Genomic DNA, 72,089 nt, shown 5'->3' with positions numbered 1-72,089 from the left:
AAATAAAATGCCTAAGGTCAGATGGAGGGGGAGAGTACCTCTCAAATGAGTTTGCAAAGTTCTTGCAGGAGCATGGCATAAAGCAGCAATATTCATGCAGTTATACCCCACAACAAAATGGAATTGCAGAAAGGAAAAACAGGCATATTGGAGAGATATCTCGTGCCATGCTCAATGAAAAAGACTTGCCAGATTTTTATTGGGCTGAAGCAGTTGCTACAGCAGTCTACATAATGAACAGGACTCCCACTGCAGCAATACATGGAATGACTCCAGAGGAGAGGTATACTGGTAGGAAACCAGATATTTCTCATTTGAAAATTTTTGGTTGCATTGCCTATGTACATGTGCCAGATGAGCTGAGATCCAAGTTGGATCCAAAAGCTGAGAAGTGCATCTTTATTGGTTACTCTCTGCAGCAAAAAGGGTATAGATGCTATAACCCCTCTACTCGTAAGTTTACAGTGAGCAGAGATGTTGTTTTTGATGAGATGAGTAGCTGGTATAAACCAGTAAATGTGATTGATGATGTAGATGCACAAAATGGTAATGCTGCACAGAACTCACAGCAACAGTCACAAAATATTAGTGGACCTGGAGCACCCTCTAGCAGTGGTTCACATTCTTCGCCATGGACAGGCAGATTGAGATCAGGAGAATCTTCTCAAAGTAATGCAGATAGTGGTATGCAAGTATCACGAAAAGGAAAAGAGAAGGTTGATCAGTCCATGTTTGATGTGAATGCAGGTCACTCTTATGTGGATGGTGAATCCAGTGGCTCAGAACAGAGCATTGATGATGAGTTGGGTATTCCTTCTATTGTTACACCTGGAGTAAGGAAGACCAGGGATGTTTTGAGAGCACCTGGGAGTGAACCTACTTTGCGCAGGTCTACGAGAGCTAGGTATCCTGTGGATAGGCTGAAATATGATGGATTTACAGCCATTCACTATGCATATATGGTCAAAGTGATACAGGAACCAGAACCCACATCTTTTGAGCAAGCCATGGGAAAAGAAAAATGGGAGAAAGCCATGGATGAAGAAATGGATGCCTTGGAAGCAAATACTACATGGGAATTGGTACCTTTGCCTAAAGGTAAAAATGCAATTGGCTGTAAGTGGGTTTATAAGGTGAAGCACAATGCAGATGGTTCTGTGAACAGATACAAGGCAAGATTAGTAGTCAAGGGGTATGCACAAACATATGGCATTGACTATGAAGAAACATTCAGTCCAGTTGCAAGGATGGCAACTGTAAGAGTAGTCATTGCTATGGCTGCATCAAAGGGATGGTCTTTACATCAGATGGATGTAAAGAATGCCTTCTTGCATGGTGATTTGCAAGAAGAGGTCTATATGGAGCAGCCACCAGGTTATGTGCATGCTGTTCATCCTGAGTTTGTTTGCAGGTTGAAGAAAGCCTTGTATGGCTTGAAGCAAGCACCTAGAGCATGGTCTGACAAGATAGGACAGTATCTTGTCACTATTGGCTTTCAGATTTCCAAGGCAGATTTCTCACTTTATGTGAGAAAAACAGAGAAAGGTATTATGCTACTTGTCATTTATGTTGATGATTTGATTATGACAGGTGACAGTGATGAAGATATCCTTCATGTGAAAATGCTATTGAAGCAGAAGTTTGAGATGAAGGATTTGGGAGAGCTACGTTATTTCTTGGGCATTGAGGTGATTAGATCACCAAGTGGGATACAGCTCTTGCAGAGGCAATATGGATTGGACATGCTGTCCAAATATGGGATGACAGGCTGTAAGCCTATTTCAGTTCCTTTGGAGCAAAATGTGAAGCTGAGCACAGATGCAGGTGAGCTTCTAGAAGACCCTACTATGTACAGACGCATAGTAGGAAGTTTGATTTATATGACTATTACCAGGCCAGATTTGAGCTATGCTGTTGGATTGGTAAGTGAGTTTATGCAGGCTCCAAGGAAACCACATTTGGATGCGGCTAGACGCATACTTAGGTATGTGAAGTCCACATTGCAGTATGGACTATTTTATGAGACTGGGGTTCAGATACAGTTGCATGGATACACTGATGCTGATTGGGCTGGTAGTATTTCTGATAGACGATCTACCAGTGGATATGTATTCTCTTTTGGGAGTGCTGCAGTCACTTGGAGCAGCAAGAAACAGCCTACAGTTGCCTTGTCGAGCACAGAGGCTGAGTACAGGGGTGCAGCAATGGCTGCATGTGAGGTAGCTTGGTTGCATAAGCTACTTTATGATATGCATCAGTCTACAGATGGACCAGTTGTCATGTATTGTGACAACATGAGTAGTATACACTTGGCAAATAACCCAGTCTATCATGCTAGAACAAAGCACATTGAGGTGCATTATCACTATGTGCGAGAGAGGGTTTTACTAGGTCTTATTGATCTAGTTTATGTCAGCACAGAGGATCAGGTAGCTGACATATTCACGAAGGCATTGGGCGCAGAGAAGCTGCGCAAGTTCAGAGACCTGCTTGGTGTGCAGGAATTGGGATTGAGCTCGAGGGGGAGTGTTGAGATATCGAGCTCCACTCGTGATACGCCAGGGTGACCGTTGTGTATTTATGTCACCGACTTGTCAGTTGCAGATGCGGTTGGTACACCGCCCATGAATAATAGCTACATGATAGCTATCCTTATCTACTCTAGTTCGTGGCTCAGTTAGTATGCCACCTTAGTTAGTTGAGTTTGGTTTGAGACCCATATAGAGGGTTCTTCTATTTCTTTGTACTAGAGTTCTTTTGGCTTACACAACTAAGAAGAGGAAAACTGTTTTCAGCCTCCACCCTTGTGTGTCTTCCCCCTTTGTGCAAGCAAGAAAGCTTCAAGCGAGACTCCTTCCTTCTCTCCCACAATCTTGACAACTGTGGCCCACACAATGGACATGCATGATAACCTGAGGTAATGAGACCTGCAAGGCGATCCACGACCTAGTGAATACTTGATTGAATGAAATAAAATATAGATATTATCGGCGAGAACAAAGGTCTGCTCACCTGAGCACTCTCCCAATCCCGGAAAGTCATGCATTGTCCACATGAGAATGGCTCGAATGTTGGCTGACCGCCGACCATCGCGTCTGCTCATATCTTGCATCGTGACCTCCTCCTCCCATAAAATCTTAAGCTCATCGACTAATGGACGAAGATACACGTCCATATTTTTTACTTTGTAGCGGCCCGGGATGAGCAAGCTAAGGATGAGATGTCCTTTCTACGTAGAAAGCCATGGAGGAATGTTGTAGTTGACAAGCACTATAGGCCACACACTGTAAGAAGTCGAGCGCAGACCGAATGGGTTCACACCATCCATGGTGAGATCGAGCCGAAGATTCCTTGGCTCTCGTGCAAAGCCTGGAAAGGTAGAGTCAATGTGGCTCCATGCGCGCGAATCTGCTGATATTCGTTGCACTCCATCCGTGGACCTATTCTGCACATGCCACGTTGTCAAGCTTGCCATGGCAGACGTGCGAAACATGTGGTTTATGCGGGGGATGAGCAGAAAGTGTCTGAGGACTTTTTGAGGGATGGTTTGCCCTTGCAAGTCCTGTCGATACCCATGAGCACCACACTTTGGACATGTCTCCATAGTCTCGTATTCATCTCGAAACAATATGCAATCGTTGATACATGCATGGATGTTATTATAGTCCATGCCAAGCTTTCGTAAAACATGTCGTGCATCATCAGAGACTCACGCATGGTGTTTGCAGGTGGCAATATATGATATTTCAATAACCTGAAAAAATCATAAAACACCTTGAAAAATCCATCCATGTTTGCAATAATACTGTTTAAAAAAAAAAACAATGAAGTCTGTGTGCAAGGTACCTGAATAACTCAGTCACACTCGTATCGCTTCAACCGTATTTTGCTTGCACACTTAAGAGTGCAAGCAATGTCTTCAACCGAGATACTCGGCACCCATCATATAATGGTATGGATGCTTCCTCTCTAAGCGGGTCAGATGTCTCAACATCCATGGGAATCAATGCATCGATCATTGCCTCCATCTCAGGCTCCAAGATTGTAGGCAAGTCGGGAAGGTTGTCTGTCTCCTCTGGCATTGACGGTATAGATGGGCCTTGCGAGTGGTCAATTGGCTCCTGCAATCCATCCATCGCACGTCCACGAACTCTTCTAATTGGCCGCAAAGGGTGCACTCCCCCTTGGGTCGAGACATCACCCCCCTGGATACAAAATTTGCCAACAAGACCCAATCTTATTGTGTATGGTTTTCAATTAGCTTGAGAGTACAATGCATGAAAAATGCTAACTTCAATTTACCATTTGCTGAAAGTCTGCAATCGCCTGATCAATGATCTCAGATTGAAACTCGCCAAATCGTCGTACGTGTTCTATAGACAATCGGCGTTTTCGTCTAATTGCCAACTTGCATTGAGAGCAAGGACATGGGACACGCTGATTAAGATACGACTCGCGGTCTTGAACAATAGGACCTTCTTCGTTTGCCATCTTATCTACATTACAGCAAACGAGGCTTAAATGGATAGCTTTATGGAGATGTACGTCAAGTTGCAAGTTGACCATAAACCTTGCATTGTATATAGTAGTCGAGAGATTTTCCGATGTTATATCTCGGCCTTGTATCATGCTCAACGATTTGTTTGTCCCGGTAGATAATTTTTTGTTATATCTCGGCTTTGAGTATAAGTAATCCATTTTAAAATTAATGCGCGCCATCTATGAAATTTTATAACTATAGTAATAAAATTTATTTCAATCAATTCTACTCATAGTCATAAGACCTGAGAGAAATTATCCTATACTCAATTTAAGGGTTTCTTCTTCTATAACAATAATTTTGGGTTCATTTTGATGAAGTACGTGGCCGTATGCAAAGCACATTGCATACCATTATCAATACGTATATTATCTTAAATTTCCTTCCCTTCCCTCTCCCTCTCTTTCTCTCCCTCTCCCTCTCTTCCTCTCTTTCTCTTACCCTCTCCCTCTCCCTCTCGTTCTCTTTCTCTCCCTCTCTCATTTCCTCCCTCCCCCTCCCCCTCCCTCTCCCTCCCTCTTTCTCCCTCTCCCTCTCCCTCTCCCTCGCTCCCTCTCCCTCCCCCTCCCTCTTTCTCTCCCTCTCTCATTTCCTTCCCCTCCCCCTCCCTCTCCCTCTCCCTCTCTTTCTCTTTTTCTCCCTCTCCCTCTCTATCTCTCTTTCTCTCTCATTTCCTAAACAAGCAAAAAATAAAGTGATTTAAACATCCTCCAAGCAAAAGGGAGAGGGAGAGATACAATGCACTCTCCCTCTCTTTCTCTTTCTATCCCTCTCTCATTTCCTTCCCCTTCCTCTCCCTCTCACTCTCTTTCTCTCTCATTTCCTCTCCTAAACAAGCAAAAAATAAAGTGATTCAAACATTAAACAAGCAAAAGGGAGAGGGAGGGAGAGAGAGAATGCACTCTCCCTCCTTCTCCCTCTCTTTCTCTTTCTCTCCCTCTCCTATTTCCTCCCCCTCCCTCTCCCTCTCCCTCTATTTCTCTTTCTCTTTCTTTCCCTCTCCCTCTCCCTCTCCCTCTCTTTCTCTCTTACTCTCTCGTTTCCTCTCCTAAACAAGCAAAGAAGAAAGTAATTTAAACATTAAACAAGCAAAAGGGAGAGAGAGAGAGAGAATGCACTCTCCCTCTCTTTCTCTCCCTCTCTCTCCCTCTCCCTCTCCTTCTCTTTCATTTCCTCTCCTAAACAAACAAAAGAGAATGATTTAAACCTTCAACAAGTAAAAGAAAGAGAGAGGGAGACTCACCAATGAGATATGGCGAGCATGGGCGGCTTCTCTTTGCAACGAGGGCTCCTCCTCTCCTTCGCGAACAACGATGGTGGTGGTGGCGGCGGCGGCGGCGGCAGCAAGTCTCTTCCTCCTCTTCTCTCACAAAGCCTTGGCTCTCTCCCTCGCTCTCTCCGTCGCTCTCGCTCTCAAAAGGCGAAGAAAAGAAAATGAAAACGGCGCTCTGGTTTCGGCCGTGCTTTTTTTCCCTGCGGCGTCGCAATTGACGTCGCTATATGCATTGCGTCGCAAATGCGACGCAAATAGCGACGCATATAGCAACGCCAATAGCGACGCCTATAGCGACGCCGATATCTGCTGTCGCTAATCGGCGTCGCTATTGCCCCATTCCCTTGTAGTGCATGGCTTTCTCCCATTTTTCTTTTCCCATGGCTTGCTCAAAAGAAGTGGGTTCTAGTTCCTATATCACTTTGACTATATAGGCATAGTGAATGGTTGTAAATCCATCATATTTTAGCCTATCCACAGGATACCTAGCTCTAGTAGACTTGTGCAAAGTAGGCTCACTTTCAGGTGCTCTCAAAACATCCCTAGTCTTCCTTACTCCAGGTGTAACAATAGAAGGAATACCCAACTCATCATCAATGCTCTGTTCTGAGCCACTGGATTCACCATTCACATAAGAGTGACCTGCATTCACATCAAACATGGGCTGATCTACCTTCTCTTTTCCTTTTCGTGATACCTGCATACCACTATATGCATTGCTTTGAGAAGATTCTCTTGATCTCAATCTTCCTGTCCATGGCGAAGAATGTGAACCATTGCTAGAGGACACTCCAGGTCCACTAATATCTTGTGATTGCTGCTGTGAATTCTATGTAGCATTACCATTTTTGCATCTACATTATCAATCACATTTACTAGTTTATACCAGCTACTCATCTCATAAAAAACATCTCTGCTCACTGTAAACTTACGAGTAGAAGGGTTATAGCATCTATACCCTTTCTTGCAGAGAGTAACCAATAAAGATGCACTTCTCAGCTTTTGGATCCAACTTGGATCTCAACTCATCTGGCACATGAACATAGGCAATGCAACCAAAAATTTTCAAATGAGAAATATCTGGTTTGCTACCAGTATACCTCTCCTCTGGAGTCATGCCATGTATTGCTGCAATGGGAGTCTTGTTCATTATGTAGACTGATGTAGCAACTACCTCAGCCCAGTAAAAATTTGGCAGGTCTTTTTCATTGAGCATGGCACGAGATACCTCTCCAATATGCCTGTTTTTCCTTTCTACAATTCCATTTTGCTGTGGGGTATGACTACATGAATATTGCTGCTTTATGCCATGTTCTTACAAGAACCTTGCAAACTCATTTGAGAGGTACTCTCCCCCTCCATCTGACCTTAGGCATTTTATTTGCAGGCCTATTTTTTTTTCAACCATAGCTTTAAGAGTTTTGAAATGCCCAAAAACTTCACTTTTCTTTTTCATAAAATACACCCAAACTTTTCTTCTATAGTCATCAATAAAAGTGACAAAATAATGACAACCTCCAATAGATGCAGCTTTAGTAGTTCACACATCAGAGTGGATTAATTCCAATGGCTTTTTACTCTCTTGAACATGTCTAGGAAATGGTTTCCTTGCTTGTTTTCCAAATTGACAGGCTTCACATACCTTATGCACTTCTGCAACCTTAAATTTAGGCAATCCTGCAACAATATTTTGGGCTTGCATTGATTTAAGTCGTTGTACATTAACATGACCAATGCGTCTATGCCAGATATCAATATCTGCAACTACACTGGTCCCATGTGCAAACATTGCTGCACTCAATTCAGGCATGTCTGCATCCAACGTAAATATTCTGCCCTTCTTCTTTCCTTTTTCTATCAAGCGACCTTTATTTTTCATATCCTCAACAAAGCATCCATGAGGATTAAATCTGACCTACAAGCCCTGCTCAACCATTTGACCAACAAAAACTAGGTTCTTGGTGATATTCGGGACATGAAATACATCCGATAGGTATTTCTTTTGCCCATAGACAAAGGAAATTTTCCAATTTGCACAATAGGATGTGCAGTATCATCAGCAGTCTCCACAAATCCTGGTTTTTCCATTTTCCTTGCATCCTGCATCCATTCTGCATGACCTGTCATGTGGTTTGATGCACCTGAGTCAACATACCACACATCGTTGCTTTCTTCTGCACTTGTCATAGAATTGGTCATGTGCTGCACCATAAACAAATGCTCATTTCTGTCATCACCCTGTCTACTAGAAGATGCATAATTCCCTTGTTGAAATTTTCCATTCATGATGTCATTCTGCTTTTTATAGCAGTCTTTAGCCATGTAACCCATTTTACCACAGTAGTAGCATTCAACATTGCTGTTTGCATTTTGGCCTCTTTGCCATCCACCACGACCTCTTTGGCTCCCCCTGCCTCTAGAGTTACCACGTCCTCCTCCATAGGATTGGTTTTCTTGAGTTTCCTGCATATTCTGATTTCTACCATGGCCTCCAGATCGGCCTCCTCTACCTCTGCCTCTACCTCTTCCAGTATTTGAGTAGAAGACAACTTCTTTTGAAGTTCCTCCTGAAGAAGATGCACCACCATTTCTCTGCTCCTCAGAAATTAGAAGAGCAATCAACTCCTCAAAATCAAGAAATCTTTCACAGACAGAAATGGATGTTCGGAACTCTGCATAATCCTTTCCTAGACCATTCAAGGTCATAGAAACTAAATCATCATCTTCCACTGGCGACCAAATGGAAGCAAGTGCATCTGCAATCTTCTTCACCTTCATGTGGTAGTCATTGATGCTCATACTTTCTCTTTGCACATTGTGCAACTCTTGCTTGAGCTGCATTTTCCTGGCTTGCATATTTGTGCTATACATTTTTTACAAAGTATCCCATGCCTCCTTTGGCGTACTTGCATCCTGAATATGCACAATCATAGAGTCTGAAATACTGATAGATAGCCAGTACATAACTTTTCTAGCTCTCTCATGTCATCCTTTAAATTCCTGCATTTGCTGTTGATTGGGAACATCAGGAAGAAGTGGTTCTTCTTTATTTCCTGCAATAAATTCTCAATATCCTTTTTCCATAAGGAAATTCGTCATTCTAAACTTCCATTCTTGGAAGTTGTTCTTGTTAAGCTTTTCAGTGACAATCTGTGAAAGAGAATCAGATGCCATTATAGAACACTGCAAAAAATTCTGTCACTGCAAAAAACATAGCTTCAGCCTTACAAGGGAAAATCTACAAAACTGACGAAAGTGGTATTTGACCACACAGTCACTTCCTAGTGACGATTTTGCATCAATAGGCAACAAGGATGATTCTGTAACTCCCAATGTCTCTACGCACAGGCATATGATGCAATTTCTATAGTAACTTTTCACCGACCTGTAGAACAGTGGTCGCACAGCAAAAAATAGGGCCTTTACCTGAGTGCATGCAGAAAATTTTCACCTCCAAAACAGGCCCCGAAATGGCCTCGAATCAAAAAAACAGGGCAACCAAGGGCTAAAGCCCCATTCCCGCAGCATATACTGCCCTCTTGCTACACCGCGAAGGGCATCTCAATCTGAGACAATGCACTCTTGCACTTTTCGACTGTGCTACTTGTAGAGACTTGCTCCCAAACTCGAAAAATGAAAGCAACACTAGTTCTCTTACCAGAACACCGCAAACTTAGTTTGCTTTCTTGATCTCCTTACCACGAACCAGGCTCTGATACCATGTCAAGATTGTGGGAGAGAAGGAAGGAGTCTCACTTGTAGCTTTCTCACTTACACAATGGGGGAATACACACAAAGGTGGAGGCTGAAAACAATTTTCCTCTTCTTAGTTGTGTAAGCCAAAAAGAACTCAAGTATAGAGAAATAGAAGAACCCTATATATGGGTCTCAAACCAAACTCAACTAACTAAGGTGGCATACTAACTGAGCCATGAACTAGAGTAGATAAGGACAGCTGTCATCTAGCTATTATTCATGTGTGGTGTACCAACCGCATCTACAGCTAACAAGTCGGTGACATAAATGCACAACGATCACCCTGGCATATCACGAGTGGAGCTCGATATCTCAACAAGTTGTTTATAGTTGTAAATTTGATTCTATTTTTCCTTAAAATTGTCAAGATAAATAATGGACAATAGGGTAGAGATCACTGACTGCTGAGGCAGTGTTCCTTGATGATGATGCTAGATCTCACCAAGGTTAGGGTGAATAAAACCTACTCCAAGGGGTATTTGCTTTGTGTTAGTGAGTATGGACCACCAACCATGAAGTGAAAGGTCATGTTATATGAAATCTAGTTGGAGGATACTAGGGGGCTCTGGTCACAAATTCCTTAGACTCATATGAACTATTAATTACCCTTCAAACCCAGATATAGTATTCTAGAAATCTCAATACTAGTCTAGGGACTAAACTTGGTGGGAATAATACCTTCACATTGATATTATGTCCTGTTAGGACAAGAAGCATTGTAAAAATGTATTTTTTTAAAAGAAAATATTTGAGAATGGTTGCTTTACTTTGTTTTTGTGTCGTGAAATAAAAATGTGTAAGGAATCTATGTCAAGTTATAATCAAAGAAGTTGTCTTTATATGTCAAGCCTAAAGTGGTAGGTATTTAAAAATATTCTATTGAGGGAAATGGGTGGATGGGTCCCACAACGTGGCCAGACTTACAATTTGGTGGTCTCGGTTAGCCGAGAGATTTTCTCAAAGGGATAAATTATGTTAGTATATAGAAAAATGAATGGCCACTAGATATTAGGAAAAACGTGACTTGCATAGTTTTAGGGAACCAAAATGGGATTTTGCCTTACAAGCTGAAGGGTTGATGTGATGCACTCGCCTTCATCTCCCATTCTAACCAAGTGCAATGCAAGTCCACTTCAGTTTGAGTTATCTTGTGAGAAGAGAACTCAAAATACTAGTGCTTTAGATTACCAATAGGTGATCTGACCAATATTAGGGACGTAGAACTCAGGCCGGATCCTCGTGGAAATGACCGAAAACTTCCATTGTGAGATAAACTCAAGTGAGCTAGATTTAAAACTTTGAGGTATTCCATAGAGTCCCAAAGAGCATTGTCTAGGATACCTCTTGATAGACTACTAAGGATGGTCAATGAGAAAGTGGCTCAGGTAGGTATGTCATAGATTGGCTCAGGAATGGAATGCTAGGGTGGCATTGCATCTTGGAGAAGATACATTATAAATATGTTGAGATAGCAAGCTCAACACATGTGACATTGATGATTGATTTCCTAGTTAGATATGGATCCATAGTTCTACACTTAGCACATTGGTGGTCATTATGAATCTCACATAGCCATTGACTTATTACTTATTATATTTGATTTGTTGCACCTATCTACAGTTGGTATACTTATAGCACTAGTCCATTAATATAGTCTCAGTTATACACTATTTGACTTAGTAGACTACTTTCCTTCATATTATATCTTATTTATACTTTGTGTATATTGTATTATGTGTGGAAGAAGAAGAAGAAACCAATAAGAAAAAGTTTGTATCCATCTCTCTTCTTATGTTCTTGAGTTAGTTTCCTCTTGTGTATATAATGTGTGTTTGGAGCAGCAACTCAAGTAACTCCCCCACCACGTGATTCATGACATAGTATTAGAGCAGTGCCACTGAGAGAGGCTAGTTTTGAAGGCTTAAGTGAAGGATAAGAAGCAAGGATTCAAGCAAGAAAGTAAGGGATAAGAAGCTCTCTTATTCTTCCACTCTTTCTCTTAAATAGTGATCATGGAGGCACCAGAAACAAGGTAGAGAAAAAATCTCAAATTGCCATGAGATTTGGCGTACAAGTAGAGCAATTACTTTTCAAAGGGTTATTTGATATTTTCTTTATGTCTTTGGTATATTATTAGCACCTTGATGCTAAAAGCCATAATCAATGCACAAAGAAACTAATTCTATTTTTTAGCTAACTAAGAAAGCTATCTTTACATGTGAAATATAAATATGTTAGAATAATTAAATAATCAAAATACACGCTCGAAGAAAGTAGAACGGCAAGTTCCTCAATAGGTGTGTCCTATGGATGGATTGTCTCAATGAGTCCAGAGTTTTTATTCAAGACCATATAATTAGGAAATGACACTACAAGGATATACAGGAATAGCAATAGGTAGTTGCAACGCATATCAGCAGCATCACTATTTGTGTCCCAATTGCGACGCACATAACGACCCAAACAGCGACAGTACTCAGGAAAAAAAAGTGACTTACCACAAAGAGCAAAAGAGAGTGTGAAACAGATCATGTGTTTGGGAGGGAGAGGGAGAGGGAGAGAGAATGAGAGCTTCTCATCATCGCTTCCATCACCATCGGTGTTTGTGAAGAAGAGGATGAAGTCCACAAAGGGCAAAGACGGACTATCACAAAGAGAAGACAAAGAATCCATCCTGGGGCCTTTGCGGTGAGTACATTGCTCCCTCTTGGTTTTTTCTTGTTCTTTCTTCTTTTCTTTTGTTTTTTTTGTTGAGAATGAGATGCATTGAGAGAGAAAGAGAGAAAATAAGAGAGGGAGAAGAGGAAAGGAAAAGGAAGAAAGAACAAGAGAGAGAGGGAATAAATATGAAACATAATAAAGAAAGAGAGAAAGAGAGAGAGAGAGAGGGAGGGAGAAAGAAGAATGAATGAGAAAACACAAGGGGCTAGAGAGAAACAAAGAGAGGGTTTGTTCTTGTTCTTTCTTCTTCTTCTTCTTCTTCTTTTGTTTTTTTTAAGAATGATATGCATTGAGGGCGAAAGAAAGGAAATGAGAAAGGGAGAAGAAGAAATGAAAATGAAGAGAGAATGAGATTGAGAGAGAATAAACATGAAAGATAACCAAGAAGGAGAGAAAGAGAGAGAGAGAGAGGGAGGGAGGGAGAGAGGAGAATGACGAGAAAACATGAGGGGGTGGAGAGAAACAAAGAGAGAGTTTTTCTTGAGAATGAGGTGCATTGAGGGAGAAAGATAGGAAACGAGAGAGGGAAAAGAAGAAAGGAAAAGGAATAGAGAACGAGAGAGAGAGAATAAACATGAATGATAACAAATAAATGGGGAGAGAGAGAGAGAGAGAGAGAGAGGGGGAAGAGAGAGGAGAATGAATGAGAAAACATAAGAGGGCGGAGAGAAACAAAGAGAGGGGCAACAAAGAAAGAGAGAGAGAGAGAGAGAGAGAGAGAAAGAAAGATAGGAAATGAGAGAGGGAGAAGAAGAAAGGAAAAGGAAGAGAGAACAAGAGAGAGATAGAATAAACATGAAAGATAACATATATATAGGGAAAATGAGTGAGTGAGAGGGAGAGAGAGAGGAGAATGAGTAAGAAAACGGAAGGGGGTGGAGAGAAACAAAGAAAGGAGCAACAAAGAAAGAGAGAGAGAGAGAGAGAGAAAGATAGGAAATGAGAGAGGGAGAAGAAGAAAGGAAAAGGAAAAGAGAATGAGAGAGAGAGAGAGAGAATAAGCATGAAAGATAACAAAGAAATGGAGGAAGAGAGAGCAAGGGAAGGAGAGAGGAGAATAAGTGAGAAAATATAAGGGGATGGAGAGAAACAAAGAGAGGGGCAACAAAGAAATAGAGAGAGAAAGAAAGAAATCCCTTCTCAAACAAATTAAGAAAGAAAAAGAGAATGAGAACACAAGCAAATTGTTTTTCATAATGTAGACAAAATGAAAAACGATGAAGGTCGTGATGTTCAAGATCGCGAGGCATATCTTAATTAGTGTGTCCCGTGTCCTTGCTCTCAATGCAAGCTGGCAACCAATTAGATGAAAGCATCGCTTGTCTATAGAAAACGTACGATGCTTCAGCGAGTTTCAATTGGAGATCATTGATTAGGCAATCTCAAACTTTGAGCAAACAGTAAGAAAAGTGTATATCAATCATGCATTATATTCGCAAACTAATTGAATATTATATACAAAAACATTGGATGTGACCGTAAAATTTATACACGTAGGTGACATCTCATCCGAAGGAGGAGTGCACCTATTGCATCCAATTAGAAGAGTTTATGGCCATGTGATAGATGCAGTGCCTGAACCAATCCACCACTTAGAAAGTACTACCTAGTCTATACCATAAATACCAAAGGAGGCAAGCAACCTTTTAGAATTTCCTACAATATTGAAGCCTAAGATGGAGGCAATGATCAATGCATTGATGCCCATGGATGTCGAGACATTTGATTTGCTTAGAGAGAAAACATCCATACCATTATATGATGGGTTCCGAGTATCTCACTTGAAGATGCTGCTTGCACTCCTAAGTATGCAAGCGAAATATATGTGGAATGATCTGAGTGTAACCAAGTTGTTCAAGTACCTTCTATATACTCTTCATTGATTTCTTTTCGACACCATTATAAAAAATAATTATGCTTTTTCAATTTGTTTTATGATTTCTTTTTAAGTTGCTAAAGTATCATATATTACCACTTGAAAATACTTGTTTGAGTCTTGTGATGATGTGCAATATGTTTTACGAAAGCTTGGCATAGACTACAACAACATCCATGCATGTGTCAACGATTGCATGTTGTTTCGAGGAGAGTACAAGACTATAGAGACATGTCCAAAGTGTGGTGCTCATAGGTATCGACAGGACTTGCAAGGGCAAAACATCCCTTAGAAAGTTCTTAGACACTTTCACATGTGCAAAATAGATACGTAGATGGAGTCCAATAAATATTAGTGGATTCATGTGCATGGAGCCACATTGACTCTACCATTTGAAGGCTTTGCACAAGAGCCAAGGAATCTTTGGCTCAGTGTTGCTCTGGATGGTGTGAACCCATTCAGTCTCTACTCAACTTCTTACAATGTGTGGCTTGTAATCCTTGTTAATTACAACATCCCACCATGGATTTCTATGAAGAAAGGACACCTAATCCTTAGCTTGCTTGTGCCGTTGACCGCTACAAAGTCAAGAATATGGATATCTATCTCCATCCATTAGTTGATGAGCTTAAGATTTTATGGGAGGAGGGGGTTGTCGTGGAAGATATGAGTAAGTGCAATGGTCGACGGTCCACCAATATACGAGCCATTCTCATGTGGACCATGCAAGACTTTTCAGGATTCGAGGAGTGCTCAGGTAAGTAGGCTTTTGTTCTCATTGGTCATATCTATCATAGCTTATTTAAGTTTGTATTCATAGGATGATAGAGGTGTTGGGACATGTTTGGTTACCTTAGGTTATCATATGTGGCCATTGTGTGGGCCATAGACTCCCGAAGGTCATGAACCATGAAGAATATGGTATATCAAGGACATGCCGCTTTCTTGCGGGAGAGTCATGAATTGAGGAAATGTTTTCTTGGACGACGTCCAACATGAATGAATGCCCAAAGCTGATACAAGTTGAAAATAGTCCACACAAAGTTGCATCCAAACGGAATGCGATGGTTCTCAGTTTTCTATGAGCTTTTGTATTGGACCCACTTATAGATCAACCACTTATTGGATCCCATGCATATTTTCAAGAATTTGGGCAGCTTACTATGGGACCACATCACAGGAAAGAGAGACACTATAGGGGCACCAATGGATTTTAAGGAGGTAGGCAAGATGGAGGCGTTTTGTGGCCATTGTCCATAGTCGATGTGCTGATGGTAGCTTGCAACTACCTTGCGCTCCTTGGGTTTTATCCACTAAAGAAGATCACATTGTGAAGCAAACTATCAAGTATATCCGCACTCGGACAGGTATGATGTATTCTCTTGCATCGTCTAAAGATGACCAACTATCATGGCTAAAATCCCATGATTGGCGTAAGATATGTCAGGTTTATACTATGAATGGATTATAAGTTGCATGCGTATTTTACTATTTTGAGTGTAGTCATTGTTTGTAATGCTTCTTCATTTGTGGTAGTTTGTACTATCGATCACAATCAAAGGATGCCTTACTCCAAAAATATGTGTGGCAATTTACTGTTGAGATATCGAGCTCCACTTATGATATGCCAGGGAGACCGTTGTGCATTTATGTCACCGACGTGTTAGTTGCAGATGCGGTTGGTACACCGCCCATGAATAATAGCTACATGACAGCTATCCTTATCTACTCTAGTTCGTGGCTCAATTAGTATGCCACCTTAGTTAGTTGAGTTTGGTTTGAGACCCATATATAGGATTCTTCTATTTCTTTGTATGAGAGTTCTTTTTGGCTTACACAACTAAGAAGAGGAAAACTGTTTTCAGCCTCCACCTCTGTGTGTATTCCCCCATTGTGCAAGTAAGAAAGCTACAAGTGAGACTCCTTCCTTCTCTCCCACAATCTTGACATGGTATCAGAGCCTTGTTCGTGGTAAGGAGCTCAAGAAAGCAAGCCAAGCTCGCGGTGTTCTGGTTGAGATGCCCTTCGCGGTGAAGCAAGAGGGCAGTATATGCTACGGGAGAAGGCTTTAGCCCTCGGCGACCCTGTTTTTTTGATTTGAGGCCATTTCGGGGCTTGGTTTGGAGGGAAAGTTTTCTGCATGCACTCAGGTGTAAAATATTACACGGCGCAGCGAACAGAATCTGAGAAAGAGATAGAGAGTACACAACAGATAAGAGGAGAATCAGTAAATTCTTTAACTTCAAACAACTGATACAAAGATGGCTCTGTCCACCCGTGCGCTTCCACTGTGTGAAGCTTAGATGGCGATCTAGACAGAAGATAGATGAAGAGCTTAAGGCTAGCTGGAACAACAACTCTGACTGGGTGAAAGATGAGTGATTGATAGCTATGAAGGGGTTTAGCTTTTAACAATTAATGATGATGTACATGATGACACCATAATGGATGATATGCGTGATATAGTACAAGATGAACCTCGCGAGGATGTTTAAGAAAACGCAGAAGAGGACAATAATGTGATTGGTGATATTGATGAAGTTACTGAGCAATATAGCAACACATCTGATGCAACTTCAAGAAGAGCGAAGAGCACGTCAAAATTTGCAAGCCCAATTGGCTACACTTCAACAATCCAATGTTGATCAAGACGGAGTGCAACCTGAAGATGTTATTCGATGCGACACTCGATGCACAGTCTCTTATAAAAGAAGCCAAGATAAGTAAAATAAATTTCAAATTTTGTACTTTTAATGTGCAACATGATGGCAAAATTGTTCTCACTTTTATTAGTCAGTTTGATGACTACATGAAGAGCAATATGTTGAAAAAGATAAACTTGAATGTTCTCAAAATTCAATGGTCAATCGTCATCTCCAGCTGAACTCGAAGAGTGGCTCTCCAAGCTTGAGGATTATTTTGACATCTTGCCCCATAGTAGTGATGACCAAAATGTCCATTTTGCAACCATCCACTTGGAAGGATTTGCACATACATGGTGGAGGTAAATTAAAAGACAGAATCAGCAAGTAAACTCGTGGGAAGCATTCAAGGCACTCATGGTGCAAGTATTTGTCTCGCCGGTGGAGAAAGAAAAACTTGCCCATCAATGTATGGCCATGAAAAATTTGTCTCGCCGATGGAGAAAGAAAAACTTACCCAATAAATGTATGACCATGAACAACGTGGTCTTGTTGTTAGAGAATTCATAAATCAGTTCCTCAACCTTACCATGTATGTTGAGTCGATTAGCGATGATGCCAAGTTACACAAGTATGTGTATGGGATGGATCCCCAACTCTCGGTTGATGTTTTAGCTCAAAATCCATCGGATTTGTTCAAAGCTATTGAGTTGACTGAGAGGTACTCCCGTAAGTATCACCGGGATGCTTCATTTCAGCATGGACAGAAAGAGGGGCATCTCAACCAATGTTTGGGCAGTAAAGAGGACCAAAGAAGACCTATGCAATCGCATTTTCGGCAGCAAAGACGAGTTATAAGTCCGGGATAGTTTGGGGAAAGTTATGGTGGTGGTAACGTGCCATTCAGCACACCTAAGATCCCCACATACCCCAGTTTTAATGCCTCAAGATCACAAGGTAATTTCAAGATAGCAAACAGCCCGAGAATGGATAATAGGCAAGGGGATAGCAAGAATAAAAATGCTTCAGCCTTTGCCAGTCCTAAGCCCATTCCCATGGATTTGTATAAAGAAAGAAAGGAAAAGGGGCTTTGTTTCAAGTGTGGGGAAAAGTACACAACTAAACATGCTTCCAAATGTGCTTATAGAAATGCAAAGGCAAGAGTCCAAAGTATGTTGGTCTTCTAAGACTTGGAGGATGACCATGAGGATGCAAGTGCCTTTGTAATCACTGCTAAAAATGATGAGATTAATGAAGAAATTGGGTAGGAAGAGTTTTTTGACCTTGCAGACACCTTTCCTTTTGATCCGAGTGATCATGTAGACCCTGTAGACACCTTTCCGTTTGACCACAGTGGTTATGTACGTGTAGATATGGGTGACGAGAATGACTCACATACTGTTGTTATCTCCTATGGATGAAGAGGGTATCATTCAATACGTTCCAAGGGCCAGCAAAGGTCAAAAGAAAAAGAACCATTGCTCAAGATCAACCATGGAATACTTGATCAAATGGTAAGGATTGGCCCTTGAAGAGGCCTCTTGGCGACCAGCTTCAATCATGGAAGAGTTCCCTCATCTTATGGACACTAACTTGGCTGAAATGTAGTCAACAGGTAGCTTGTCCTACTTGAAACAACCTGTAGAAAGCTCTCTATTTTCAACCAGATTTGATTTTGAAATATGGACAACATTTAATGCCATACATGGGCTGAAAGTACTCAAAGTAAGCTCTATTTCTATGTGACAAACACCCCAATGGGAGTTACCTATCAAAAGTTATTGCAAATTTACTACAGCAGGGTCCTGTAGTAGACATCATATTGTCCACTACTTGCAGCACTCAATTCCTCACTGAATATGGGTCAATATTGGATTTTTCTTATTCCCCAATCATGCCCATACATCATATTGTATCCATCACCTAGTATACATACATAACCCCCACATGATTTATTGAATAACCCCTTGTAATCATGCAGGAGAGTATTACTCTGGACTGCCCTGCCATGCCCTATTCTGTAATAAGTGTCCATTTTGTTTTTTAGGGCAAAAACCTTTGGGTGGGGATGGAATGTAAGAGATGGGGAATACAGGGGAAAATACGAGAATAAATAATGGAGGAAAATACTTGCTACAGTGGTGGTAATATATAAGATGTAAGAGACTTGACATTTGGACCATCAGATAATAATACAAGTCTCATTTCATCTTCACCTCTCTCTCCAAGCTTTCATGGCTTCTTCCTCTCTCTTTCTATCTTTCTCTCTTCTTTTCTAGTATTTCTCTCTCCTCTTCACTCTCTTTCTCTCTCTTCATGCAGTTTTTCTCTCTCTTCTCCACTCTCTCTCTCTCTTCTTCTCTCTCTCATGTCCTCTTCTTGACAAGATGGCGATGTTGCAATGGGTCTAGTGCTTCTCTAGAGCCTAGACGGGGCCCTGAGAGGGTCCCATGTGGGTATCCGAGGACCGCAAACCATCAACTGAGAAGCAACTAGAATAGGAATATATGTTTGCAACTTACGAAATACTTCCTTTAGTTTCTTGGCATACCCACGAGCATTCTCGTGAGGTTCTTAACATGTTACATTGAGGACACGTAGCCAATACTAGTATCCCCTTTTAGGAACAAAATGTCTTCGAAATGCGGCAAAGAAGAAGTTAATTGTAGTTATGGTTCTAACTTCTAGGCTGTGATATTGTACTAAAACTCATCTTGTCAAAGTCATCTTGAAGAGCATCATCAAGAATCCTTCACCTTGAATTTGATAGTTAAACATTAACTTTTGGAATTAATTAATATGAAGTTCCATGTCTTTCTCTACTAACCCATTAAGAATGGGTAGAGGAAACCCTAAGGCTAGCAAGTACGGTGTTCCTACTAGAATTGCAATGGGTTGTACCATGGGATTCGCTAAAGGGGTTTGAATGATGGGAACTGTTACTCCACTCAAAGTGGGCGGACTAATTAGGAGAGGAGAAGTACTAAAATTTCCTCCTCCTAATGGACTATGCATAGGATTAGGGTTACTAAGACCCCTTTCTTGTAGGGATATTGAACCACTCCTTTGTAGAGAATATCTTCTAATAATTTTAGTCCACCGTGTAGCCCATTCAGCGCTTTCTTGCTTTTGAAGTTGGGCTTGATGGTCTTTTGAATCTATCTCACTGCCTTTTGGCATACACTAATGAACTAGTCCCTATTGATCGAGATTCAGAAACTGCCACTTATTAGCAGTTCCTAGAAAACACACCACCTATCAAGACCTAAAACAGGCCTAACACTAGCTCTATGGCACTAGTCGGGGGCTCTACTACTCACCTCAAACCACCACACATGGCCTCACAGAGCCAATAGCATCTAAGAACTTTGTGTTTATACAATTTTGTAGTCCAACGAATATTCTCTCCCACACTCCTCAGAGGGATTCCCAACGTATTGGTATTATACACCATGTAGCACACACAAAAGGAGCACCCCTCCATTGATCATCGCGGCTCCACTACTATGGCTCTCTTACACCTTAGGGATTGTTGGCCCCGAGATGCACCATGAACAAAGAACACATTCGAAACAAACTTCACTCTTTTGATAAATCAATCCAAGAGAGATAATGAATAATCCTCATTGCATTTTTCCCAAGGAACTAAATATCTAGCCCTACGGCTTAGGGTACCTCCTACCCTCCATGTAGGTCATTGCTCATATAAATAGTCGCTATGCATCCAAGATATGATACCATATGGTGTGTACAATGCAACTGTGGAGATCTACCATGCTCAAAAAAGTTTATTCATTAAAATACCAGCAACATGAAAGTGCAAAGATAGTTATTTTCATGATTTTCTTCTAATATGTGATTGCTTTGTTTCTTAGGGCTAATAACGAGCTTTCTCGTGCTACTAGACTCTTTTAATTTTTAACTATAACAAACCCTATATTATGTGCATCATAAAACATTAGAATTTAGTGTACTTTAAGCACTCAACAACCCCCTTCTCCCTACCGTTTAGAGTTATGCATTTGTTGATAGGTTTCAGACGTAATTTTCATGTATTTTTCTTTTATGAAAGTGATAAAAATCTACTCTAACAAAGAGATAGGGCTGAAATGCGGCTAAACCTCATGCTTTACCTCTACCATACATTCATAAACATAAATATTATTTTTTCTTATTTTTTGGATGTTAAAAAAAAATTATTTTTCTTATTTTTTAATATTTATTTATTAAAAAAATACTGATAATTATTGATTTACTAGTTAATATTTATTGATCTTACTAAAAATGATTTTCTTAGGTATAAAGAAGCCAATTCCCACAACAAGCCATTAAACTGAAAATACAAGAAATACACATAAAATGCCAAGAAACCATAGCCAAGGTGGCTAGGCATGAAATGATATTACCAATGTTGGCTGAGAATCAAATGATGAGTGGCTGCAGCAAGGTATGCATCCCAAGCTATGGTGGCCAAGATTATTCACCCTCTCAGATGGTGGGAGGTTGAGACCTCAAGCATGTAATGTTTGTAAAATGGCAAAAAGATCCCCCACATGTCACATCTCCACCTTTTATACTTAACCCTAGCCTACTCTAGACTAAGGTGACTTATGCTTTATTACAAGTCATCCCAGCCTAAAAGAGCTTTGTCCTCAAAGCTGAAATTACATTGAATACAAGGATGGAAACATGTAAGAATGTAGAGTAGACGCTGCATAATACATGATAAACTCTAAAAGCATATCTTCAATAATGGTCTTTATAGGATAGGAGTAATTGTCATGAAACAGAGAGAAGGGCTGAATAGGGTAGTTGAAGTAAAAATGCCCATAACTTCTAACTGAAGTGTCCAAATTTAGTGTTTGAGGTGTAGATACAAAATACATAACCCAAGGCATCAACCTATACCCTCAAACTCATATTTTGATTGCATCAAGGCAATTTAATTCATCACAAAATTTCTATACAGCAAGCTGTCTCCTGTTCCAAGATACATGAAATCATTCCAAAATCAACCCGAATCATAAGGAATCCCCACAAAATGATTGTCATCCATCAAAGCACTGCTAACCTCACCCGAATAAAATGATAAACCGTCATCAAAGCTTTCACAAGTGAGGTATTCTTCATAAAATTTATTATCACCTCGAGGATCAAAAGGATATGATAAATCTTGTCCATAATCCATAGATGCATTATGTAAATCCCTGGATCATATGGAAATGAAAAATCACCAGCATTATCTTCAACACCTCCATAATCCAAGGTGTCATCCCCATAGTCATGAAGAAATCCTCGTGAATCATTATTATAATTGATAGGCTGTTGAAAGTCATCATCTACATGAGGTATGAGCTGTTGAAAATTATCATGTAATGATTTTATATCCTCAATGCTTGTTTGGTCAATTGAATCTTCTTTAGCCCTTTCATCTTCAGCATTAGATTCATTGTCATATGCATAATCTTGGTTGACTGCATAGTCCTCTTGATCCTTACTGACATATACATGCTCTTGTTCTTCATTTACAGCTGCATCTCTTGGTTCTTCATCTTGGTCACTAGAAACATTTTCTTCTTCTTGTTCTTCTATACATGATTGTTCATCAACTACATGTGTTACATGTATCGCATTTAGAGCAATTTTCCCTTGCTGCCCACATCTTCAGCCTGATTTTCACCATAGGCATCATCTTCTTACTGCCCATGACTATCATGTCCTTGCCCCACATATAAATTTTCCATTGGGTCTTCCAAGACAAGGGTTGTAGCAAAATGTCTATTCCTACAATAACCCTCATGATGAAGTGACCAATGCTCATTACACTTGTAGCATATCAGCTGCCTTTGTATTTCCTTCAGTTGTTGATGAGGAATAATCTTGCTTCTAATGCCATGAGGAGTATGGAACTCAAGGACAACTGATACATTAATATGCTTTGCCTTGCATACATTGTCATGCCCAAGAGTGTTCTTCTCATTGCATTTATAACATAGGTCCTTGGAAGTTATGCTGTCCAAGATACAACTTGACAAGTAGATGCCATGTACACCACGCAAAGGAAATTGACAGACATTTTTCCCATCTATCAAATGATAACCATAACCATGGGCTTGCTATCCATGGTTTACTGCATAAGGAAAAATTTATGTAGGAGCATTTGATTGTAGCTGCTGCCCACTCATTGGATGAAAGCTAGATTGATTTGAATGGATGATTTCCCCAAATGGTTGATCATAAACATGAATATCACTAACATGCAGCATGCTGCCCAAAAGAATTAGGGTCTGAATTGGCATAATCATCATGATCGTAACCATAAAAATAATGCTGCCTATAAGAACTATGCCCATACATTCCATCTTGTGCTGCATATTCATGTCTAATCATGCCACCATAATCGAATCCATAACCATTCATTGGAGTAGCAACTGATCCCAACATATGCTATCCATAGACATTACTTCTACTTGCATTAAAATCTCCACATGCGTGAGTTTGATGGTTCCCAACATTGCTACATAAGGTACAAGCACCATGTTGTCCATAAGACCTAAAACAACACATTGGGGAATATGGGAATTTCCCATAAGTTTGGGACACGTGGTCAAATCTTTGGATTTGTCATAACTTGAACACTATAACTCCAAATCGAGCGCTCTATAGCTCAATAGATTCCATTTTTCAAGCGCTTTCCAATGATAGGCACATCATATGGTTTTGAGAAACTTATGGGCATGTTATCCGGGTGCCACCTTTTTAGTATTCAAAAAATGGGAATTGGGAGATTCCCAAACTCACTAATATTGTGTTCTAATACATGCATGATTTTCCATGCAACCATCAAAATTTTCATGTCTGTCACCCCTGTAGTACATGCTGTCCATAGTGACCTGCTGGTACAAAGGTACAAAATCAACTCTATCTTGAAAAATATGAGTTCAAATAAGGTGTATGATAGCTTTACTTGGATCTTAAGATGTCTAACATCAAGTAGAAACCCTGGTTTGAATTTAGGAATAGCAATTCCTCTCTCTGCTTAAGAATTTCCAGAACTGTCCACAGGAGACAGCATCTTGTCCCAAGTACCTACTTGCATTGTTTTAACCATAACTTGAGAAATTCTGATCGGAATAAGGTTTTTGATAGCTCCACTCGAAGCCCACAATTTCTATCTTCTATTAGGAATCCTGGTTTACAATATTTTGTACCTACACCCCATTGTGGAAATGATTCTCTAGGTCATGTGTACAAAAGACTGCACCCTATTTTACTCTATATTGGTTCTATTTTACCTGTTCATTTTCAATTGCAAGTAGCCAAAGTAGGGAAAATAATCTCTTCCAGATTCACCAACCAGTTGTGATATGCTCTGGACAGTGAGTGTGACTAGTGATCAGTCCTATATCGTGACATCAAGTCCCGGTTATCACATGTACAATGTTTGTAGGTTTACAACCACCCCCCAGAGAGCTGATTGGATGATTTACTTGTAAAACAAGGCTAACCAAGTTGCATACTCTGAACCTTTATTATAATAAAGTTTCCTTGTGATACAAACCTCTTCATAGTTCATTCTTGAGATGGCTCCTTCCATTGAGGTTTTTCAACAACTGAATTCTTAATGAGCTTTCACAATACTACCTCTACGAAAGTAAGAAATAGTGCATGTAGAAAGTGGATGTTCCAACTTTTTCTGAAGATTCCCTTTAAACTCTGGAATCAAATAGTAGCCTTAGGGTTGTGAGATTCATAAAACCCCTTTAGCACATTCTAGCAACTTGCCTCACTACGCCCACTTGAGTATATCCATCTCTTGCAAGAGGCTGCAGAGCAAAAGAAACCTTTTGTTGAGAGACCAATACTAACTACAAAGGGAAAGAACTTTTGTCTAAGGTAAAGAACTTCTGTCTGATTACTTTCCAAGCTCCACTATCATTGTACTGTCACTATCACTACTGTAGATGTCATTGTCATTATCCTTGTAATCACTCTCTGAACTCCACTATTCTGTTTAGCAAGAAGAAGCTCTTTTTTTAAAAAAAAGCTGACTGAGAACTTCTTGGAGATGCCAATGATGGATCAGTCATCAAAATTGCTACATTGACTACATTGATAGGCTGATGGGATTCAAAATTGTTGCATTGACTGTATTAATAGGCTAATGGGACTGCATATTGGATTGTTGAATAACGTGTGCCAGTAGTAGATGCCAAGTGCAACACCACAGTCATATCTACCAACTCCTCAGCCATTTCATGCACTCTTGATACTGTTGTTGATACCACTGATAATTGCATGAACACTTTGCTGTTGTGCAGTAGAACCACTACTAATTGCTGATCACAACCCCGCATGATGTAAGAACCATTTATAGAATTTATTGCAAATATAGATCAGGGCATACTGCACTCTCCAGAGTTCGCGCTTGTTGCTTAGACCATATTCTCCAAAGATAAAGTGGCCTGATCTGCTGTTATCATTCTCCTGGTAGAAAGAAGATGAAGGGAGAGGCAAAGCTTACCAAAAGAGAAAGGCATACATACCAAAAATGGATCTTGATGGATAGCAATAGCCAGAGCTTCTCCTCAATATCTAGAAGCTTTAGGATCTACAAGAGTTCATTCGATGCCCTAGCAGCAAAGTCAGGCAATAGCAGAAATGGAACTTGAGAGGATAAATGAGGAAGCCACTCACAAAGTTGTCAAATCGAGCAGAAATGGATCTTCTTCTACTCAAAATTGATGCATTGCACCATATGATGTGCCGGATGAGCACAGTCCTTGACTTCTCCTACGTCATTGCAAATGTGCCATGCTTCAGGAGCAGAACCGATGGATACTTCTTCCCGCATTGCAGATTGCACAAACTGGTCTAATAATGTAAACACCATATTGGGGAATATGGGAATTTCCCATAAGTTTGGGACACGTGGTCAAATATTTGGATTTATCATAACTTGAACACTGTAACTCCAAAACGAGCGCTCTATAGCTCAATAGATTCCATTTTTCAAGTGCTTTCCAATTATAGGTCACATCATATGGATTTGAGAAACTTATGGGCATGTTATCCGGTTGCCACATTTTTAGTATTCAAAAAATAGGAATTAGGAGATTCCCAAACTCACTAAATATATTGATGGGCTTAATCTTGAAGTTCATCAGCATGTTAGTTTACAACGACCAGCCACACTAGCAGATGCTAAAACACATGTCAGGTGGTGGGAAGAAGTGCAGCTTAGTCAACAACGACGGAGGGATTTATTTAAAGAACCTCGAATGGAATATTCGAGCACTTCAGGCGGGGTACCTAAGAACGTGTCTTATGTGACCGTTCCCTTAAATCCATTGGCAACTGCAAATTCCAATGTATCAAGTGTACCTTTAAATCCGTACACTTCAATTCCAGCCTATATGATGCAGACAGGGATGCCCTCTATGCCTCAACCTCAGTCCCCTCTTGATGAAGCAAAAGTAGCAGATATTATTGCAAAATCTTTGGAAAAGTTGAAGGAGGAAATCATGGGTGCAGTACAAGCACCCTTGAAAGAAATTTATTCAATAACAACACGAGGTTCTAATGCACAACAGCCTTCGAGCAGCTCGACCTTAAACCCACCTAGATCAAATATCTGGTGTAGTAAGTGTCATGGTTATGGCCATGTGGCTACTGAATGTCCGACGCCTTTGCGATTAATGCCTGATCATCCTCCATTTTGTACTTTTTGTCTAAAAACAGGTCATTTAGAAACAAATTGTTGGCACAAGATCGGCCAACAACAACAACAAGATCGTTCGATGCAAACAAATTACAATTACATGGATCGTAATAATACTACTTATGAGATTGGACCGCCCAATCAACCTTTCAGGCCCCGTGGATTGCCTACCCAAGGCAGACCTCCAGTGCCATGAAACAATTATAATAGTGATGGAAACCGAGGAAGAAATTCTCCTTTTAGGAGAAACAATGGTAACTTTCGTAACCCAATGGGCTAGAGTGGACAACAAAGGCCTAGAGGACCATTATTTTGTTATCGATGCCAACAGGAAGGTCATATAGCTACTTATTGTCCAAATGCACGGAAAAATCAGGACTATACTCCCCTTTGTAGGAGGTGTAGCGGTGAAGGGCATCATGAAGAGAATTGCCCTAAGCGAGAGGATAATAAAAATAATGATAGGGGTAAACAAGTTTCTAATGAACCCTCAACCTCATCCGCAAATTTAGTTGAAGTAGAAACAACAAGGCAAGAGATTGGGTTTAGGTCTAAATTCATACCACGTAGGGTGACCTTTAAGGCTGACCCCATGATTGGTGTTGTTACTAGAGCACAAAAGCAACAACAAAAGGAGCATGGTCTAGAGGAAGGAAGTCCCCAATCAAAAGAAGCCGTGAAGGATAAATCTAAGGACATAGATCCTAACATAGAGCTACCTGAATCGGATTCTCCTCAGCAGTCTTCAAACCATCCATTATTGCCCATGCCTCTGGCAAATCCTAAGATTCAGTTGGGGGTGGCTCCTTTTCCTGAAAGACTTGTACCTCCAAAAGAAGGGAGTAAAGAGCAAGCGGAAACAGTGAATAAGGCCTATGATCTTTGGGCAGCATTGGAGGAAATAAACTTAACAATTAATCTCAAGCAGCTGCTTGAAGTAGCGCCTATATGTCAAAGGCAGCTTTATCATAAGCTAGTTCGACGTAGGAGGAAAAGGATTGAGACTAACACTTCTAAAGTAATTGCAAATGCATCCAAAAGGAGAATGATTAAGGAAGTAAAAATAGTAGATTTATTTGTGGATCCAGGAGCACCAGTTATAGACACTACCATCAATAGGCATTTGCTGAGTGAAGTACAATTGGATGGTGGTTCAGTAGTCAATTTAATGACAGACCAGACGATGCAAGAATTAGGTTTGAAGAATTTAGAAACTACTCATATAGTTTTACGTATGACTGATCAAAGGAAAGTGACTCCTTTGGGGTTACTTCGCAACGTGAAATATGTAATTGCTGGACTAGAATTTCATGCAAATTACTTAGTACTTCGCTCATTGTCGAATATTTCTTCATATTCTGTGTTGCTGGGTCGACCTTGGTTGTACTAAGCAAGGTGCACTCAGGATTGGTATAAAGGTTCAATTGTGATTGGTCCTCGAAGTGATAGGGTCAAGATTCAAGTTACCACAAAAGGGTTTTTGAGGGAGTCAGGAGATGAAATAGTTAGTGAGATGGATGAAAAGTCTAATAGTGAATTCTATGATTCAGAAGTAGAGAGGACCAATAACGAAGGGCCTTATGCTTGGTTATTTAAAACACAACGACCAGCAAAAGCAGAAAAATTAGAGGTTAATATTGTGCATCAGCCTAGCAAAGCAGAACAAGTGGGTATTGGTGAATATGCTGTTAATTTTTCATCAAACAATGATTCTGATAGGGATATTACTCGCTGGTTGTCTACCTCGGAAGATACAACCCTAGACTGTTTAATGGTTTCAGCAAAGGAGGATAAATATCTTGTGGATGTAATCCATGAATTCAATGATTTGAATGATTCATTTTTCGATGCATGTCCTGGATTTGGTAAAAATGAGGAAGAAGGTGACCTTGGAGATGCATTTTTTGCATATAACAGATCGGAAATCTTTTCCCCTAATGACTTAGAAGAGGAGGGGGAGAATGAGGCAGGAACATTAGACTTAGATGAAGTTTCAGTAAGCTCCTCTATGGAGGAAGTCAATACTATTGAGAATGATCATGACGAACCTGAGGAGAGTTTAGTTACAACATTTCCTTATGAGTTAGATATTCTGCCTTTTGGGTTCGAACAACTTCCAGTTGTTGCTAAAAGATCTTACTATCGTCAGCTAGAAAAGAAAGAAAGAGAAAGAAGAAAAAGGAATGGTTGCAAACCTTTACAACAGCCGATATTACATGATGATAGAGATGACCCATCTCCAGCTTTAAATAGATTTGCGCAGACTTTTAATGAATGCCATGGTAATTATGATAGGATAATCAATGATTTAAATGAGACTTTGGAAATAGAACGTGAGGCAGCAGTGACAGCTGTGAATGAAGCAATGAAGAAAATTGCGGAGGTACAAAAAGAAAAGTCAGAATTCCAATTTAGGGAGAGGCGGTATCTAGAAGAAATTTCACTTCTAGAGATGTATTTAGAAGAGCAAGAATCTAAATTAAAAAATGATGTACAACAAATGGAACGAATATCGCCTGTTCCTAGGAAATGCTCAGTGGAATGTGGGCAAACAAATGAATTTTATACAAGAAGTAAACCTCTAGCTATTTCTGGAATTGGATTGCAAGAGAAAAACTCGACTACTGCTCCTTGGCTATATTATTTCCTTAAGCGCTCTATGAGAAGTAGACAAAAGCCGTATCATTATTTTAAAGGGCAGCTAGGGAGATATCATAGAAGGCAATTGCAATCAAGCAAAGCTCACCTGCCAAGTATATGTGAGGTAGTCTTACCGCATCCCAAAGAAAGAGTAATGGATTTTACTATCTATGGGGATGGAGTTGAACCAGAGCTTCGATGGTTTGAACCTCTGGCACCTAAGAATTTTCTAGAGCTAAAACGACTTATACACTATTTAGGGTGTCAGATTCAAGGTGAGGAAGATGAGGATTTACACTCATTAATTCTCAAGCTTAGTACTACTCAATGGTCTTGGGATTTGAATGACCAAGAGCGTTTGGAAAAGCAAAATGGAATTTTATGGCGTTATCGTCGAACATTACATGCTCAATTTCCATGTGATCAAGAGCAGGTTTCTCAGATAATAGGTTCTATAAATACCACGTTCATGATAAAGAATAATAGAAATTTGAATTCCATCTTGCATGGCTTGAGTAAAAGACAAGGAAGTTATACCGGTAAGCTATTGCCTGATATATTGGATGTCCATATGATAGAAATGACTGAGGGCACTCGGGAAAATTTAGCTATTGTCCCTTATAGGGCTTTACCCTTGGTACACTCTGTGAATGAGAGGGAAGAAGAACCAGAATCTAGTATAAGGCATAGTCTGCTTGAAAGCGTATCAATGGAAATATCGGAAGATGTGCCTACGGTCAAGCCTCGAAAAATAGCCTCTTTGTTTATTGAAGAGCCCAAAGTGGAAGTAGTTAAAATAGGAATGGCAGAAGGGAAATATTTAAATCTAGGAGTTCAATTGAAATTCCAAGATCGACAGAGGTTTGAAGAAGTATTACGAGCACATGTTGGGGAATTTGCTTGGTCTTATACAGACCTTAAAGGTATTAAAGCTGAATTTTGTCAACATTATATTGATCTAGAACTAGGCACAAAACCCGTATGTCAACGCCAACGACGAACAAATCCTGTTTATGCAGAACTGGTTAAAGCTGAGATTACTAAGCTTCTTGATGCGGGATTTATATATCCTGTTGCATATAGTGAATGGGTATCTCCAATTGTGGTAGTACCCAAGAAAAATAGCAAGAAAATCCGCATTTGTGTTGATTATAGGAAGCTTAATAGTAAGACAAGGAAAGATCATTTTCCTTTGCCATTTACAGACCAAGTACTTGATAAGGTTGCAAGCCATGAGCTATATTCTTTCATGGATGGGTTTAATGGTTACAACCAGGTGTTAATTCATCCTGAAGATCAATCCAAAACTACTTTCACTACTGAATGGGGTGCATTCGCTTATAAAGTAATGCCTTTTGGCTTATGTAATGCACCTACAACGTTTCAAAGAGTTATGATTGCAGCTTATCAAGATTTTCTTCGACAGTGGATGGAAGTTTTCCTAGATGACTTTTGTGTCTATGGAACAGCAAAAGAAATGCCTAATCAATTGGCGCAAGTATTTGAACGTAGTGATGAAGTAGGAATATCGTTAAATCCTGATAAATGTGTTTTTGGAGTTCCAAAAGGAACATTGTTGGGGCATATCATTTCTAAAGAAGGCATTGCTATGGACCCAACTAAAATTGCCAAGATTTATGCACTTCCTCCACCAACAACTCTTAAACAACTTCGAGGTTTTTTAGGACATCTAAATTATTATCGACGATTCATTTCTGATTTTGCAAAGGTGGCCTCACCTTTAACAAATTTGCTGCGGAAGGATACTCCTTTTAATTGGGATGATGCTTGCAAGAAAGCATTTGAATTTCTTAAGTAGAAGTTAATAGAAGGACCAGTATTGGCACCCCCGGATTGGACAAAAGAATTCCATATTCATGCCGATGCATCTATGTATGCTGTGGGAGCAGTTTTATGTCAAGCAGATGACAGTAAGGTGGATCATCCAATTTATTACGCAAGCCGTAACCTAAGTGATGCGGAAAGAAATTATACTACCACTGAGAAAGAATGCCTATCAATGGTATTTGCGGTGGAGAAATTTCGTCATTATTTATTAGGGAATAAATTTACCATATATGTTGATCATGAGGCGTTAAAGTACTTGCTTAATAAGGCAGAACTTTCAAGACGTGTGATTCGTTGGATGTTGTTATTCCAAGAATTTGATTTTCAAATAGTTACTCGTCCTGGTAGAGCTCATGTCTTAGCAGATCATCTTTCACAATTATTAACATCAGATAAGGAGGAAGGTGTAGAAGATGATTTGCCGGATGCATCACTTTTTACTGTGGAGACACAAGTTCCATGGTATGTTGATATTGCAAATTTTCTTACTACTGCTCGTTATCCACCTGGTGCTGATAAGCATCGAAAACGTCAGATATTAATGCAGGCACGCTCCTACGGATTATTAGGGGGTTACCTTTATAAATTTTTTCCACTCGAGGGTATCTATCGACGATGTGTAAGGGAAGATGAAGTTCCAGTGGTTCTTAAGGCATTGCATGATGAGCCGTGTGGTGGCCATTTTGCCGATGAATTGACTGCAAGGAAAGTTCTATTAGCTGGTTATTGGTGGCCTACCCTATTTAAAGATGCTTATTATTATTGCCGAAAATGTGATGTATGTCAAAGGACTGGTCATCCTTCCAAAAGTTTTGCAACGCCTTTGACACCCATATTATCCTTAGCACCTTTTGAGAAGTGGGGAATTGACTTTCTGGGCCCAATTGATCCGCCTACGAGATATCGATCAAATCATTATATTTTGGTCTGTACTGACTATATTACAAAGTGGGTGGAAGCGAAAGCGCTGAAGACAGATAAAGCCATTGACGTGGCTAAGTTTATGTATGAGAATATTATTACACGTTTTGGTTGCCCACTAGAATTAGTAAGTGACCGAGGTTCCCATTTCTTGAATGGTCTTATCAGCGAGCTAATGGAAATTTACAAAATTAAGCATCGCAAATCAACGCCTTATTATCCCAGAGCTAACAGTCAGGTTGAAGTAACCAATCGCATTATTTGTGGGATTTTAACCAAAACGGTTGCTTCTCACAGGCGAGATTGGGATGAACGTTTATATGAAGCGTTATGGGCCTATAGAACTACTTATAAGGTGACAGTGCAAAATACACCCTTCAATTTAGTTTATGGAACCAATGCTATATTCCCTATTGAGCAAGAGTTGCCCACTTTACGAGTAGCTCTATCATTACGACTAGGTGAGGTTGAATCTTTGAAACAACGGGTTTTACAATTGGTAAAGCTGGATGAAGAGAGATTATTAGCTTTACAAAGTTTAGAAGCAATGCAAAAACGTCGTAAAGCATGGCATGACCAGAATATTAAAGTGCGGGAGTTTAAAGAAGATGATTTAGTTTTACTTTATGATAGTCGTTATTATATGTTTCCTGGGAAGCTTAAAATTCGTTGGTTAGGACCTTTTAAGGTTGTTCAGGTTTATGATAATGGTTCTCTTGATGTGCAGGATATTAATGCTGAAACTGAGATATTTAGAGTCAATGGCCTGCGCCTTAAACATTTTGTGACTTAGGATAGCTCAGTATAGTTAGGTTAGTAGTTAAAATAATATTTTGACTAATCTACCTTTGGATTTCTTTTCTTTCTTGGGGGGGTTTTTAAATCAGATGCAGGTATGGCTTTTCTGTGGATGGATGCGCTTTACCTTCGTCTTGATGCTGATAGTTCTGATCCTATTCATGTTGGGCCGTATAGTATTCCGCGTTTTCAGACGCATGATAGGTTTTTGTATGCACCGAGGGGAGAGGCTTGTTGTGGTTCTTCTTTTGTGATTATTTTTTGTTTATAGTATCATCCACCATTTGGTTGTAGGTCTTGTCAGCGGCATTTATTTGTGCATGCGCTGCTCCTGTGTTGGCAGTGTCGCACATACTTTCGACGCTATGGTACCACTTCCATGTAGGATATGATTGGTTATACCTACGAGTGTCATGATTATACTAGTGTTTTTTCTCCTGAGCGTGGTGCTGGTCAGTCTAGGGTAGGTAGAGAGCAGGCAGAATTTGCGAGATATCGTTCCACTGTCTACCGCCTTACTCCATCTTACCATGATTTGCAAACTAGAGTTCCATGTCCATGTTGGGATTATATCTGTTGGTATATGGATGCGATCGAGGGGCATTATTTAGATGCTTTACCAGTGGCACCTATGCCCTACTATGATGACGCAGCTTCGGCTCCGCTCCATGATGTGATGGAGGTTCTTAGTGATGCACCTAATAGCGGATCTGTGACCTCTGATGTGCCTATGCTAGAGGTTATTCCTGAGCATCCTGTAGTTGATAATTTAGTTGCTAGGTTTGACTTAGATAGCGTGGATGATTTTGGGTTAGGGTTATTGTTTGCACTAGAAGATCTTAGAGAGTTTGAGGATTTTAGTTTAGATCTTTTGTTTTCTTAGAGTCTTTTGGTTTTTACTTTATTCTACATTTAAAAAGAATGAATTTTTTTTGAAAAAAAACGTACCAAATAATCCTTTTAAAAAAACTTTTTGTTAACTTCATATTTTAGGCTTTTGTGCACCTTAGCTTAGTTAATCTTCACCTAGTTAGGTAGTTAGTTGCACGTACGGTCGGGATACTCCTTCAGTAGGAACTTATTACACAGGAGTTTGACTAGGTGGCCAGTTTCTAAAGGAGTTTCATTCTTTATTGACCTAACCTATTAATGGTTTAGTGGTTAGTGGTTGTGTTCTGTGCAGGTTTAATGATTTTTGCAAATTTGTGAACCACTACGTGTTTATTCTCGCATTATTTTGGAGCCGCCACGTCAACATTCATAACAAGTTGTTTCATATCTAATCTATCTATTTATATTCGTTTGAAATAAAGGACAGTAACAATCTCTATAACTTGATTGAAATAATTTAGAGATTTCACAACCTAAGTAATTACAGAAGGAACATAAAACATTTAAAACATAAATACACTGAAAGATACATAAACAATTTAGTCTATATAAGAGTCCACTCACATGGGATGGGACTTGATACCAGGGAGTGCTTAAAAGGGGGTGATGTGTGTGCATGACATAGTGAATTCCATTGTATGGATGTCTAATTAGGAATCCAATCGAGTTTTCTCTGGACTTTTTGTCACTTTTTAGCGATGTGGGGTAGCTGAATAACAAGGTTCTCTCCACGAAATTTTGACTAGGAGTAGAGTGGAAGAGAGATACTGAGCTGGTGAGTATCTTTGCTTGTCATTTGCCTAGGCAAGGTGATTGATATTATGTGCTAGATTAGATTCCCCGCGCGATGCTATTGAGCTAAAATGTTTGAAAGTTCAATTTGGTGATGTATTCCTAGCCTTCTAGTCATTCCTATAAGTCACGAGATTCAAAACTAAAGTAATAATAATAAATTAAGTTCGGGAGAGTCGATCTATTTATTCTTCTAAAAAGACAAAGAATAAAAAGAAAGGAAAGAAAGGAAAACAAAAAACGCCCTGAGACTGCAGGGTTGAAAAAAAAAAAACCAAAAGAAGATAACCATCGCCTCTGAGGTCCTGGTAGGCTGTAGGGATTTCCTTGACGGGTGCCCTGCGTCCGATGCCTTGCATCTCTTTGGGGTGGGACCTTTTGGGAAGGAGAATAAATATATATACTCTTTTGACTTTAAAAAAAAAAATCCAAAAACAAAACAAAGAAAAGTTATTCTTTAAAAAAAATCAGGAAAGTTTGGAGTTAGGGACCATTTACTGGTTGTTCTAGTAGAACATGGAGGGTTAGCAGTTAAACCATAGGAGTCCTATTTGGTATTGTAGTATTGGATTGCCTTGTTTGGGTTCTTTGATAGGCATAGACCTTATCAGTGACGCTATTTCAGAAGCAATATTTCTAGTAGGATAGTAGTGTGGCAATTTATTGCCTAGAGGGATTATTGTTGTTTAGCGGCTCTAGACAGCTTCCTAGTTGGTATATTCTATGCAATGGATGACGCTCTGTTATGCACTTTAGTGGGCAGAGTGAGTAAGGGGAATGTAAGTTTGGACTAGTTTTTACATAATTTCCTTGACATGTTTGTATTGTTTGCGTTTTACTATGACACCAATCAGTATTTTTCTACCTTTGCAGTGTCTACTAGTTGTCCATGTGTGGTTTTGTAGATTTTGTAGCTGTGCTCGCGAGGACGCTTCGCAATTAAGTGCGGGAGAGTATATTTTTTCTTGAAGTTGCATAACAGTGTTCGTGATGTTGAATGTTCGTGATGAAGATGTGCTCGTGAGGACACTTCGCAATTAAGTGGGGGAGAAATGACAACACCTAGAAACAATGCCTAGCATTGCAAAACTTTTTAGCAATATTCTATACAATTGACACATTGTTACCAAATTTTCACATTAATTTAATGCAGATGCGATCATAATTTCGTCTTTGGAGGACGTGTCTCTGTAGTCCGACAAGTGGAAAATCCTAGTTCAAAGGACTTTTGTGCTAGAGGGTGGACTTAGGAAAATACCAAATAGAATTCGATAGTTTTATCTAATCAGAAGGGATTATTTTTTATTAGTGGAACCATGAGTATTTGAGTTAATATGAGCAAGGAGGGGAAACATTTTGATAATGGCAACCTGATAGGCAAAAATGCAAGAGAGGTTAGTCGTATAATGAAAGTGGAAAAGTAGCTAACATTTTAGCCTAACAAAAAAAATATTATGTAAGAGAGGATGCTAGTTGAAAGAGAAGGGGGGGTGTTCTTCTATGTGTTATGGTTCTAAAGGTTAGGAAATGAGTTTTTAAAAAAAACCATAACTAAAAGAAAAAAATATTGCATGTGAATTTGAAGAGGTTATGACCAAGGAGAGGACGCCCTCATCCTAGGGGGCACATCATAGTGGGAGATGAAGAGAGGGAGAATGGGAAAAGACTAACTGGAAGAGGAAGAGGAAAGGGAGAGGAAGTCCAAAAGCCAATTGGAGAAGAGGAAGGGGAGGAGTTAGTGGAAGTTGAAGAGTCATGAGAAAGAGAGGAGGGGGTACCATCCTATAAAGAGGGAGAGAGAGCAAACTAAAGGGAGAGAAGGGCGCCATCATCAAGAAGGGGACACTATCATCCTGAAGGAAGTGCCATCAATTCAAGCCATCCAAGCAAGAGGATTTAAAGAAACAATTGAAGTTGGAGAGAGCAAGAAGAGAGAATTGAAGCCCATGCCTATTCCATAGCCATTACCATGTCTTCTCCTTCTATCCCCATTTTGGAGCCTTTCTCTTCTCTTCTCTCTTAGTCATCAACATAAAACCATGGAAGCTAAGCTCGTATGTTTGGACTTAATCAAGATTAAGTCTTAAAAAAAGTTACAAGTGGCTTTTCCATGGCAACAATGCAATTGACCAATTGATCTCTTGGGAGAGGGAAAATGATGAGCTCACCATTGCGAACGATTGGATAGATTCCTCTTTGCTGGACTACAAAGGACACGACTTCCAAAGACGCAATTACGAATCTCGTACTTTACATAAGTGCCTTAACTTGTTTAACATTAAAAAATAATTTTACATAAATATTTCTTTAGTTCGGAATTTTTATAAAATACCTTTGAATCTCAATTTCAACTCTGGATAGTTTTTAGAATTTATGTAGGTCTTATTTTATTTTAAAAATCAAAAACTTTTAAAAATATTCATCCAAAAAATCATCTATAGAAATCATCCAAAATAGTTATTTTGGATGAACATTACATTATTTTTTGATAAAAATCATGTTTTTAATTCAACCAAAAATTAGGATCTTCTATAGAAAACTTAAGAATATAGTTTTGGCTGTTTTATGAAAAGTTCTTAGGGTTAGAGAAAAATAAAATTAATTTGATGTTATCTGTTTGTTTGAACATTATTAATATAAAAGATGATGTGTCTAACTTTATGCAAATTAAAAGTGTTGACGAGGTATTAAGTTATATCAACATTAGAAAAAGAATTTTTTTAAATAAAATTAGAGTGTATGGGATTGAGGGATGTTAGTTGATTTGATAATAAAAGGAATGAGAAAGAACTATAGGGTTTATGCTTTGAAGTTAATTCGCGAAGGGATTAAAATCCTAGGGTTAGTATTTAAGCGTCCAGTATAGAAATAGAGATGAAGAGCAAGATTAAGCAAACTTTTTGAGTTTTCGATATTAAATTAGTTGGACTACTAAAACGAGTATCGTAACTATTGAGGAAGGCTAGTACAAATCATAGAAATTAGTTATCAATATCACCTATTCAGTGCAACAACTCCTAGGAGTTGGCTTGACATCCGGGTTAAAAGTGGCTTGGTCTTTGGCCAGTCAGTATGTCTGGTGTGAAGAGGCACCAGAGCCACTATAGTGTCTCTTCATAGCTCACTACTGTCACTATTACTCTAGTCTTCTCTTCAGTCTTCAGCAGCTACTTCTTCCATTTGTTTTAGCTCTTTTGAACTTAGATTCATCCTTTCTAAAAGTTACAAAACTTTTCCAAAGTCACACATACATTCTACAGAACACTTACAGAAGATCTACAGAACAGGAACATAGCAGATACAAAACAGAGACAGAGTAGATACAGAGGCTCTATAGAAGGTTTATAGAGGGTTACAAAAGGTCATTAGAGAACATCAAATCCTCATAGATCATACTAAAACCATTCCAAACTATCAAAAACTATTCAATAAAAGGTGAAGAAGATCAAGGGCGAGTCATCTCCAACATTGTCCACTTCTATCACTCTACCACAACATTCTATGTTGGCATTCCTTGCATTTCATGTTGTTCATCTTATCTCCTAGTTGGGAGCTCCATTAGAGCCTGACAGAGACATTGGAGCTGCAGCTTCCAAAATATTTCAACATTCATCAATCATCAATCCATGCTTCATACAGAAGAAAATCAGAACAAAACATAAGCTATACAGAAGGTATTAGAACCAATCAGAACCTCAACAGAACCTATCAGAACATCACCATAGAGCCTTATATTTCTACTAAAAATCATCATGAACTTCCAAAACATAATCCAAAACACTCTCAAACACTTTCATTAACAACCATACATCACTCTAAATCCATCTAAAATCAATCATTCAGACCTAAAAAATAACAAAAATCAGTAAAAAATTCAATCTTTTTCCACTCTCAACATATCCCCACACCTCGTGACCTAAGGAAAAGAAGAATATAAGTTCAATAAAGAGCTAAATTTTGATCTTCTATAGTGTCTTCAACAATCACTCCAAACCAGGATCCCAACTTATTACATGTATCTGATAGAAAGAATACTTCTAAAGGAAAACTTCGTTATTCATTAACACATCTGATCATCAATAAAAAGTCATAACAAATTTGTAAAGGATATAAGAGGTTTCTTCTTCATCATCTCGAACTATACAACCAGCATTACCATCACTGCAATTCCCAAAAAATGTATCTCTTGAATAGGCAACCACCATGATCTCATCACATAAGATTAACCCATAACACAAACACTAAACACAAAACAACCATCTGAATGACACCTCCAAAAAGAGAGATATATATCATTAAGAATCATCCAAAATACATTGCAAAGGCATCAATGAAGATGATCCCTTTTGAAGGCTTGGTGATCACGAAAATGATCCATGGAGAATGACTCATCCACAAATGTCTTGGGAGGATTTTGAAAGAACTGAAGGCAGCAAATCCATTCTAGCAAAACAAGGTATCTAGTAGGTAGACATAGGACATGAAAATATAGGACATCCAACTATTGGGGATCAATGTTCACATTGATATTCATACAAAGCTTTGAAATGGCCTTTTGATCGTTATGGGAATGCCTATGCATATATGCTAGGTACCAAGCAAAATGAGCTATCAATCTCATTGAAGGATCTAGAGATTGTGAATATTGTGAGAAAAATGGAGGTAATTCTGGTATGCTTGACTAGTAGTGGTCCAGTTCCCTAGAATTAATGGCCAATTAACCTGTGATCCCATGAGAGAATCAGTTGAGCTCCATCCTCTTCTTCTCAAAATCAGCTGATCAAATCCTTTGTACCCACTAACCAATTGAGGGGGTTGAGAAATAGAAGTGGCAGGAGATGGAAGTGGAATAAGTAAAAGAGGATGAAGAGATGGATAGGCAAAATCATAAAATGAGGAATAAGCTAAAGAAGGAGTGGCTGAAAATTTAAGCGAATCAGTTAGGAAAGATGTCAATTGATAAGCAAGAAAAGTAGAAGATATATGGATAGATAGAGAAGGGCATGGCGGAGAAGGGAAAAAAACTCGATCTTCAATGAAAGAACAATAGGTAAATATAGGAATTTGAGGAAAACCCTGAGGTTGGAAAAGGAGAGGTAAGTTAGCTGCTGAGTTGGATTTATAAAGGGAAAAATAAGCATCATAACGATGGGCCATTTGTTGATAGTACAATAAGCTAGGAATAGAGGGACCTAAAATAGATCGTCATTGGTAGGCATCAAAGAAAGATGAATCAAATGGATGGTTCCTAGAAAGATAAGCTAGGAGATCCATCCTCAGTTGGTTAGTGCTCTGCACATAAGTAGAAGCTGTATTCTGACCTTGGTTCAGGACTACAGAATCAATCATTGAATGCCATGAAGTGTCAGAGCAAGTAGATACTTTAGAAGAATAGCACTAGAACATGTCATCTATTCTCAACCCAAATAGTTGACATATAAGGTAGCTTGTAAGACCACATCTCCCACATACCAAGCCAGATCTACATCATCTGAAATCAACAGATCACCTCGTAGATACATATAAGATAGCAACATGGTATCCGTCATCACAGAATCTTCAAAGACCATACGGACAAGTTCTATCAGTAAATCAGAAGACCAAGCCCCACTCCAGCCATCCTCTGGAAGAGGGAGATCCATCGTTGAAAGCTTCATATAGAAGGCCAACTTCTACAACTGATAGTGGACAAAAAAGGAATGGTCCGGAGGAACATACTCCTGAAATTGCTCAAATATAAACCATAACAAATCCATACTGGACTGCAATCTTTCCACTTTATCTTGAAACAACGGCCATAATGTGGCCTATCTCTGGAGAATTGCCAAGTCTTGCTAAGATACAGAAGGAATCATAGGAACATTGGGGCTTGGAGGATTAGACCGTGACTGTGCGAGTTGGTCTTGCAACTGCTTAATCTGGGAAGCTTGAGATTCCAATGTATTATGAGCAGTCTGCAAAGCTGACAGGTTCATATCTAAAAGAGTCTTAAACTCTTGAGCTTCTTTAGACATTTTCTCTTTCTCCTCCGAAACTCTAGTGACCTCTGACTGAGCTTCTGCTAACTGAATTTTCAAAGAATATATTTCTTCTATTTGGGTCTCAATCATTTGTGTCTGCTGCTCCATCTTCTTAAACAGATTGGCAAGAGTGTCTTTAGCAGAGGCTAACTCTATGGTTGCCTTATGCAACTGGTCTTTGGATTGCATCAATTCTTCATAGAAAGAAGCATATAACTGTTGAACACAGGCTTTCACTAAGAGTTCAATAGAACTCTGGATGTTGTTACAAAGGAAAGGAATGCCATCTCCTGACACTAAACTACTCAGCGAAGGAACTTATATTTTGAAAGAACCCTCTCGATGTGCCCTGAATAAATTGTTGCATGTGAGATAGGCAAGGAGGTCACTTCCAGAGGTAGTAAGAAGTGTTATTGAAGGAATGACTAGGGGAGTTTTCTCTGCCACATGCTTCAAGCGCTTCCGCTGAATGACCATTGGAGGAGGGGAATCAAGATCCTCTATGTCAATGGGTTCTGAATCCTTTGAAGGTGGAGGGGGAGATACTAGATCAGATGGAGAAGGAGGTAGCACACCCTTCTTAAGGCCTGAATATGTCAAAAAAGCATATAAATATAAACTATAGGTGACATTGGTGACATTCCCTCTGGTCACTTTGACAAAATGTTGGTCCATCTTCATAAGCAGGTAAGTACTCCAGTCAATGGAAACCCCTTTTAATACCATCCTAGAAGCTGTGAAGAGTTCCTTGGATAAATAGTGGGATGGTGTTTTGGAAGGTATGAACTTGTCTTGGAGAAATTGGGAGACCAGCTTCCAAAGAGGATCAGTAATCATGGAAAAAGACACTCTTGAAGTCTTAATCACTTTCTTAACATCAAGGACCTCTTTGGTCTGTTTCTATAAAACAGATTGAGAATCTCATCATTTGAGAATAACTATCTAGCTGCGAAGGATTCTCCTTTGCAGGGAAGAGACAAAGCCTTCCCTAATCCTCGGGGTGTTGAAACCATGGAAGTACCACGAACCAAGCCCGATTTCTTATTGTATGACGCAAGAAACTCATCATATAGAGCTACATCGTCTGGAATCAAAGGAAGTGAAGCAGCCACTAAAGTTGCAAGGCTTGCTTTTGCGATAGGCTCAAAATTTAGTAGGGAAGAATAATCCCCACTGATCAATGGGACATACTGAACAAGAGGAGGAGCTTGAGGCGCCATTCAAATGGAATACAGACAATCACAAAGAATGCCTGCAAAATAACAAAATAGCTATAAAAAAGAAATTGATCAAATAAGCACTCACAGACGTAACTAACCAATTGACCACCCCAGACAACCCACATCCTAGAAAAACTTCAGCATGACCCCTACACATATGCAACCGAAAGCTTCATGCTATGCAACAAATAGTCACCCAAGACCCCGTATTAGGCAAAAAAAAAAGAAAAACTACAAACCGCACCCATAATCGTATCACACAAACAAACCATAATACCTTAAAAACCTAATTAGGACATAACCAGATATTTGACAAACAATTTCAGCTAAGAGGACTATACGTATCCATCCCATGAAGCGTGTTTATTAAAAAGGAAAAAAAGTGCATTGAGGGGAATGATTTTAATGAAGGGTTCATTTTAAGAAATTATTAACAATGGTTGAAATTTTATAAGGTTGTAAATATTAATAAAAAAACGACGATTCATTTTTAAATTTTTTGTTACAATTTATTAATGTGACACGGTGCTTTTAACCAAACCCGGACGGTGATCCCCAGACTCAGGTCTCTACATGCATATTCATTAATTAAAAATTTAATGTGTCTAAAGCGCTCTTCTTTTTTAGCGCGTGCATTTTTGTGACGGCTGGTTTATTTTTATTAAAAATTAAAGTGCCTCTAAAGCGCACGTAGTGCATGCAAAGTGAACGGCGGGTTGATTTTAAGGTATTAGAAAAATGTATGTTTAGCGTGAGCGCGCGTTAAAAAGTGGGTGAATAAAGTTCATTTTAACAATTAACTATGGTTAAGGGATGACAAAATAAATAAAGCACAAAAAATAGATACTTGGTAGGGGTGTGTATACAAGAGACTGAGGGCGCATTGAGTAGTCCTAAATGTAAGGAATTCAATCAAAAAAGCAAAAACCACTAACTGGAAAAAATAAAGCACCTTAGTTTTTTTTAATTAAATAAATAGTAAAGAAATATTAGGGGGGATCACATTTGGTATAGACCATGTTGATTAGTGTTTGGGTTAAGTTGTTATTAGTATTTTTTTAAATTGTCATTTAGGCGTGTTTTAATTATTTATTTATTTATTTTATTTTATATTTTTCTTTTTGGGTATATTTTTTTTAAATATTCCAAAAGCAGTCAAATGCATTAATGGAATTTTTAAAGATTTTTTTGAACTTAATTTTGATTTTTATGGATTTTTAATGATTTTTTTCTCAAATTTTTGTGAGTTTTAAAAGGATTTGGAATATTACTAATTTTTTGCAATTAATTCTCTATATTATAATCAACAAGATTAACCAAAAAATTACCTAATGTAGTAAGTAATTTTTTTGTAATTTTTTATTTTTACTTAATTTTTTATGAAATTTTTAATATTTTTAAGTGTTTTTGGGTAATTTTTTAGTATTTTTCTCGGGTTTGTGGAAAATCAAAAGAGATACCCGAGCTGCATGTGAACAACTGTGTGGGCTCGGGGACGGCACGCAGCACCACACAGAGAAGACCCAACACGTGTCCTCGCGCGTGAACACCCGCTGGCCATGCATGTATGCGCAGGCCCACCGAGACGGCCGCGTTGTGTGTGAACAGGGGAGATAGAGTGGAGAAGGGGCATGAACGGGGGCTAAAATGGGGGGAAATGGGGGTTAGTTGAGGTTAGTTGATTAGGTGATCTAATTAAGGTTAGGTTAGGTTAAGTAACTTAGGTGTTGGGGGTAAAGGCGCCTCCGCCTAGCCGCTCGTGTATTACTACACTCATAGTCACCGCCACTGCACACTGCAGGTGGCAGGCGCCCGTCACAGTCACTTTATTCTTTATTCTTTTAGTGACAATTTGAATAAAGGAAGGCCCGGTCACACATTGTGACTGTTGGAGTTCCCATTTCTTGTCTCTCTCTTTCTTGCTCTTGCTCTCCTGCCATAGCTCTCGAGTGCAAGCTTCGATCCTTCTCACCTTTCAACTGGTATCAGAGCATGGCTTCCCGACTCTTGAGCTTGGCTCGTGGCTTTCTCAGCTTCCCATTGACTCCCCACTCGCATTGGGTCTCCTTCTCAGCAACCATAGCTCATTCTCTTGAGCTCCCATCACTCCCAGCTTCCCGAGCTTCTTCCTGGCCTATTGAGGCACTATCAGGGCATTGACATTGAGGTATTGCTTCATTATTTCAGAGTTTTACTCTAGTCCACAGGTCTAGGTAAACAGGGTTTTCACAGGTTGTGGGCAGCCATAGCTCACACCTCTTGGAGCTTCCTTCACCTGGATCTTGCTTCCAGCCTATCAAGGCTTGCTGAGGCTTGGTGTAGGCCTTCTTTGGCCCCCATTTGTGCCCTCTTTGGGCCCATTGTTGACACGTGGGACAGCAGACCCCCCAGCTAATTCACGTAATTTTTTGCGCCTGTTTCAAAATTTGGCTCAGAAATCACTCTTTTTATCATATCTCGGGCATTCAGAACCCGATTCAGGCAAGGTAAGAGTTTAAGTTGGGGTTTTGGCACGCTTCGGACGCGATGGTGATGTCAGATTTTCCAAATTCTAATGACAGAATATTCTGCAATAGGTTACAAGACAGCATGTATTTGTATGCCTATGCTTGTTTGGGCATGACTACATAACCGGTTTGATGCCTATTGCATCCCGATTGATTTGGGGGATTGAAGCTACATGTAATGCTATGATTTTGGGCTGATTGTGGGGCTGGAAATACACAGTTTATAGTAGTAAATGCATGCTGAATACTCTTGGGCTGAAGCTATATTTCATGCTTTGACATATACCTATTGGTTTCGGATGTATGTCTTGGGTTATGCTATGATGTATTGATCTTCAAGGGACGACTTCGAGCTTGTCATTGGATCCGGATGCTTTTGGAAGCTTGAGCTTATTTCAGCCCGCACTTGTTGACATCGGTTTATGCTTGACAGTGGTCAGTGCTTTGACAATTATATGCTCTTTGGGTACATGCTTACCCGACACCTACGGCTTGATGCATTTGTCTTGGCACAGTGTACCATGTACTTGTTGAGCTTTAGTGCTCTCTGAAGACTTGGCTTGGATTCTCATTTGCTATTTCAGAATTTTGTATTGGTTGCCACTTTGGTTGTCAGAGATATTTATTGGGATGTATAACTTGCTCATGGATGCTACCTACAGTTGCTTTGTAGCCGTCATACTCTTGGGATGCTAATGAGGCATTGTCTTGGTTACCTGTCTTTGGTACTCTGACTTGGTTTGATTGAGCTGTTGAGCTCATTTATCTACCTCTTGTGCCAATGGGAGCATCTTGTATGGTTGACCGACATTGAGCAGGAGGTTTATACTATTTGAGCATTTTGTAGATACTTAAGACTTTGGGATCTCTTACACTTAAATGTTGCATGGTTCATGTACTAATATCTTCGAATTTCTTTTGACCTGAGCTTGGGCTTTGCCCTCTAGTGAGGATACACCTACTGGTGTCAGGTCTTGCCAGTGTTATGTATACTTTGCTCTACTATCCAGGGGGTATGCCTACTCTCTAACGGATGCTTTGGTGACATGTTTGGGTGTTTTCTCAAGGTCTTGATGATTTTTTGGTATTGATTTATGCCCATTTATGGCTGGTCATGTCTTGGTTGTCATTTATTGACTTGGTGCAGTGATTTGGTCAGCAATTGCCTCTCACAGTACTGTGCTGTCATTTATTACAACAAGCATATAACTTCGGATTGACATGGATTTTTCATGCTGAAATATTCTGAAATGATGTACTTTCACTAATACTTGGTGGGCAGTAGCTTTGGTTACACTTTTCTCGCCATTTTCTATCGATTTTGGTGATTTTTTGGTCATTTTATGCAATAAACAGCAAGTAATTTTGAACTATCTACAATCTTCTAGCCTACATTATGGCGAGTTCGTCTACTGATCATACTATTTTCAACATCACTAAGCTTGATGGTACGAATTACTCTTATTGGAAGAGCCACTAACCATCTAGTAGAGATAGAGCATTATTATGGTGGGTTGTTATCTGCAAGAGTGTTGATTGTCCCTCTACTTGGGAAGCCTTTCAAAAGAAAATTTTGCAAATTTTCCTTCCACCTCAATTCCATGAAAAAGCTATCAAACAGTGGGATCTCCTACAACAAAGAGATCGTGAATCTATCCCGTAACACATAAGTGCAAGTATATGTCTCGTTTGCTTGGTCACTTCTATGCAAAAGTGAATACGTTCAAGCTAAAGACTTTGGAGGATGCAATTTCTTTAGCGCATGATGTTGAGGATAAAATTCATGGACGAGAAAAGGGACCGCAACAATTTTCGACTAATGGTAAGTTTGGTATAAAGCAATTCAATTCTAATTTTTGAAGATTCAATCAAAATCACTTTGCTCCTTTCTGTAAACATTGGACTCAACCCTCTGCTTTACCATCAAATACAAATTCAAACCCTAAGCCGTCTCTCCAGCCAAATCTCAATATACCCAAACTTCCAACCCTTACCAATAATTTCTCCAAAGCCAAACCTATCGTTTGCTACAAGTGTCATCAACGTGGACACTTAGCAATGAACCAATCCAAGAAGCAAATTGTTCAAATCAATCACTTGGGAGCAACTGAAGACAAGGGCCAATAAGATATGCCAAACTTCATTGAAGATAATGATGATATCAATGATGCTTCATATACTTTCCCAAGTATGTCAAATCCTCATTCATTACTAACAATGAAATGTTTTGTGCATGGTCAAGAAAAGTTTGTTTTACATGATGATGGAAGCATGCATGCTTTTTTTTCCGTAAAGTTGGTAAAAGAATTGAATTTACTTACTGTTCCAACTCATTATCACATAAAGCTTGCATTCTTAGGCACTAGATATAATGGTACCCAAGAAGTTCATAACTTAGAGATTAAAATCGGTGATTATGTTGAGCCAAGAAATTTCTTGGTTGTGCCTTTGCAAGCTAGTGATATTATTTTAGGAATGCATTGGCATCACAAATATAACCATGACATAGATTATTCCACACATTCCATGAAAATCCATCTTAACGGAAACCAAATCACATTACATGGATTGCACACCTTTGATAATTTTCCACTACTTAGTCACACACAGGCTAAATGTGTATTGAGAAAAGGTAGTAAATCATATTTAGTATGGGTGAATGAAATTGAAACTAAGGAAAATCATATGCATCCTAGGCATGCACAATTTCTTTCACAATTTAAAGATCATTTTTCTACTGATTTACCACCTGGTTTACCACCTATACGTCTTGAAGACCATAAAATAGACTTAATCCCAGGTTCTCAACCACCATGTAAAGCACCTTATAGACACAATCAGATTGAACAAAAAGAAATCCAAGTACAAGTAGAAGAACTGTTAAACTGAGGACTTATTAGGCCTAATAGTTCTCCTTTTGGTGCACCTATCCTATTAGTCAAGAAGAAAAATAATACCTATAGGATGTGCATTGACTATCGTGTCCTAAACAAAATCACTGTTAAGAATAGATATCTGATCCCTAGGGTAGATGACCTCATGGATAAACTACAAGGGGCTACTATTTTTAGCAAGATGGATCTCAAATCTAGATATCATCAAGTACAATTGGATACACCTAACATTTTCAAGAGTGCATTTAGAACTCAGTTTAGTCATTACAAATTTCTTGTTATGCCTTTCAGTTTGACCAATGCACCAGCTACATTCATTCTATGATGAATCACATATTTTTGAAGTATGAAAATTGTGCGATTGTTTTCTTTGATGATATATTGGTTTCTAGTAAGAATGAGAATGAGCATTGTGAACATCTATCTTTGCTTTTTAAATTGTTGAAAGAGAATCAATTGTATGCTAACCCTAACAAGAGTGATTTTTCCAAACCCAAATTGAATACTTAGGTCACATTGTTTTTTCTTATGGTATTAAAGTTGATCCTAAAAAGATAGAGGAATTTTTGAATTGGCCAATCCCTAAAAATGTGCATGAGTTATGTTCTTTCTGTAATGTGTCACTCCTCAAATCGTTGGACATGTCTTAGCAGTCCATCGAGAGATATATCTAGAAGACGCCGCCTGGCACTCCCAAGGAATGACACGAGGTTTGCCAACTAGGGTCTCTCGAGTCTACCCCACAACGGAACTTATCCAGCCCTTCCCACTAGGATCGACCTGAAGTCCGGGTTCCTTGTAATCCGGTCTTCCTAACAACCTTCTAGTGTCGCGGTCTACAACTGCTCCACTTTGCGCAGACATAACTAGGCCAAAGCAGACTCATACCGCACTTGGTTCAAAGAGAATGGGAAATGAGAGGGATGCATCGCTCAACCTCTCTACTCGTAGGGCATAGTCCCATTCTGGTCCCCTAAAGCGGTATGAATCAGGGTTCTAACTAACATTGTCTAAGGTCATCATCCGAATTTTCCTAACATTTCTTGTTAACATTTCCTTTGAGGAAAGCTCTCGGCTAACCGAGACCACCCTTCTGTAGGATAGACCCATTGGTCACATCCACCACGCTTGCCTCGAGGGTTGTTTTAGTTATCTAATTACCTACCACATTATGTTTGACACATAAAAGCAGCTTCCTTAATTAACCCATTCATCACAGGTTCCTTTACGTAATTTAGGCCACTGACACGAAGACAAGATAAAACACGATCAAACACTTCCTTAACTTATCTTCAGATTAATGTTTGTCTCCTGCCCATATAGGAGAATTAAGTGTTCCTTTCTACCTCTGCAGAACAAGATCAACCTTCATTAAAACCATTTCAACAGTTCCAAGCAACATGCTTAGCATGAATCAACTACCCTAAAGTTCGCTCTCCCCCTTGGGTTAGTGTGGGAGCTTTCGCTCAACCGCCAAGACCCATGGACCGCTTATTGTTTCAAGCGTTCCAAGCCGAGCACTAATGGCTACCTCTCACATAGCCGACGTGCCATCCATATCTATGGGTGTAGTGAGCTTACCTCCATGCCGATCGAGTTACCTCCTCTCTCACGCACTCTGGTAGCTCCACGATTCAAGTGCAAGCCTCATGCAAGCTCCATCCTCAAGCTCCATGCTCCAAGCTCCATTGCCGCGAGCAAGAGAAGAGAAGAGAAGAGAAGAGAAGAGAAGAGAAGAGAAGAGAAGAGAAGAGCAGAGAAGAAGAGAGGAGAAGATGGAGAGCTTCTCCTACCTGGTCCCTCACCCTCACACACTCACTCCCTCACACTCTCACACTCCCTTTCTCAAGCACAATCTCAAGCAAGCAAGAAGAAGAAGAAGAAGAAGAAGAAGAGGAGAGCTAATTTTGGCCAAACACAACAATGAGCTTCTCATTCACTTTTCAACTTTATATACAAAACCCTAAATCCCTTTTGGGCGGTCATCCCCTTTTCCCCTTTTTCACATGGTCGGCCGTGGCCTAGGCCCTTTTTCCCATTGTCCTTCTATCTTCCTAGCTTCCTTTCCACCGCCCATCTACATTTACAAATTGCACGGGTGAGAGTCCAACGCTCCTTGAATTAAAGCATGATGCGATTGCGCTCTTTTACTAAAGTATTGACTTGCGCTTTTCCTTGCGCGCCTTTCTCCCTTATTTAGGACTTTTCTCCTTGTGCGTCTTTGTCTTCCGTTTCTCTTTGCCTTGGCTTTTGTATTTGTCTTCTGCTTTAGATTTTTTGGATTCTCCACCTTCATTCGTTTGAGGGTTAACATTACCCCCTCCTAGACGAGTGCCAGTCCCATGGCACTCACCATCGTAGGTAGCAGGCTTTAGCATGCACCGAAGACGTGGGTGGCAAGGACGTCTTTGGTTGCCATGGAGGAGTGTTGGTAGTGGTGGGGAGGAAGGTTGTTGGGGACCTAGGTGGCTGGTGGTAGGGCTATTAGAGTTGGTGGTAGGGCTATTCTTTGTGAGGATTGCACTGATGGAGTACAAGTGGCAGTTTGTTGGGGATTCTGCACATGACGATTCTTGGCGGGCTTGCAGGATGATAAAGGATAGGAATTTAGAGCTAAGTGTCGATGAAGAGTGAACAACACTTTCATTGGAGTCTTCAATACCTGTAATTGAAAACCGCTCCTAAGTGGTCTCTCCCTAGGGGTAGTGGTAGTATTCTCTATCGTGCACAATGTTGAGATATCGAGCTCCACTCGTGATACGCCAGGGTGACCGTTGAGTATTTATGTCACCGACTTGTCAGACGCGGTTGGTACACCACCGATGAATAATAGCTACATGATAGCTATCCTTATCTACTCTAGTTTGTGGCTCAGTTAGTATGCCACCTTAGTTAGTTGAGTTTGGTTTGAGACCCATATATAGGGTTCTTCTATTTCTTTGTACTAGAGTTCTTTTTGGCTTACACAACTAAGAAGAGAAAAACAGTTTTCAGCCTCCACCTTTGTGTGTATTCCCCCTTTTTGCAAGCAAGAAAGCTACAAGTGAGACTCCTTCCTTCTCTCCCACAATCTTGACATGGTATCAGAGCCTTGTTCGTGGTAAGGAGCTCAAGAAAGCAAGCCAAGCTCGCGGTGGTCTGGTAAGAGGAGCAGTGTTGCTTTCATTTTCTGTTTTGGGAGCAGATCTCTGCAGGTAGCACAGCCGAAAATTGCAGGAGTGCATTGTCTCAGGTTGTGTCAGAGATTTCGGGGCCTGTTTTGGAGGCGGAAGTTTTTTGCACGCACTCAGAAAAAGGCTTAGTTTTATGCTGTGCAGCCACTGTTCTACAGGTCGGTGAAAAGTTACTGTAGAAATTGCATCGTATGCTTGTGCGCAGAGACATTGGGAGTTTCAGAATCATCCTTGGTTCCTGTTTATGCAAAATCGTCACTAGAAAGTGACTGTGTGGTCAAATACCACTTTCGCCAGTTTTACAGATTTGCCCTTGTGAGGGTGAAGCTGTGTTTTTTGCAGTGACAGAATTTTTTGCAGTATTCTGTAATGGCGTCTGATTCACTTTCACAGATTGTCACTGAAAAGCTTGACAAGAATAACTTCCAGGCATGGAAGTTTAGAATGATGAATTTCCTTATGGGAAAAGGATATTGGGAATTTGTTGCAGGAAATGAAGAAGAACCAGTTCTTCTTGATGTTCCCAATCAACAGCAAATGCAGGCATTCAAAGCATGGCATGAGAGAGCCAGGAAAGTTATGTACTGGCTGTCTATCAGCATTTCAGACTCTATGATTGTGCATATTCAAGATGCAAGTACACCAAAGGAGGCATGGGATACTCTGTCAAAAATGTATAGCACAAATACGCAAGCCAGGAAAATGCAGCTCAAGCAAGAGTTGCATAATGTGCAAAGAGAAAATATGAGCATCAATGACTACCACATGAAGGTGAAGAAGATTGCAGATGCACTTGCTTCCATTGGGTCGCCAGTGGAAGATGATGATTTAGTTTCTGTGACCTTGAATGGTTTAGGAAAGGATTATGCACAGTTTTGGACATCCATCTCAGTTCGTGAAAGATTTCCTGATTTTGAGGAGTTGATTGCTCTTCTAATTTCTGAGGAGCAGAGAAATGGTGGTGCATCTTCTTCAGGAGGAACTTCAAAAGAAGCTGTCTTCTACTCAAATGCTGGAAGAGGTAGAGGCAGAGGTAGGGGAGGCCGCTTTGGAGGCCGTGGTAGAAATCAGAATATGCAGCAAACTCAAGAAAACCAATCCTATGGAGGAGGACGTGGTAACTCTAGAGGCAGGGGGAGCCAAAGAGGTCGTGGTGGATGGCAAAGAGGTCAAAATGCAAACAGTAATGTTGAATGCTACTACTATGGTAAAATGGGTCATATGGCTAAAGACTGCTATAAAAAGCAGAATGACATCATGAATGGAAAACTGCAACAAGAAAATTATGCATCTTCTAGTAGACAGGGTGATGACAGAAATGAGCATTTGTTTATGGTGCAGCACATGAACAATTCAGTGACAAGTGCAGAAGAAAGCAACGATGTGTGGTATGTTGACTCAGGTGCATCAAACCACATGACAGGTCATGCAGAATGGATGGAGGATGCAAGGAAAATGGAAAAACCAGGATTTGTGGAGACTGGTGATGATATTGCACATCCGATTGTGCAGATTGGAAAAATTCCTTTGTCTATGCAGGATGGGAAAAAGAAATACCTGTCCGATGTATTTCATGTCCCGAATATCACCAAGAATCTGGTTTCTGTTGGTCAAATGGTTCAACAGGGCTTGCAGGTCAGATTTAATCCTCATGGATGCTTTGTTGAGGATATGAAAAATAAAGGTCGCTTGATAGCACAAGGAAAGAAGAAGGGAAGAATGTTTACGTTGGATGCAGACATGTCTGGATTGAGTGCAGCAATGTTTGCACATGGGACCGGTGTAGTTGCAGATATTGATATCTGGCATAAACGCATTGGTCATGTTAATGTACAACAACTTAAATCAATGCAGGCCCAAAATATTGTTGCAGGATTGCCCAAATTCAAGGTTGCAGAAATGCATAAGGTATGTGAAGCCTGTCAGTTTGGAAAACAGGCAAGGAAACCATTTCCTAGACATGTTCAAGAAAGTAAGAAGCCATTGGAATTAATCCACTCTGATGTCTGGACTACTAAGGCTGCATCTCTTGGAGGCTATCATTATTTTGTCACTTTTATTGATGACTATAGCAGAAAAGTTTGGGTGTATTTTATGAAAAAAAAGTGAAGTTTTTGGGCATCTCAAAACCCTTAAAGCTATGGTTGAAAAAGAAACAGGCTTGTAAATAAAATGCCTAAGGTCGGATGGAGGAGAAGAGTACCTCTCAAATGAGTCTGCAAGGTTCCTGCAGGAGCATGGCATAAAGGAGCAATATTCATGCAGTCATACCCCACAACAAAATGGAATTGCAGAAAGAAAAAACAGGCATATGGGAGAGGTATCTCATGCCATGCTCAATGAAAAAGACTTGCCAGATTTTTATTGGGCTGAAGCAGTTGCTACAGCAGTCTACATAATGAACAGGACTCCCACTGCAGCAATACATGGAATGACTCTAGAGGAGAGGTATACTGGTAGGAAACTAGATATTTCTCATTTGAAAATTTTTGGTTGCATTGCCTATGTACATGTGCCAGATGAGTTGAGATCCAAGTTGGATCCAAAAGCTGAGAAGTGCATCTTTATTGGTTACTCTCTGCAGCAAAAAGGGTATAGATGCTTTAACCCTTCTACTCGTAAGTTTATAGTGAGCAGAGATGTTGTTTTTGATGAGATGAGTAGCTGGTATAAACCAGTAAATGTGATTGATGATGTAGATGCACAAAATGGTAATGCTGCACAGAATTCACAGCAGCAGTCACAAAATATTAGTGGACCTGGAGCGTCCTCTAGCAGTGGTTCACATTCTTCGCCATGGACAGGCAGATTGAGATCAGGAGAATCTTCTCAAAGCAATGCAGATAGTGGTATACAGGTATCACGAAAAGGAAAAGAGAAGGTTGATCAACCCATGTTTGATGTGAATGTAGGTCACTCTTATGTGGATGGTGAATCCAGTGGCTCAGAACAGAGCATTGATGATGAGTTGGGTATTCCTTCTATTGTTACACCTGGAGTAAGGAAGACCAGGGATGTTTTGAGAGCACCTGGAAGTGAACCTACTTTGCGCAGGTCTACGAGAGCTAGGTATCCTGTGGATAGGCTGAAATATGATGGATTTACAGCCATTCACTATGCATATATGGTCAAAGTGATACAAGAACCAGAACCCACTTCTTTTGAGCAAGCCATGGGAAAAGAAAAATGGGAGAAAGCCATGGATGAAGAAATGGATGCCTTGGAAGCAAATGCTACATGGGAATTGGTACCTTTGCCTAAAGGCAAGAATGCAATTGGCTGTAAGTGGGTTTATAAGGTGAAGCACAATGCAGATGGTTCAGTGAACAGATACAAGGCAAGATTAGTAGTCAAGGGGTATGCACAAACATATGGCCTTGACTATGAAGAAACATTCAGTCCGGTTGCAAGGATGGCAACCGTAAGAGCAGTCATTGCTATGGCTGCATCAAAGGGATGGTCTTTACATCAGATGGATGTAAAGAATGCCTTCTTGCATGGTGATTTGCAAGAAGAGGTCTATATGGAGCAGCCACCAGGTTATGTGCATGCTGTTCATCCTGAGTTTGTTTGCAGGTTGAAGAAAGCTTTGTATGGCTTGAAGCAAGCACCTAGAGCATGGTTTGACAAGATAGGACAGTATCTTGTCACTATTGGCTTTCAAATTTCCAAGGCAGATTTCTCACTTTATGTGAGAAAAACAGAGAAAGGTATTATGCTACTTGTCATTTACAAAATAATTTTGTAAAACCCATTAAATCACCTTTTGCCCCAAGATAGCTCCAAAGGCTTTGCACGCATACGCACGCACACGCACACGCACACGCACACACAAAGAGAGAGAGAGAGAGAGAGAGAGAGAGAGAGACGTATGTACCAGAGGTACTTGAGGTATTGCAAGTTTATGCTACCGGAGTGTTGGGAGCATCTTTCGCAGGAGCAGGCGTCGCCATGGATGACAGGCTGTAAGCCGATTTCAGTTCCTTTGGAGCAAAATGTGAAGCTGAGCGCAGATGCAGGTGAGCTTCTAGAAGACCCTACTATGTACAGACGCATAGTAGGAAGTTTGATTTATATGACTATTACCAGGCCAGATTTGAGCTATGCTGTTGGACTGGTAAGTCAGTTTATGCAGGCTCCAAGGAAACCACATTTGGATGCGGCTAGACGCATACTCAGGTATGTGAAGTCCACATTGCAGTATGGACTATTTTATGAGACTGGGGTTCAGATACAGCTGCATGGATACATTGATGCTGATTGGGCTGGTAGTATTTCTGATAAACGATCTACTAGTGGATATGTGTTCTCTTTTGGGAGTGTTGCAATCACTTGGAGCAGCAAGAAACAGCCTACAGTTGCCTTGTCGAGCACAGAGGCCGAGTACAGGGATGCAGCAAAGGCTGCATGTGAGGTAGCTTGGTTGCATAAGCTACTTTATGATATGCATCAGCCTACAGATGGGCCGGTTGTCATTTATTGTGACAACATGAGCAGTATACACTTGGCAAATAACCTAGTCTATCATGCTAGAACAAAGCACATTGAGGTGCATTATCACTATGTGTGGGAGAGGGTTTTACTAGGTCTTATTGATCTAGTTTATGTCAGCACAAAGGATCAGGTAGCTGACATATTTACGAAGGCATTGGGCGCAGAGAAGCTGTTGAGATATCGAGCTCCACTCTGATACGCCAAGGTGACCGTTGAGTATTTATGTCACCGACTTGTCAGTTGCAGACGCGGTTGGTACACCACCGATGAATAATAGCTACATGATAGCTATCCTTATCTACTCTAGTTCGTGGCTCAGTTAGTATGCCACCTTAGTTAGTTGAGTTTGGTTTGAGACCCATGTATAGGGTTCTTCTATTTCTTTGTACTAGAGTTCTTTTTGGCTTACACAACTAAGAAGAGAAAAACAGTTTTCAGCCTCCACCTTTGTGTGTATTCCCCCATTGTTCAAGCAAGAAAGCTACAAGTGAGACTCCTTCATTCTCTCCCACAATCTTGACACACAAGACATAGTTTAATTAGTTTGGGAGACACATCAAACTCTAAGCAAGCGGAGAGTATTGTCCTGCACTTGAGGACCCAAACTGTGTACATATTTTGGTGCAAATATTATGTGAGTGCTCGTGCATACTTAGATATTACGTAGTTAGAAGGCCACAAGATGGTTTCTCATAATGATGTGTGGATGAAGCAAAGTTGTCCATGTTGAGAAGAAGTATACGTGAAGGTGTATGAGACATCTTTTGCATTGTGACTGCACAATGTAACATAATTGAACACAGGGACACTACACTATTGGTAGCTGGTAGCTATTGGACCTGTGTGATGAGGACAGTGTACTTTTCATGGCCATTCGTGCAGTGCTTACCACAATTGATTGCAATGGTATTAAGGCAGAGTGCAAGAGGGAATCATGTGAATGGGTTAGGGTGACAGGTCTAACCATAGGCGAGATAAGCTCCCTAGGTATGTCCTGCCCTTGATGTGCCTTGAACTATTGTGGGTGATGCTAGGGGGCTAGGGGACTAGGGATGGAGCTAGCCGACCAAGGTCACTGGATGCACCTAATTTGAGGACCCCTAGGTGCTGTGCTGTGATCGTGGGTGCTTCTTATCTTTTTTTAATTTTCTTTTCTCTCTTTTTTCTTTTTTTTTTCTCTTTTTTTTGACTTGCCTAAGTAAAACCATTGCAATATGTTGAGGCTATCAGCCTTTCAATGGGTTGCAAGCTTTAAAAGCTCAAGAAATAGATATTATAGTGATGATTGTGCCCTAGCCTCATTGTTAGAGAAGCAGTTGTTGAGATGGGGAGATACACTTGAGATACTGCAAACCTCATTGCGACACGCGGTGTTGGTACAATTGAGGTAACAACCGTTGTGAGCCCACTGTAGAGCTTGACCCAAAAAGAGAGCGTAGCCCATGACTATGCTTTGGTTCATGTGATGTGGGCACTCGCAAGGGTGGTTTTTCGTGTTCAGCAACATGGCTTTGTCACGGTTCTTTGTGAGGTTTGTGGTCTTGCGGTGACTTGGGAATTGAACACGTTTGCACAAAGACCTGTGTCATCCTGCATCCACTTGGCACTGCGTGAGAGTATAGGCAAGCCACATGCGTCAAGTACAACGAACAAATGTAATCATATCAAGATATAACTTTTTCAAAATCCTATGATGCTGATTGCGATGCCTATTCCAGTGCTTGTTAAGGACGTGGCATATATTAACGATAGGTAAGGGAAGTGTGTACAAGTGGGGAGCCTGCCCCTTTAATCATCAAAAGACAAAAAGTTATGGTAGGATGGCTTGTTAAGTTTCTTGTATATCATAGGGGCTACTCGATTTGCACAAGGCAGGGTGAGTCCGGGTGGTCAGGTGACTGAGGCTTTGCTGGTGAGTGGCTCCTATGAGATTGGGCAAGGAAGATGTCGGCCGGGACCTGAATCGTGTAGTCTCTCGCCTCAACCGTTTCCAAGATGCTTTTGAGCAATGCATCGAATTCTTCCTTGTCTCGAGATGCCCTTTCTGCCTTTGAGCACCTGGTGCCCGAGCGTCTGTTGGGGGCTTGCACAACCGGTGTTGCCACACCTTGTGTGCTTCTTTGAGCTTCTACTCCCATGGCCTTGGTATTCTTCGGCCTACGTCCAGGGCGATGTCACTTGGGACCTCGTTTCTTTGCATACCTTTTGAGAGTAGGCACGTAGCGCACCGGTGGATGAGCTTGTGCTGCATGTTCCCTTTGATAACGGAGAGCGTCTTTGCAAGCCAGCTGTCCTAGGTGCTCCATGTCTTCCGTGTAGGGGAACCTACAAAATGCGAACCAAGGATTAGGCCTGGATACAGGATAAAACCCTTCGCATGGGGGGGTTTATATAGTGGGCCATCAAGCACATATGACGAGGATGGAAGAGATAAGCCATGTAGTGTTTGTTGTAGAGGGATGGCCCCCCATGATGATGTTCATTTTGCCTCCAGCCCCATTAGCAGATCTTGGCTTATGCTAAGTCGCGTGGACTGGTTGTCATGGAGTGGGGCAGGGCTTGTCCTCAGAAGGATAGACCGAAAAGGGGAAAAGGTGTTCAAAAAGGGACGGTACCCTATCTACACCCTCAGAGATGTTGGTCAAGGCATCCTATGGTAGTAATGAGGGTTGCATGCCCTCCACCTGGAGGCGGGAATGGTCACTCAACGTCTAAATGTGTGGTGAGAAGAGGACCTGAGGAGCTTAGCCTGTTGAACCCAACTCTTCTCCCTGTGCTTGACTATCATTGCTTGTGTGTGTTGATATTGTCTATATAGGGTCACAAAATTTATTGTTTATTAATGTACATATTTACGAATCCTTGTCACGTCGTTAGGGTAAAAGCCAATTATACAACTCCGGATTGTACTAGAGCGTGGCACACGCATCTAGTACGCGTGGCAGCTTACTCAATACTAATAGATATTTTGCAACATTGAGTAGCATGGAAACTTGTCCGAGTCTACTAGCAACATGTAACTCCTCCTCAATGAGAACCTTATCAAGCAGAGAGTTCACTTGGCTAGTTTTATCTAAGTCCGTACCTCGAATGGCAGTTAGCACTTGAAGGGAAGTTGGTGCCACATAGGTTGGGTCTCTTTGAGACCGCCATTTGGCCAATCTTTCCTCTGAAACTGTCATGATCTGGGCTCCTAGTTCGGCCATTGCAACGTAATTTTCACATCAACATTGTTCAAATTGACTTCGACCCTCTAACTATCGCTTTAGTTTCTCGATCTCTAAGAGATTTGGTTGGCAGAGCACATCATTGAATATTACAGTTAAGCGTAGTTCGTCGGCTTCCTCGTCAGAGATGAGTCGCATGTGTTCATATAGGAGCCTGTTATAGTGCTCGTGAATATGTTCTTGCTCTTCCCAAGACAAGGGAAATGGCAAATATTCTTCAAGCTGCTCTTTAGGGAATGCGCCCATGTCTGCCAGGACATAGACACGTGCGAACACTTTGAGCTTAGCATCCAACTCGGTTAAGCATTTTGTGACACTTCTATGTTCAACGAGGGCTTGCTCGATTGCTATCTCATGCAAGGTTCTAGGAGTTTTCCTGGGCTTCAACATTACTGGGGGCTCAGACCTAGACGAGCAAGTTTGGCCAATGCTAGGATTTCTTGTGCTCTTGGGATTTCCATGCTTCTCTTGAGGCTTCGTTATTGCATCATGGTTCTCCTTGGATGTGATTGGTATAAAATTTTCACCCTGTTGTGGCAGCGTTGTATCCACTCTCGATTGGTCAATGCGAGTTCTATTGTCGGTGGATTGAGTGTTGCAAGCAACCGTTGATGGTAATGTCTGCTTTGATTTTTCAGAGCACACGGATGTGTCTGAGGTTTCACCGCTATCAGGAGAGACATTGATGGGTTCATTGGTGGATGATCTCGATGCTTTATTCCTCATCTCTCTAGTGCTCTTGGTCTCGATGTTCTTGGGGTCCACAACCACCTATAGCTACTGTTGTTTTCGCTGTTTTCTCCTCTTTTTCTTAGTCAGTGAAGGTGCATCTCTTAGCAACTCAAGACCCTGGACTAGGTTAACCATTGATGTGCTTGGTTGGGCCTCAGCATTCTCTTTCTCTAGTGTATCCTTATAGGACATAGCCGCGGCCTGCTGAATAGCCTTGCTAGGTTGAGTGGTTAGATGCGTCATCTCCTTGCCCACATCTTTGAGAGGTCTCTCCTCAAGCCTAGGCTTTAGGTGATTTGGAAGTGCTGGAGTTGTCGAGGACACTGGTTGTGGCACCTCCTTCATAGGTGTACTACTAAGGACATGCTCCACCAAGGGCATAGTCACGGCCAAGGGCTATGACTACTGTGATGCTTGACTGTTATGTCAGCACCTTCCTTGTCTTTCCCTCGAGGTTTGAATAGGGCACCCTTGCTAAAGGTTGTGACTATCCTCACACTCGGTAGCATCAGGTGTATCCTGTGTGCTACATAGTCAGCCTCACACTTGGTCGCCCTTTTGAAGGGTCTTCTTAGGAGGGTTTCTTTCCCGCAGCTAGCACTATTTGGAGGAACATGAAATAGGATAGGCAAGCTTTTATTTTCAATTGTCACAAGGATTTTGCACTTCCCTATGAGTGCTTGTGGATGTCCCCCATAAGGGCTAAGAGTTGCACTAGTCAGTGTGACCTCTGGTTGGCCTAGTAGGGTCCATGATTCATAGGTCAAGATATTAAAATCTGCTCCTTCATCAATCAGAGCATCGATAGTATGCTCTCTTTTCGCGGTGAGTTTGACCCTAAGATAAGCAGCTGGTACTATGTCTTCATCTTCCGGGTCTTGGCTTGTAAATTTAAGCCTTCTGACAAATGCTCTTGAGTCCCCAATTGCATGACCAGACGTGGATTCTCCACCAATGTCTTGGGTTGTCTGTGCAGTGTTGCTCAAGGTACATCTCTCGTCAAGAGTGTCATGTCTAGTCATCTTGGCATTTGTAGCTTGCTGATGTTGCATTTCACTCTGACTAGACATGGACTGAACACAATGTCTTTGTGTTCTCATGGTGTGGCCTTTTTTCCCTTGATGTCTAGTTTGGCCCATTGATGCTCTAGGGTCTCTATTTCTCTCTGTTCGGGTATGAGCTTCTGGTTGCTCTTTTACAAGTGAGGATCCATGCTCGTGTAGAGCTATTACTACACTAGGGTCTAATTATGAGGACCTGTCATGACGCGCTTTTTCTCTCCAACCTACTTGGGGGAGGTGTAGAGGGGGCAGAGCCCCCTCTGCGGGGCAGCCCCCTGGCCCGTAGGGCCGCTACGATAAACACCATGCACAATTTGGAGGACCATTTATGGCCAAATTTTGAAGTACTTGCTCTAAGTTTCAGCCCAGTGATGGACCTGTGACATGCCTTTAGCTCTACGTAGCCTTTGGGGTCAATTTCAGGATTTAGATGCGTCAAAATTTGTGTTCTAGATACCTGTCTGATTTTGACAGTTTTCTGTCCAATTCTCAGATGTCCAATTTTCAGAAGTCCGATTATTAGAATCGGATGTCCAATTTGGGTTGGTCCGATCAGCCCAGTGGTCCAATTTTGGTCATGTCCAATTCTTGCAGTGGTCAGATTCTAGGAATCGGATCGGACAGGGTGGTCCAATTCTAGTAGTTAGACGGTCTGACTCTAGGAGTCGGATCGAAAAAGTGGTTCGATTTTTACACTAGGACCAATGATCCAATTTTGACATGTGGTCCGACTCTGGGACTGGTCCGATCCTGGATGGTCTGGGTGGTCATCTTGGGTGGTTGGTCCAATCCTGGGTGGTCCAGTGGTCCGACTTTGGGTGGTCCAATTCTGGGAATCGGATAAAAAAGGTGGTCTGATTTTTGGAGTCGGACGGTTTGACCCCAAAGATAGGGCAATCCTATTCTGGGACTCGGATGCATTGGTCCGACTACACGGCTGACGGCCCGCAAGTTGCATGCGATGCCTTAGACTGGCGTCTACTTCACCAAATCATGCCGAGGCGCCTAATTAGATACAAAGCCACAGAGGAAAATGCCTGGTGTACTTGAAAATGGTGTGGCACTCAAATTGACTAGCACTCTGACGATCTCCCCGCAGGTCTCTCTCTCTATGCTCTCTCCCTGGCTCTTAAGCTTACTCTCCTCTCAGAGGACAGGATGTCAAATGTGGCCTGTCCTGGTTCTCTGGGCCTCTTATTGCCCCATCCCAGCCTACTGTGACCTAAGACGTTAGTCCCTCATGCTCTTCTAGCCAGAAATCTCAATCTGTGCCCCTATTTCCCTGTCTCAGCCTGTTATATAGCAATAGAGAACCCTGTTGTTTTCCTTCTTTTTTCTTATCCTACAGAACCAGAGATGGAGAGGAATGGTCGTTCTCTAATGTTCAACAACAAATCAAAAACCTCCTTGCTAAGGAGATCAAATACCTCTTCAAACTCCCTCACTTCTACCTATCTACCTCAAGCACCGGTTTGGGGAAAACCCTACTCCAATGCTCTATTCAAAGCGCGCAAACGCTCAAGGCTTGAATCCGTTGGTCCCGGCAATGGAATCAAAATGTGGGAGCTTTCACTCAACCGCCAAGACCTACAGACCGCTTATTGTTTCAAGCGTTCCAAGTCGAGCACTAATGGCTACCTCTCACATAGCCGACACGCCATCCATATCTATGGGTGTAGTGAGCTTACCTCCATGCCGATCAAGTTACCTCCTCTCCCGCGCACTCCGGTAGCTCCACGATCCAAGTGCAAGCCTCATGTAAGCTCCATCCTCAAGCTCCATGCTCCAAGCTCCATTGCCATGAGCAAGACAAGAGAAGAGAAGAAGAGAGGAGAAGATGGAGAGCTTCTCCTCCCCAGTCCCTCACCCTCACACACTCACTCCCTCACACTCTCACACTCCCTTTCTCAAGCACAAGCTCAAGCAAGCAAGAACAAGAAGGAGAAGAAGAAGAGAAGAGCTACTTTTGGCCACATACAAGAATGAGCTTCTCATTCACTTTTTAACTTTATATACAAAACCCTAAATCCCTTTTGGCCAGTCATCCCCTTTTTTACATGGTCGGCCGTGGTCTAGGCCCTTTTTCCCATTGTCCTTCTATCTTCCTAGCTTCCTTTCCACTGCCCGTCTACATTTACAAATTGCACAGGTGAGAGCCCGGTGCTCCTTGAATTAAAGCATGATGCGCTTGCGCTCTTTTACTAAAGTATTGACTTGCACTTTTCCTTGCGTGCCTTTCTCCCTTATTTAGGACTTTTCTCCTTGTGCGTCTTTGTCTTCCGTTTCTCTTTGCCTTGGCCTTTGTCTTTGTCTTCTGCTTTAGCTTGTTCGGATTTTCCACCTTCATTCATTTGAGGGTTAACAGTTAGGGCTTTGCAAGGTCGATTTAACAAGTTCCTTCTAGATCCTTTAAATGAACTAAGTGATTTCATCTTGACCTTTATTAATCCTGGCTACCTATTTAGGGTAGAAGATCAACCCAATTCCTAGAGTAGCTATCTAATATCACAGGTAACCAAGTGCTAACCCATATTGCTAGTACATCACCAAGAGTACATTAATGAGATTCCAACCTGATTAGCCATAGGTTATCCAATCTTCGGACAAGGATCTCTAAATGGAATTTATTTTAGAACTACTGTTCTAACAATTTTTATCGTGCAATCCCATTGAGTGTGCAAGTTAACATATATCAACATCTGCATGATCTAACTGTTACTTTAATGTACTCTATCATCCTTATGCATGAAAAACTAGTTTGCAATCTTAGGATGCTATTGCATGTTTTTGATAAGGGAGTATTTTTATCTCTTTCGATGCAAGGCTCCAATCCTTTTCATGAAAATAATGCAAGATTCTAGCTCTTTCTAAATGCAAACTAGGGTAATCCACTCAGTGTATAATACAAAAATATCTTCTATTATTAACCAGTAGAATGTTCTTCATGAAAATGTTTATGTCAGGCATTGCGGCATCTTATAATGTGTTTGCCTTAATCAATTTTACCTATCATCTCATTGACCATAAACATGAAATATCTTATGATTACTACAACTATCGTAACTAGATTCATGCCTAGGTTCTTTATCTATCAAACCATGCAATATGAATTTTATTATGATCCCCTATCCTCATGAGATAAGCAAGACATCAAAGCAGTACCTGATTGTGGGGAGAAACTTTAGGGTTTACCCTTGGCAGTGTGTTTGCATGGGTGGTGGCATCTTGACCCGAATCTCCATACATGGTTGTGGAATTGCCATTCACTTGGGAAGATCTCCGCTTCGGGGCCATCCTCAATTATGAGACTCTCTGAGTTGTGGAGAGAAAGTCCATAAGAACCTTGGCCAATAGACAACGTACAAATAGGGAGTGCCTATTGGGAGCCATGTATCTCATACACGAACTTCGGTAGAGAGCTTTAATGGGATGTGTCTTCTTGTGCAGGGATTGCAGAACTCTAGCACTCCAATGCCACTTGAGCATATCCTGATGGTGAAGATATACTCCCAAAGGCACAAAAAGGGAGCCTGCGCGTGAATTGGGCTTAGGGGGAGGGAAGGTTGGAAAAGTTCTAAAACCTTCTCTCTCTCTCTCTCTCTCTCTCTCTTCTTCCTCTTCTACCTCTCCTTCCTCTTCTTCTCCTTCTCTCTTCTCTTCTTTTCCTTCCCTCTTCTCTCTCTCCTTCTCTTCTTCTCTCCCTCTCCTCTTCCTCTTCTCTCTCTCCTTCTCTTCTTCTCTCCCTCTCCTCTTCCTCTTCTGCCTCTTCCTCCTCTTCTTCTCCTTCTCTCTTCTCTCCTTCTCCTTCTCTCTTCTCCTTCTCTTCTTCTCTCCCTCTCCTCTTCCTCTTCTACCTCTTCTTCCTCTTCTTCTCCTTCTCTCTTCTCTCCTTCTCCTTCTCTCTTCTTTCTCTCCTTCTCTTCTTCCTCCTCTCCTTCTCTTCTTCCCTCCCTTTCCTCTTCCTCTTCTCTCTCTCCTCCTCTTCTTCTCTCCCTCTCCTCTTCCTCTTCTACCTCTTCTTCTCCTTCTCTCTTCTCTCCTTCTCCTTCTCTCTTCTCTCTCTCCTTCTCTTCTTCTCTCCCTCTCCTCTCCCTCTCCTCTCTCTCCTTCTCTCCTTCTCTCCCTCTCCTCTTCCTCTTCTACCTCTTGTTCCTCTTCTTCTCCTTCTCTTTTCTCTCCTTCTCCTTATCTCTTCTCTCTCTCCTTCTCTTCTTCTCTCCCTCTCCTCTTCCTCTCCTTCCCTCTCTTCTCTCCTTTGTCCTCTTCCTCCTCTCCTTCATCTTCTCTTACTGCTCACAGGGGCGCAACTGCTGGCAATGGGGGGGAGTTTCTATTGGATGGCCCAGGTCCACTGCTGTCACACAAAGGGGGGGGAAAGCTTGCAACGGAGGAGGGGGCACATCGTCTATCTGTGTCGAGGGGGGGAGGGTTTCCTTTTATGGTAGAGTGGGATATGGCTTATGGAGAGGGAGGAGATGGCACTCCCTGCCATCTGGGGGGCTGCATGTCCCCCCCATCACACACCTCACTTCCTCTCTCTCTTCCTAATGTGCAGATTGCGAGGAGAGAGAGTGGGAAAATTTAAAAAAAAAAAGAAATTTTGAAGGGGGGTTCTCATGGGGGGGATAGTACGGGGGTCACGAGGGGGGGGGGGACATTACATCCTCTCCCCCTTAGAGGAATCGAGATGTCCTCATCTCGAATGCACTTACGGTTCATTGATGACAAGTTATCATTGGGTTCTAGAACCTGTGGGTTAGGACCCATCACACTTCTGCTGCACAACTCTGATCATGTAGCACAACCCTTAGCTTAAGCAGTTTTGCTCTGATACCAATTGTAATGTGCCGCTCCTCAAATCGCAGGACACATCTTAGTAGTCCATGGAGAGATATATCTAGAAGATGCCACCCGGAACTCCCAAGGAATGACACGGGGTTTGCCAACTAGGGTCTCTTGAGTCTGCCCTGCAACAGAACTTATCCGATCGTTCCCACTAGGATCGACCTGAAGTCCGGGTTCCTTGTAATCTGGTCTTCCTAACAGCCTTCTAGCGTCTGTCTATAGCCGCTCCACTTTGCACAGACACAACTAGGCCAAAGCAGACTCATACCACACTTGGCTCAAAGAGAATGGGAAACGAGAGGGATGCATCACTCGACCTCTCTACCCGTAGGGCATAGTCCCATTTTGGTCCCCTAAAGCGGTATGAATCAGGGTTCTAACCAACATTGTCTAAGGTCATCGTCCAACTTTTCCTAACATTTCTTGTTAACATTTCCTTTGAGGAAAGCTCTCGGCTAGCCGAGACTACTCTTCCGTAGGATAGACTCAGTGGTCACATCCACCACGCTTCCCTTGGGGTTTGTTTTAGTTATCTAATTACCTACCACATTATGTTTGACACATAAAAGCAGCTTCCTTAATTAACCCATTAATCATAGGTTCCTTTATGTAATTTAGGCCACTGATACAAAGACAAGATAAAACACGATCAAACACTTCCTTAACTTATCTTCAGATTAATGTTTGTCTCCCGCCCATACAGGAGAATTAAGTGTTCCTTTCTGCCTCTGTAGAACAATCCTTCCGTCTCTCGGCAACAAACCCAAAGGTTTATCCTACCAAGATTCCACCTTGTAACTAGTATCAAGGCCTCGAGATCCCATCTTGAGTCACGTAGAACACTTGTGTAGGGTCCGAAGGCATTGGGATTTATGGCCAGAGTCTCCACTCGCACCCAAGCCTCCTCCTACGCCGAGTAATTTCCATGGAGAAACCTCTCGCGGCGGGTTCGGTCCACATTCCCGGCGTAGATTCATAACCCCCTTGGTTAGGGTTTGGTGGTTCTCGGAGGGTAGCTAGTGCCATCCGTCCTTAATTATCCCTTAAGGAAAACAACCACGGCTGAAGCAACCAGCTTAATAACATTTACTAGGGAAAACATCCCTTTTGTTTCCATGGCAATCAGTCATCTCAGACCCGGCCATGCAATCATCAATCACAAACAACTTGATTAGCATCCAAAACCACATCAACAAATAGTTGAATGCACAACCTCTTGCTTCAAGGCATCGCAATCCCATTGCATGGACAACCAAAATTTAACTTTGATGTATCAAAACACTTTTAAAACCTTTTCAATCAACCAAGCATAACTTGGGTCAACAATCCATCTTTAACAAGATCAACCTTCGTTAAAACCATTTCAACAATTCTAAGCAACATGCTTAGCATAAATCAACTACCCTAAAGTTCACTCTCCCCCTTGGGTTAGGGCTTCACAAGGTCGATTTAACAAGTTCCTTCTAGATCCTTTAAATGAACTAAGTGATTTCATCTTGACCTTTATTAATCCTGGCTACCTATTTAGGGTAGAAGATCAACCCAATTCCTAGAGTAGCTATCTAATATCATAGGTCACCAAGTGCTAACCCATATTGCTAATACGTCACCAAGAGTACATTAATGAGATTCCAACCTAATTAGCCATAGGTTATCCAATCTTCATACAATGATCTCTAAATGGAATTTATTTTAGAACTACTGTTCTAACAATGTTTATCGTGCAATCCCATTGAGTGTGCAAGTTAACATATATTGACATGTGCATGATCTAACTGTTACTTTAATGTACTCTATCATCCTTATGCATGAAAAACTAGTTTGCAATCTTAGGATGCTATTGCATGTTTTTGATAAGGGAGTATTTTTATCTCTTTCGATGCAAGGCTCCAATCCTTTTCATGAAAATAATGCAAGATTCTAGCTCTTTCTAAATGTAAAATAGGGTAATCCACTCAGTGTATAATACAAAAATATCTTCTATTATTAACCAGTAGAATGTTCTTCATGAAAGTGTTTGTGTCAGGCATTGCGGCATCTTATAATGTGTTTTCCTTAATCAATTTTACCTATCATTTCATTGACCATAAACATGAAATATCTTATGATTATTACAACTATCGCAACTAGATTCATGCCTAGGTTCTTTATCTATCAAACCATGCAATATGAATTTTATTATGATCCCCTATGCTCATGAGATAAGCAAGACATCAAAGCAATACCTGATTGTGATGAGAAACTTTAGGGTTTACCCTTGGCAGTGTGTTTGCATGGGTGGTGGCATCTTGACCCGAATCTCCGTCCATGGTTGTGGAATTTCCATTCACTTGGGAAGATCTCTACTTCGGGGCCATCCTCAATTATGAGACTCTCTGAGTCGTGGAGAGAAAGTCCATAAGAACCTTGGCCAAGAGACAATGTATGAATAGGGAGCGCCTATTGGGAGCCATGTATCTCATACATGAACTTCGGTAGAGAGCTTTAATGGGATGCATCTTCTTGTGCAGGGATTGCAGAAATCTAGCACTCAAATGCCACTTGAGCATATTTTGATGGTGAAGATATACTCCCAAAGGAACAAAAAGGGAGCCCGTGCGTGAATTGGGCTTAGGGGGAGGGAAGGTTGGAAAAGTTCTAAAGCCTTCTCTCTCTCTCTCTCTCTCTCTCTCTCTCTCTCTCAGAGCAGAGCACACAGCGGGTCCCAATCAGAGAGGGGCCCACCCAGACGACTATTACACAGTTCTTTCAGACAGACAGAGTGAGAGCTACTTTACCAGCCTCCAGCCAAATCTCCGGGCTCACACTACAGCAGGCTGAGGACCAGCGTACCCGACGCCGCACGAGGATCCGTGGGTTTCGGACCCCACAGCCACACCGACAGGAGATCCAGAGGATTCTTGATCTACATCGACAGCAGACTGAGATCTGACGACACTCGACACATTGGATCTCAGATCTCCAGTTTGCTCTTTCTCCACCGCCGATGTACCACATCCTGCATCCAAGAGGGATCACCAACTATTAGCGACTTCGACGACTGCTACTACATCCGAGGATAGTATATCTCCCTGCATCTGTTACATATACACATTGCACCACTTTATCACAGCCGACAGTTGTTCCCCTATCACAGTCGACATTTGTTCCCCCTTTGTAGCCATTATCTGGAGTACCAGAGCTACATATGCACATACACATACACGACACTTATCACACTCACAGCACCGTATTTTCAGTTTCCAGTTTTTAGCTTTTCATTCAGCACTTTTATTTTGGATAGCTGGACCTCATCAATTGTATCACAGTTTGTCTCATAGGCCAGTTTTGGTCTTTAGAAGACATTAATATAACTTTCTTTCTTTCTTTCTTTCTCTCTCTCTCTCTCTCTCTCTCTCTCTCTCCTCTTCCTCTTCTACCTCTCCTTCCTCTACTTCTTCTCTCTTCTCTCCTTCTCCTTCTCTCTTCTCTCTCTCCTTCTCTTCTTCTCCCTCTCCTTCTCTTCTTCTCTCCCTCTCCTCTTCCTCTTCTCTCTCTCCTTCTCTTCTTCTCTCCCTCTCCTATTCCTCTTCAACCTCTTCTTCTCCTTCTCTCTTCTCTCCTCCTTCTCTTTTCTCTCCTTCTCTTTCTCTATTCTCTCTCTCCTTCTCTTCTTCTCTCCCTCTCCTCTTCCTCTTCTACTTCTTATTCCTCTTCTTCTCCTTCTCTCTTCTCTCCTTCTCCTTCTCTCTTCTCTCTCTCCTTATCTTCTTCTCTCCCTCTCCTCTCCCTCTCCTTCCCTCTCTTCTCTCCTTCTTTCTCTTCCTCCTCTCCTTCTTCTTCTGTTGGACGGCCTAGGGCTGCTGCTGCCGCACAGAGGGGATGGAAAGCTTGCAACGGAGGAGGCGGTGCAGCGTCTAACTCTGATGGGGGGGGAGGGTTGCCTTTATGGCAGAGGGGGAGATGGCTTATGGAGAGGGAGGAGATGGCACTCCTTGCCATCTGGGGTGCCGCATGCCCCCCATCACACACCTCATTTCCTCTCTCTCTCTCTTCTCATCGTGCAGATGGCGGAGAGAGAGAGGGGAAAAAATTTCAAAAAAAAAGAATTTTGAAGGGGGGGTTCTCATGGGGGGGAATAGTACAGGGGTGACGAGGGGGGGGGCATTACACTTTCTTAGGCCTTGCCAGCTTTTATAGAAAATTTGTAAGAAAATTTTCATTGCTTGTATTGTCTTTGACAAAAATGTTAAAGAAAGGTGTTGTATATCATTGGTATGATAACCAGAAAAAGTCTTTCGATTTGTTGAAACATGCTTTAACACATGCACCTATCTTGCAATTACCTGATTTTAATCAACCATTCTTTTTAGTAGTCACTGATGCTAGCGGATTAGGAATAAGAGCTGTCCTCATGCAAGATTCACATCCCATAGCCTATTCTAGTTGCAATCTTAATCCTTCTGAGTTGAAGTATTCCACCTATGATAAAGAATTATTAGCTATAGTACAAGCTTTACATCAATGGAAACACTATCTAATGGGATTTGAATTTATGATTAAAACTAACAAGCAAAGTATCAAACATCTCCTTAGTCAACCAAAATTTTTTGACCATCATATTAAATGGGGTGCTTTCATTCACATTTTTCATCCACTTATCTAATATTAATTGGGTAGAGAGAATATTGATGCCGATGCATTGAGTAGAAGACCAAGTATCAATAATATTTTTGTTCTATATTTTGATTCCCTTATTCCTATGAGAAAAGATAAATCCATCAGAATAAGACAAAGAATCTTTCTATTTTATCTTTCCGCTCTATCAGATGGATTCCCTTATTTCGTTTTATCTTTTGATTGCGATTGATTCTTTGTCTTATTCTGATGGATTTATGTTTTATGAGAAAATATTGTGTGTCATTGTTCAATTTAGATAATTTGTGTTGCATGAAATTCATTGTCCTCCATATCAAGGACATAGAGATATTATTTCCACTTTAAGAACATTGGTTGAAGATTTTTACTGGCCACAAATGGAATCTGATGGTTCTGAGTGCTTAATTTGCCAAAGAGTCAAGCGATACCATAGTAAGTAATATGGTTTGTTAATGCCTTTACCAATTCCTGACCATCCATGGGAACATATTTCAATGGATTTTATAACTAGTTTGCCCAATATACAAGCCAATCATGATATGATTTGGACTATGGTAGATCGATTTAGCAAACAAGCATATTTTCTACCATGCAAGAAAACATTAACTACATCTCAACCTGCACAATTGTTCTTCAAGAATGTTTTCACTAACCATGGTTTGCCAAAAGTTATTATTTATGATCGTGATTCTAGATTTTGTAACAAATTTTTGACTACTTTGTTTGCTAATTTGGGTACTAAGATTGATTTTGTCAAGAATCTCATGGTTGGGGGACTTGCTCAAGATGCTGCGCCGAACACACAAAAAATGCACAAGGAGAAGCTCACTCAAGAGACAAGAAGAGAGATGGAGGCCAAAACGTTTTCTTGCTGGTTTCTTCTTCTTCTTCCACACACTTTACAATGTACACAAAGTATAGATAAGATACAACATAAAGGAAAGTGGCCTACTAAGTCAAACAATGCATAACCGACTACACTAGTCGATTGGCGCTATAACTATGCCAGCTATAAATAGGTGTAACAACCTGAATATAATAAAGTAATGAGTCAGTGGCCATGTGAGATTCATAATGACCACCGATGTGCTAAGTGTAGATGTGTAGACCCATCTAACCAGGCGATCCATCATTAATGTCCTCATGTGTTGAGCTTGTCATCTCAACACTCCCCCTCAAGCTCAACTGCATCTCTGCAACTCTAAGTAAGCTTCGAAACTTTTGAAGCTTCTCTGTACCCAATGCCTTCGTGAAGATGTCAGCTATCTGATCTTGTGTGCTGACATACACCAAGTCAATCTCACCTGCTAATACCTTCTCTCTCACAAAGTGGTAGTGTACCTCAATATGTTTTGTCCTGGCATGGAACACAGGGTTCCTAGCCAACTGTATACTGCTCATGTTGTCACAATAAATGACAACTGGACCTTCCATCTGCAAATCCAAATCAGCCATTAACTTTTGTAGCCATACTACCTCACATGCTGCAACAGCAGCACCTCTATACTCAGCCTCTGTACTCGACAAAGCAACTGTAGATTGCTTTTTGCTGCTCCAAGCAACTGCTACACTACTAAGAGAGAACATGTATCTGCTGGTAGATCTTCTATTAGACATACTACCAGCCCAATCTACATCTGTGTATCCAAACACCTATACATCTGTACCTCCCTCATAGAAAAGTCCATAATGTAATGTGGACTTCACATATCTCAATATGTGTCTGACTGCATCCAAATGTGGCTTTCTAGGTACTTGCATAAACTAACTCACAAGACCAACAATTTAGCTCAAGTCTAGCCTTGTAATGGTCATGTAGATCAAACTCCCCACTATCCTCCTGAACATAGTGGGATCGTCTATCTCATCCCCAACATCAGCACTCAACTTTACATTCTGCTCCAACGAGACTGAAACTGGTTTGCATGATGTCATACCATACGTGGACAACATATCCAAGCCATACTGTTTTTGGGATAGCCGTATACCATCATCACATCTGATCACCTCAATGCCAAGGAAGTACCTTAGCTCACCTAAATCCTTCATCTCAAACTTCTTCAAAAAGTCCTTGACTTCAGCAATCCCACTATCACTATCACCTGTAATAATCAAGTCATCCACATAGATGACTATGATGACCAAACGTGCATCTCCCTTTCTCACATAAAGTGAGTGATCAGCATCAGAAACATAAAAGCCAATATTGACAAGATACTCTCTGATCTTGTCAGACCATGCTCTAGGTGCTTGCTTGATCCCATAGAGCGCCTTTTTCAACTTGCACACATACGTGGGATGCTCTAAATCTTCATAACCTGCTAGCTAATCCATATACACTTCTTCCTACAAATCACCATGCAAGAAGGCATTCTTCACATCCATTTGCTGCAACCTCCAACCTTTGGCTATTGCCAAAGCAATCACACATCTGACATTTGCCATCCTAACAACTAGATTGAAGGTTTCATCATAATCTATGCCATATGTCTAGGCATAACCTTTTGCAACGAGCCTAGCTTTGTACCTACTAATAGAACCATCTGCATCGTGCTTAATCTTATAAACCTACTTACATCTAATAGCCTTCTTGCCCTTCGGCAATGATAGTAGATCCCAAGTCTTATTGGCCTCTAATGCAGTCATCTCCTCATCCATTGCTGCATCCCAATGAGTATGACCAACAACATCCTCAAAACAAGTGGGCTCAACATCCTCCACTAGTTTCACCATATAAGCATAATGGTGAGCTGCATAACCTTCAAAACCAAATCTTTTAATAGGGTATTTGATCCTGCTAGATCTGCGTACCACCGAATCACTCAATGGAGCCTTTACATTACTATGAGCTCTCTGTAC

Source organism: Lygodium microphyllum, chromosome 12 (genome assembly GCF_053477565.2).
Source record: "Lygodium microphyllum isolate KBCC chromosome 12, Lygodium_microphyllum_v1.1.10, whole genome shotgun sequence".
In the NCBI taxonomy this organism is placed as follows: domain Eukaryota; kingdom Viridiplantae; phylum Streptophyta; class Polypodiopsida; order Schizaeales; family Lygodiaceae; genus Lygodium; species Lygodium microphyllum.
This window is presented reverse-complemented; position numbering follows the sequence as displayed.